Below are 72,089 nucleotides of genomic sequence, written 5' to 3'. Positions count from 1 at the left end.
AAGAGCATTTGGTACATGTGAAGCAAGTTTTTGAGGTCATGAGGGAGCATAGATTGTTTGCAAAGGAGACCAAGTGCACTTTCATGGTGAATGAGGTTGAATACCTTGGACACTTGGTGGGAGAAAATGGCATTAGGGCTGATCCAAAGAAGGTGGCATGTGTCAAAGAATGGCCAACCCCTATTAATGCAACTAAATTGAGAGGATTTTTGGGTCTATCTTCTTTCTATAGAAGATTTATGGAGCACTATGCATCAATTACGGCACCTCATACCGATCTACTTAAGAGGGAATCTTTCTTTTGGGATGCTATTGCCGACAAGAGTTTCAATGAGCTCAAGGCTTTACTTACATCAGCTCCTATTCTTGTTTGTCCGGATTTCTCAAAGACATTCTATGTGAGAGCGGATGCAAGTGGAAGACGTATTGGGGCAGTTTTGTATCAAGAGCATGGTGTCATTGCATTTGAGAGTAGAAAGCTTTCCCAGAAGGAGATGGAATTGCATGTGTATGAATAAGAGATGTTGGCTATACTTCATGCAATCAAGAAATGGCATCACTATCTTTATGGTGCTCATTTCAAGGTGAGAAGTGATCATAGGGTGCTGAAATTTTTCCTCTCTCAACCCAATCTTTCTCCCAAGCAAAAGAGATGGTTGGCTACGCTTCAAGGATATGACTTTGAGATATCCTATACTCCAGGAAAGGACAATGTAGTAGCAGACGCATTGTCTAGAATGTGGGCTTGCACCTTGACATCAATTATGGAAGTGTATAGTGAATGGATAAAAGGGATACAAGAGGAGTATCTTGTCAATGAGAGTGCTGCCCATATTTACAAAAAATTACAGCAAGGAGATGGTGAAGAATTTCCTCATTATAAGCTTCGGGGAATGGTCTACTATGGCACAAGGATAAGGTGTATTTGGTTCCAACCTCATCCTACATTCCCAAGGTGCTTCATGAGATGTATTCTTCACTGCTTTTGGGTCATCTTGGTGTTCTCAAGACATTTGACAAAGTGAGCAAACGTCTATTACAAAGGCATGTGGAGGGATGTCAAGAAGTTTGTTTTGGAATGTGTGTCATGCCAAAGGAATAAGGATAGTCACCAATTGCCAAGTGGTTTACTTCATCCTTTGCCTATTCCGGATGGAAAATGGACTCACATTTCCATGGACTTCATCACGGGCTTGCCAAAGACGAAGCATGGATGGGATCAAGTATTTGTGGTGGTGGATAGACTCACCAAATCAGCTCATTTTATTGCTTCCAAGACTACTTATGGGGGCTCTCACATTGCCAAGCAATTTATGGAGCATGTATTCAAGATACATGGTTTGCCACTCAACATAGTTTGTGATAGAGATACCAAGTTCATGGGCACTTTTTGGAGGACATTGTATGAGAACTTGGGGACTCAAATCACTCCTTCTACAGCCTATCACCCTCAAACGGATGGGCAAACGGAGTGCACAAACAAATGGCTCGAAGTGTACTTGAGGCACTATTGTCATGACATGCAAGCATCATGGGATGAATGGCTTTACCTTGCTGAATTTTGTCATAATTCAAGCAAGCATTTGAGTATTGGGATGTCACCTTTTGAGGCTCTTTATGGTATCAAGTGCATGTGCCATCTATTGCCTTCCATGAGGATAAAATGGTTAATCCTTTAGCCAAGGAAGAGTTGGAAAGGATGAGACAGCTTCTTCAATTATGCAAGGATAATATGAAGAAGGCATAAGAAGTCATGAAGGCAAATGCGGATGAGCATAGATGCAAAATGGAGTTCAAGGAAGGTGATTATGTGTTGCTCAAGCTTCCTAAGAGCTGTCACAATATTCTCAAAGGTTCTTCCAATTCCAAGTTGGCACATAGATACTATGGACCATATTTGGTACTCAAGAAAGTTGGTGATTTGGCTTATAAGCTTGACCTACCTCCTTCTACAAGGATTCATAATGTGTTTCATGTATCCAATCTTAAGAGGTTTGTGGGCTCTCTTCCTCAAGAGATTGAAGAGTTACCACCGATGGATGAAGAAGGAGAGATTATCTATGAGCCGGAGAGGATTGTGGACAAGAGGACAAGGGTTTTGAGGAACCGGAACATTGAATTCCTTGTGAAATGGAAGCGCTTGCCCATAGATGAGGCTACTTGGCAATCAATGGAGTATGTTCAACAACATGGTTTACTTGATGGAAGTATTCCTTGATCAAGTGGCATGATTATTATGTGAAGAATGGGCATATCATGAGGTTTTATATGTGCTGTAATTTCTGGACAGCTTTGGTTGGATCTATTGTTAGGGTTACCAATCTACTCCAACACACTTGGAAGATCATTTGGTTCGATGACAAATATGTGGGACCCTTTTGGGTGTGGCTACGCATCATTTGCAGCTCATTTTTATGGAGGTTTCATGAAGAATTTCAAGGGAAGCTTCATCGATAATATGGCTGCCATAACAGTCCTACATGCTATTTTTGGAGAAGGAGTTTGTCGGCTTCACTACATTTGGTTTCCCTATTCCAAATGTATTCGAGGCCCATTTTTGAAGACCTCTCTACAAATCTTTGGAAAGGGATGGTTTGTCATGAACCATAGAGCCTGATTTCCACATGTACATAGGGGCCCATGGGCAAAAGGAGAAAGTGACCATAAATAGGGCTTGGGGTACATTGGTAGGATCTTTTGACACTTTTACTAATTTTGGTCATCTTGTACCTTTGGGCTCCATCAATGGAGATGGAACCCAAATCTCCATCAATGGAGATTTGGCCTTCCATGGTCAAGTTCATGGCTAACTTGAAAGCCATCCTCTTGGTGAGAGGTTAAACACACTTAGGCTATTTGTGCATCTTCTCTTGCTACATGCACTTATAGATTTTCTCTCTTTTGTATATTCATGTGATGAGCCATTTGATAACTAATCTCATGATTAATGGATACTAGATTCTTGCTTTGATGTGTTTGATTCAATATTTTGCTCTAGATCCATTTCACTCTTTCTGAATCTCATCCTCTCTAGGTTCTACCACATGGCTCCCAGAGGGCATAAATCTCGTTCTTTGTCTGGCGCTCCCTGTCTAAGGACGGTCATCCTCCTGAATCTCAAAATCTAATGTCAAGTCTCATCATACGCATACATATCGATCATTTATTTCAAAACAAAGCAATCACAAGTCATGCTTATCATCTTAGATTGATCTCTAGTCCACAATCTTTCAAGACAAGCATATTCAAATCAATCAAAATCAACCTCAAGTATAGAAACAAGCTTTTAATTCAAACAGTCTTTAACTTTTCTTAGTCTTTTAATTCTTTCAAGTCATATATGAATCTTTATTTTTAACATAATTAATTATCATGTTCTTACTAGTAAGATTATCTCTAGTTGCCATATGTAAGTCGTAACTATGCTTACGTATTAGTCCATCTGGTCTATATAGACAAGGTAGTCAATCTTGATAGCAATTTCTAAGGTAAAGCCAAGCAACTAGTCCCTTTGGGAAAGTAATATCTTCCAATCTATTTGGAATTAGAGAAAAGTCAAAACTACAAGGTTTTAGGACTTCTAACACTCTATAAATCATATCGCAGTGATAGTTCTCTAAAAATGAGTTCTAAGGTCTTTTTGAGAGCATTCAAAATGGCCAAAGTTGTGTTTTCAACATAAAACTATAAAAAACAGCCAAGTGCCCCACTTTGCACTCGAATAACTCAAAAAACAAAAGGGATTTGGCTTTCTAGAGTCTCATACACTCTTGTAGAGTTTCTTGTTCTCTAAAACTTTCATGTTTACCTCAACATTTGATTCTAAATACACGAAAAAATAAACTCTTTGCAAAATAGTCCCTAATGAAGGTTATACCTAGAATCTAGTCATAAACTAGTCAAATATTCTATCCTCTAATTCTTTACCTCCAAAGGTGTTTATTCTATGAGTCGCATAGACCAAGTCGATCATGTGTAGGTAAGAAAGTTAAGAATTACTCATCGTTGTTAAGCGTGTCCTATATCAACTCAGATTCTCTCATATACACACTTAGCGATTTATTTATTTATTTAGTGTCAAAAGAATTTGAAGAAAACTAATAAAAAGAGAGTTTGTGTACTTCCCCGATATATTTGAAGATGTCTTGATTGATTGGGAATCCATGTCTGCTCTCCATAAGTTGTGGAATAGATGTTTGTAGACTTTGCAAGCCTCTCAGATCTACTCTCAGGACTGCAACCTGCAACAAGTATAACTTCACACATAGTTATCAGAAGTTAGTTGTGTGGGTACTTAAAATTACTAGAACATATACGGTTCCCGATATATTTGAAGATGTCTTGATTGATTGGGAATCCATGTCTACTCTCCGTAAGTTGTGGAATAGATGTTTGTAGATTTTGCAAGCCTCTCAGATCTACTCTCAGGGCTGCAACTTACAACAAGTATAACTTCACACACAGTTATCAGAAATTAGTTGTGTGGGTACTTAAAATTACCAGAACATATATGGTCTACAACTTAGTGTGGGTGGAATTACCAAAATCAGTTTTATGTCAAAGTCAACTCCACAAATACATCACGTTTTACTTTTTTTTAATCAAATTTTGATTTGCATGTCCATATACACACTTAAAGGCTTCCATTGAGCATCTTAACTAATTGAAAACTCAATCTTGAATTTTCACTTAATTTTAACACTTGGATTTTTTGCCTGGTCTAAAAGATTGCTAAGAACCTGCTGGAATTTATTATTGAAATCTATAACATTCAAAACTTAAGATTATTTTTAATCATAACTTAGTTAATCTCGGAGTTATGTTACATTCTCTCCCGATTAAAAAATCGTGCTCCTCGACGATAAGAAAATCTTATCCTCAATCATTAGCCCTTGAGAGAGTTTTTTTCTTATTCAATTATTATACTTGATATAGTACTTGAGAAGTCATATACCTTTGACTTTCAAGAAAAGTATATCTTCGTCCTAAGATTTCTTCAAGTAGCCTTGGAATGAACAAGTGCTTGTCTAAGATCTTAACTTGATATAAAAGCTCTTAACTCGATTCTTCATTTCTTACCTACCTCTTGGAATAAAATCAACATACTCGGTATTCACTGCATCTATTAGACTCTCAATACTATAGTATTATTTTCTCTCAGTATTGTACTCTCTTTCATTCATATCTCTGATAGATCTTATCTTGGATAAACGATTTTATATGTTAAGCTAGTCATGTATACGCTAGAGTTTAGTAGGTCTCCTAAACTCGTCTTAATTCCATAAAATTTAATTCCAAATAAGATATTAGATAAATCTTGAGTCATTACATAAAGTACCTTTATCTTATAAATCATTCACTATTCATTTCATAAATAAGCCTTCTTGGAATTACAATTTAATAAACAATAATAAATCTCATGAAAAATATTATCCTCACCTTATTTTAAACTTCAAGATAATCAAACAATTTGCAAGCTCTTATTTTCACTTTGCCTGCAGCTTTAAACTTAGTCAAATTTCTTCCTCAATAGAGCAACCCTCTATTCTTTCTTCAATGAATGAGCTTACAAAGCGAAACACTTTCAAACTTTACGAAAAATATGGTTACACAATCTTTCTATTGATGGACTTACAACCTCCGCAATAGATATAGATTTTTTTAACCTACACTTATTAACTTCATAATGATAACTTGTTATTTAATAAGAAAATAGTATACTACATGAAATCCTTTTCTTGTTACTTCAAAGCAGACATCATTCTACATTCTACATCACACCTTTGACACTGTAACCATAATCACCAATCATGCAAACCCGCTTCTCATGACATAATACCTTGGCCTTTCTTGGCACATTAACCAATCTATCCCTAATATGGCATCATATCTTCCCAAAGGCAACACATGGAAATCAACTTTCGACTTGAGGTCACCTATGATGAAAAGCATATTCTTGACATAATCCTTACATGTCTATTGATTTCTTGAAGTAAGCTCTACCATACGTTTCTTTTTGATAAAATTTGGTTATTCCTAACGGTTTTACCACGTGAGGTGATTGAAAACTATGGGTGCTTCCCGAGTCAATCAACACTTGAAATACACTATTCGTAATTTTGATAGGAATTTTAATAATTAAAGCTAGGTTTTTGGCCTTACTTGCATAAACAACAGCATTGACATGTGCATATTCTTCAATCTCCTTGGCTATAGTTGCAGCAGGTTTTCCTCTTGCTCCACGAGTGTTGTCATTACTTGAAAAATCCATGTACATTCTCTTGCATACTCTGCCTTATTTTCTGATCTCTTGTAGTTAATCTCTCACACGTATCTCACGTGATGTTGGCTTGTTTTTGTACTCAAAAGTATTATGACCCTTTTGTAAACAATAGAAACATAGGCCTTCACGTCGTATCTTTTTTATCATCTATGGAGACAAATATGTGGAAGACTGGTTGCCATTCATACATTCAGATGTATGGGGACCGACCAAGACTGCATCAATTGCAAGTTGTAGGTACTATGTTACATTCAATGATGACCACACTAGGAAAGTGTGGGTTTATTTCATGAAGGAGAAAAGTGAGGTATTTACTCACTTTCAGAGTTTTAAAGCCTTGATCGAGAAGGAAAAGGCATGCAAATAAAATGCCTAAGATCAAATGGTGGGGGAGAATATTTCTCCAATGTGTTCAGTGATTTCTTGAGAAAGCAGAAAATCAAGAGAGGTAATTTATGTGCAGGTACGCTCGGCAACAGAATGGTGTTGTAGAAAGGAAAAACAAGCACATTGCAAAAGTGGCACGTGCTTTGATGGCTAAAAAGAATATGCCACATTACTTTTGGGCAGAAGCAGTAGCAACTGCTAAGTACATTATGAACATGACACCCACTACAGCTGTTCATGGTATGACTTCTGAATAGAAGTTTACAGGCATAAGACCGAATGTGTCTCACTTGAAAGTGTTTGCGTGTATTGCATATGTACATGTTCCTGATGAAGTGAGAACAAAGTTGGATCCAAAGATAGAAAAATGCATCTTCATTGGTTATGCTATGGAGCAAAAAGGTTATAGATGCTACAACCCTACCACTCGTCATGAGATGCGAGTAAGCAGAGATGTTGTCTTCGATGAGATGAGTAGTTGGTATGCACCAGTAGTGAAGGAAACATAAGATGCAAATGTAAGAAGGGCTGATGTTGCACCACATGTAGAGCAGCAATCACAAGTGTTGAGTGGACCTGGGGAGTCCTCGAGCAATGGATCCAATGTTGCACCACATGTAGAGCAGCAATCACAAGTGCTGAGTGGACCTGGGGAGTCCTCGAGCAATGGATCCAATGTTAGCCCATGGTCAGGCAGGTTGAGGAATGATGCATATACACATGTATCATGGAAAGGGAAGGAAAAGGTAGAGCAACCTTTTATGCCTGATCTGTCAGCATGTCACTCATATGTGGATGGTGACTTTAGTGGCTCTGAGTAGAGCCTTGATGAGGAGCTTAGCATTCCGTCTATGGTTACTCCTGATGTAAGGAGAACCAGGGCTGTTTTAAGGACACTTGGCAGTGATCCATGTGTATGCAGGTCTACGAGGGTTAGATACCCTATTGACACGTTGAGATGTGATGGATATATAATCCATCATTATGCTTACATGGTAAAAGCAATACAGGAGGTTGAGCCCACTTACTTTGAGTAGGCAATTGGAAATAAGAAATGGGAAGATGCCATGGATGAGGAGATGGCAGCATTGGATGCAAATGCAACATGGGAGTTAGTGCCTTTGCCTAAGGAAAAGAAGGCAATTGGATGTAAGTGGGTGTATAAAGTCAAGCACAATGCTGATGGTTTAGTGAGCATGTACAAGGCAAGATTGGTTGCGAAGGGCTATGCGCAGAATTATGGCATAGACTATGAGGAGACATTCAGCCCGATTGCAAGAATGGCAACCGTGAGAGCTGTCATTGCTATGGTTGCAGCGAAGGGTTGGTCTTTACATCAATTGGATGTAAAGAATGCTTTCTTGCATGGTGATTTGCAAGAAGAAGTGTACATGATGCAGCCACCACGTTATGAGAGTGATGCACATCGAAATTTTGTGTGCAGGTTATGCAAAGCCTTGTATGGCTTGAATCAGGCACCCAGAGCATGGTCAAACAAGATCGGGGAGTATCTTGTTACCATTGGATTTTAGATATCCAATGAAGATTTTTCACTATATGTGAAAAAGATAGATAGAGGGATTATGCTATTAGTTATCTATGTGGATGACTTGATTATCACTGGTGATAGTGATGCAGACATACATGATGTCAGGATGCTTTTGAAGCAGAAGTTTGAGATGAAGGATTTGGGTGAGTTGCGGTATTTCTTGGGCGGCATAGAGGTGGTGAGATCACTTCATGGAATTTTGCTATTATAGAGGTAGTATGGCTTGGACATGTTGCCCAAGTATGGTATGACATGCTGTAAGCCTATTTCAATGCCATTTAAGTGGAACACAAAGCTTTCCGTAGATACAGGTGAGCTTTTGGAGGACCCCACTATATACAGGTGCATAGTGGGTAGTTTGATCTACATGGCCATTACAAGGCCAAACTTGAGCTATGATGTTGGACTTGTGAGTTAGTTCATGCAGGCCCCTAGGAAGCCACACTTGGATGCGGCTAGATGGATCATCAGGTATATAAAGTCCACAGTTGATTCTGGACTTTTCTATGAGGCTGGTAGTACATAGATACAATTGCATGGGTACACAAATGCTGATTGGGATGGTAGTATTGCAAACAGGAGATCTACCATTGGTTTTATGTTCTCATTTGGGAGTTTTGCTGTGAGTTGGAGCAGTAAGAAGCAGCCAATAGTTGTCTTATCGAGTACAGAGGCAGAGTATAGTTGTCTTATCGAGTATAGAGGCAGCGTATAGGGGTGCTGCTATGGCAGCTTGTGAGGTAGCTTGGTTTTAGAAGCTACTTGGTGACATGGGAGAGCCCGTGGGAAGAGCTCACATGTATTCTATTTGCAAGGGAATGATTGTAAAAAATGACTATTTTTCACATTGCTTACTGTCAAAAATGATTTATATACAAGTGACTAAGCCAACCAAACTTATATATAAGTGACTAGTTTTCACACTAGGCTGACCAAACTTAAACTTGTCCGATCTTTATTACTAGTCTTAAGCAAGTATGTACACGAAGTCCTTTGACCTTGACTATTTCACATGAAAGCACAAGGTAAGACTACTTTATATGTTCCAGCATTGTCTTATAAAAGATAAGTGCTGCCCATTCGAGTGGGTAAGATTATAACAAAGTTATTTTCCACTAGCACATGTACACATTGGGGTTGAGGCACACAGGCTTTCGGCACGGGCTACTCACATGACATACTTTAGGGTAAGTGGCTATGTAAGTAGACAGCTATTGTACCTTTTGATACCCTTTATGACTTTTGACATATTATACACTTGACTTCTTGGAGCTTATGCCCAAGCTTTCATGGCTAATTTATGGACACTTTTCTATGTTTGAGAGCTACTCCCTATGATAGGTGAGACATGTGTGTACTCCATGTTAATGAGTGCAATCCCCTAGGTCCCTTTATTACACTGGTATCAGATCTCTTGGTTTTGATCTTGATGTTTTGATTAAGGAGTGATTACTGCTTAATCTATTTTTAAATTAGTACTTTTATATAATTTTTACTTTTTTTTAATATTTTATTTTGAGTAGATTAATGGTAATTATTTTTAGGTATATGCTAATCAGAGAGTATTTTTGCACAGATTTGAGAGAATCTTGATTTTTGCATTAAGGTTTCTAGCTATTTTTAGAGTAATTTTATTTGAACTTTCTTGCTAAATCTTCTTGATTAGAGTTTCCTTTCATCAAATCTATTCATAAACCTTAGTTTTCTTCTATATATGCCTAGTTTTTGGGGGATCTTAGTAGTTTGGAGGATATTGAAGGTTGTTGTGCAGATGTTAGTGCAGTTTTCATCAAGAAAGTGTGTACAGTGAAGATTTTATGCAAATTTCAATGTAGTTGGCAGCTCAGTTGAGGATTTTATGTGATCTATGTGAAGATTGTAGATCTATTGAGGATTCTATGCATATTACTATGCAGTTAGTAGTTCAGTTTTGCAGATTTAGATAAAGTCTACTATGCAGAGCCAAATTTCAAGAATCTTGGTGTAGAAATTTTGAAGTTTTCAAAGATTATTGTGCAGAATGAAATCTTGGTGATAGTAAGTGATTCTTGATCAACCTTTCATTAATCTTGGTTATTTCTTGCAAGATTATGGTTCCTTTAAGAGAAATTGTTATAAACTTCAAGAGAATAATGGATACTGCTAAAAGTTTATGCAAGAAAGTAAGATTACTGAATGTTGATGACAACAGTGCAAGTTTATACCAATAATTTGTTAATAAAGTGCCATTAAGATAGTTTCTTGATTAAGAACATGACTAATAGCAAAGATTAGTATTAATATTGTGATTAATAAGTAATCTTTATGAAACTTGACAAATCAAAAGTAGTTTGGATAGTTTATTGATCAAGAAAGTGATTTATAATAATATTGCAACAATAGCTTAGGGTTAGATTAAGGGTTGGATACTACTAAGCTTTTGCATCTGACTAGAGAACTTTTGGATCTCTAGCTTAGGCATCATAGAGCTTCGAGCTCTCTGCCTTGCAGAATATCATCGTGCAAAAACTAGTGAATAGTTTACTTAACATAAGCACAAGAAGAACTAGAAGCGTTCTCCTTGTACGAGATAGTGAAAAAACTAGCAAGTGAGCTTAAGAGCTTCGAGTATAGGTGGGGTACCCCTATGGTGATTAGGTTGGACGAGCAATAGAAACACTTGAACCTACCAATTTTCCTGACCACTACCATTGCGTCCTTCCCTTAAACATTGAAGTTGTGTGCTGCAGGCCTTGCTATGAGTAGGAGCACAAGGATGACAATCCAGCTTGCCAAGATACAAATGCCACAAAGGAAGCCCTCGAGTTGTTGGTGATGATAAAGAAGATGACATGGATGATCTTGAAAACCAGTCTAATTGTGTAGAGGGACCGACATGTTGCATGCCATCATCGTCATTGATATCACTATATTACCATCTCAGATCTTGATCTTAGGAGTGTCACTTATGTATTGACTTTACGGTGGCTATACCATTGATATTTTGAGTTGCCATTTTATGTCGTGGTTCACATATCTTTCGTCGATTTCACACATACATTTGGTAATTTGAGGCTTAGACCTCTATATCCTCATTTGCAGACTTCATGCTATGATAAGGTGGCATACTCATGCCACGGTTGGATGTTCGAGCTTGAGGATTTATGAGACATTATTTTATTGAGGAGGATATATGGTCCACATGATTCGCATATGGCGACTTCATGTGGTCCACATGATTCGAATATGGCGACTTCATTTTATTGAGATATGTGGTCCACATGATTCGCATATGGTGACTTCATCAACTCGTTGCTTAGCTACCTTGGCATGATTCGCATGGGATGAGTCTTCTTTTGGTGACTTTGTATGAGTTTCCTTCACTCTTGAGCCACATCAACACGAATCTGGATGATGATAATTTACCTGCTCATACACATAATGATGTATTATCCCATACATAGACATATGATGATATTGATGTATCACACACCCATGCACATGATGATACACACAATGATAGTGATATATGTGCACATAATGATAGGGATACATATGCACATGATGTTGATGTATATGATAGTGTTGTGGGTGAGCTAGATTGTTGAAATATACAAGTGAATAGGGTGTGTGTGGGAACAAGCCCTTGGTTAGAGGCTGTAAAAGAAGATGAGTAAATGTGAAAGAACCTGTGAAAGGGTGAGAAGAATCTACTGGGAGAGAATAAAGGGTAGCATGAGAGAATTTGGGAAGCGTGGAGTTATTCTGGGAGATATTCAGGGAAAAGAGAAGAGGTGGAGAGAATCAGGCAAGAGGTGGAGATATTCTGGAAGTGAATCATGGAGAAATCAATGGGATTTGATGCTTGATGTAAACTCTATAAATTGAGGCATAGTAAAAAAAAGTAGCTTGCATAACCAAGCTACCTCACACGTTGCCACCATAGCTCCTCTGTAATCTTCCTCTGTACTCGACAAGGCAACTATGGGCTACTTCTTGTTGCTGCTCCATGTCACAACAACACTCCCCCAACGAAAACATATAAGTAGCTTGCGTAACCAAGCTACCTCACACGTTGCCGCCATAGCTCCTCTGTACTCGACAAGGCAACTGTGGGCTACTTCTTGCTGCTACATGTCACAACAACACTCCCCAATGAAAACATAAATCCACTAGTAGATCTCCTATCTGAGATGCTACCTACCTAATCTACATCTGTGTACCCATACACATCCAATGGTAAACCTGTTGCATAAAATAATGCATAATCAATAGTGGCCCTCAAATACAGAAGTGTACGTTGCACACTTTCAAGATGTGGTTTGCACGAAAACTGCATAAACTGGCTCTCTAAGCCAATAGTGTAACTTAAATCTGGCCTACTGATCGTGACATAGATCAAACTCCCCCACAATCTTCATGTACATAGTGGGATCCTCCAATACATAACCTGCATCCACACTAAGCTTGCCATTTTGATCTAATGGCACCGAGATTGACTTACAATCAGCCATCCCATACTTGGACAACATGTCTAATACATACTGACTCTGTGAGACAGCTAAATACCCTCAGGTGTGTGAATGACCTCAATTCCCAAAAGTAGTGCGAATCTCCCAAATCCTTCATCTCAAACTTCCTTTTGAGAAGACTTTTCACATGCTCAATCTCATCCAAGTTGTCACCCCCACAACAATAAGATCATCTACATATATGGTGATGCTCACAATACCCTTATCTGTAAGATTCCTCCCTCCAGCTTTTTAGGTGTAAAGGTATAAGAACCTCCCCTTCTGTTCTTGTAATTATTCCCCTCTTTGAAATAGAAGAAAGATCTTGTTTTACCCTGTTTTCGACTAGAGAGAGAAAATATCTAGAGAGAGATAACCCAAAATTGAGATATCTTTGGATATAAAAATCCTCCTAGTGTCTAAAATGGATTCCCCTGAAACAGAAGTTCAAAATGAACTTTCCAATGTGCATTAGGAATTAATTAAAAATGGTATAAGGGACCTTAGCCTAAGGGTCTACATTTTCAAAAAAAATTAGATTATGGTCCAATTAAGGTTCCAATGGACCAATTGGATTAATCCAAGTGTTGAGATGAGATAAATCCAAAAGAAAATACCCAAAAATGAGTAAATGCTCACATAAGATGAAGATTTGATTGAGTACAAGGTTTATTAGTTAAAAGTTATGAGATATTACTAAAAAATGAGATATTTTAAATAATGATGCATTTTTGACACCTTGGTAAGGAAAGGGAGACTCTTGAGGTAGGCGCCTCTTTCACATGTGTAAAAGGGTTTTTAATTCAAAAACATTGTGATATTTTTATCTCTCCTCTCTCCTGGATCAAACCAAATCAAAAAGGGAGCCAAACAGGTCCAAATCTTGTCTAAATTGAGTCAAACTGAACCTAGAAAATTCTAGAATCCAGTTGGACTTGGTTAGTGGACTCCCTTACCTATAAATAGACCCTCAGTCATTTGTAAGTGGATATTGGAGCTATACCATGCCAATATTATATTAAAATAATCATATTTTCTATTATCCTTTAAATTTTCCTCTCTCTTGGCAGCTTGGAGCTCTCTCTCTCTATACAACAACTCTTGACGGTTGCTCTTCTCCTCTTGGTGGACCAATTTATTGGTCGTGGGCTTCACTGCATATAGAGAATCAAGCCAAACTTGGAGGTAAATTTAATTTTTATGATTTTTTTCAATTTTCTCGATAACTTTCTTCTTCTTAACCCCTCTCAAGCTTGAGAAGCTTTCTAAATGATTGTTTTAATTCAAATCAAGCTTTCCCTTAAAGTCTTAATGTTTAATTAAGAGAAAGTTAATCTTTATGTTTATTTGTAATGCTTTCTTTCAGTAAATCTCTCTCTCTAAAAGAATAGCCATCTTTATGGCTAAATCCCTTGAAAAAAGGATGCTTCTCAATGACAGTCTCTTAATTCAAAGCTAAACTCTAGGCTTGATAAGCTAGAGATTAAGAAAATGATAGTTTCATGATTTTGTGCTATTAAAATAATGATAAATTCTTTTAGATTGTTTATGAGTAGTTGAAAACTATTCTAATTCATTCTAAATGAGAAATGGATTATCCTAACAATTTGGGAAAAGAGAAATGTTGAAATTAGCTTAATCTAGTGGGATAATAATAGTTATGTTTATAATTATGGTTAAACTTATGATTTAAATTCATAGTTTGATTTTAAGTATAAAAAAAGAACTACTATCGTATTTTTATTACAAGCTTTTACTCTTTTAGAAAAAATTGAGAATTATCAGTAATAGCAGAGCGAAGCTTTGGTAAAATTTTACGAAAATACTACATATCTTATTTTTATGCATAATGCTAAAAGAGGACTTCCTACCATATTCTAGGATTGGACATCCTATGCAAAAAGAATGATTTTCATCATATTCATGAGAAATATTTTTTTTTGTAATTATGCATAATTAATTGATTATGAGAAAAGAGTAATTTTTGATAAATTTATAATGTAAAAATAGGAATTCCCATGATATTTGAGATCCAGGAAATTTTGGCATAATTCAAATTATGAGTATTTATCAAAAGTGGAATTTTGAGTATTATTATTTTTATTGAAAAATATGGGTGGAATTAATTTTTGTAAATCCCATGAATCTTTTACTCAAAAAGAAGAATATTGAATATATTTTACTTGAGAAATTTGAGAAAGAATATGAAAATATCCATCAAAAAAACTTGGATAATTCTTATTTAGAAAAGAGAATCTGGAATCCCTAGGAACATTGAGGATCCAATGAGTAAATATCCATCGAGAAAACTTGGATAATTCTTATTTAGAAAAGAGAATCTGGAATCCCTAGGAACATCGAGGATCCAATGAGTAAATGGAAGTTTAGAATTAATTCTAATTAATGAAGCTTAAGGAATGAAAATACAATACTTAAAAGCTCTTTTTGAGTTTTTACTATTCAATTCTGATAAGGTTTATTTTTCCTTTTTAAACCTTCAACAACACTCCGATACGTAGATTCAATGGGATTGAGAAAAAGTACCTTTAACTAGGCCAAGCAATTGGCAGAAACTTAGAAAAGTCCTATCAGTATCAAAAGTAGAAAACGGTACTAAAAGTGGATGTGATGTGATCTAAATGGATGAGAATGAGATGTGATGTGATCTAAATGGATGAGAATGAGATGTGATGTGATAGATGTGCATGTGAATGGATGGATGGATGTGGATAGATGTGAATGTGAATGAATGAATGGATGTGAATGAATGTGATGAGCTGTGAATGGATGTGAGGTGATATGGATAGATGTAGACATGATGTAATGTGGATGGAATGAATGTGGGGTGATATGGCTAGATGTAGATGTGATGTAATGTGGATGGAATGAATCTAGTGTGATATGGATAGATGTAGATGTGATGTAATGTGGATGGAATGAATGTGGTGTGATATGGATGTGATGTAATGTGGATGGCATGAATGTGATGTAACGTGGATGGATGTGAACGAGTTGTGATAAGATGAGGATGGATGTGACAAGATGTGAATGAATGTGAGATGTGAATGGGTGTGATGGATGTGAATGGATGTGGTGAGATGTGAATGTGATGTGAATGGATGTGATGTGATGTGGATCTAGTTAGATATGAATGGATGAGATATGATGTGGATAGATGAGATGTGATGTGATGTGGACTTGGGTAGATGTGAATGGATGTGAAGTGATGTAAATAGATGTGAACGTGATGTGATGATATGTGGATGTGATGTGGATCTAAATGAATGTAGATGGATGTGATGTGATATGAATGGATGAGATGTGAAGTGGATCTGTTGTGACGTGATGTGATGAGGGTAGATGTGGATAGATGTGATGAGATGTAATATGATGTGATTGGATAGATGTGATGAGATGTAATATGATGTGATTGGATGAGAATGGATGAAGACGATGGGAATACATATGACTGGATGTGGAATAAGCAATGTGAATTGATGTAGAAGAATGTGGAATAACCAGAAATGATGTGGAACAATGTGGAAAGATGATAGTTCGTTAGAAACTGTATTTATGAAACCTGTTTTTAAATGACTATTTTATGTCAAGAATGCTAGGGAAGCATTTTGACCATCTTGTGAATGAGGTCATGGAGACCTAAGTGATAAAGTTACAATAGCTGACAGAGAGTCAATGGAGGACATCTCGCATAGTAAGGTCGGTCGAGGTCTTGACCAGCCTCGGTTCGATTTAAATGGTGAGCTTCTGGTACAGTGGATGAGGGACCAAGGAAGCGGCCTATGAGTGAAGCACTAGGTGACCTGCGAAAGGAGCTTAGAGGTTGCTGACGATACGGTGCTCGGGCTCTGGGTCGTGAAGATACCCACGCGTGCGTTGGGGAAGAAAAAGGAACAAGGAGTTAGAGTTATTTTCTGAACTCGGGCATGGATCTGGTTGATTGGCCTTGCTGGTCCTCAACGGATGATTCCATGGCTCTTTTATATGGATCTCTTGGTTGATCTTACTGATCTTCAATGGAGAGTCCATCTGGATTTTCTTATGTGATAATATTTCTGGGTACTATGATCTAGGAACTATTGAAAAGGCCCCTCAGTGAACAGGTGGTGGGCGTTCTGGTTGCCAATGATGCCAATGGTACACCGATGAAGGAATGATTGGAAATTAGAATTCAAGCTAGATATTTTGGAGGATTATGATCAGTGATACTATAGTTTCATTAAAATATTGTTTTAAAGAGAGGTGAATCTATGAAATATGCAATTTCATATTGGGTGTGTAAGTGGAAGTTTACTCGAAGCACCGGCTAGGGGGCCTGGGAACTCTTTTCCCTGGTACCCAGGGCAAAACATAACCAAATTCCTAAATGGATCCGATCACTACAGTGGTTGGGCAGTTGGCTAACCCATGGGATTGGATGGGGTTAGGTTGGACTGATGGATCCTTTAAATAGGACTCAATTCTGTTAAGTTATCGATAGTTGAAGTAAATCTCGGATAGCCTTGTTCTATGGAAACAAATCAACGGCTGTGCCTCTTGATGAGAAAAAAAGCGTTGGTCTCTATGATCCAAGTACAAGTCTCTTCCTTGATTTGACCATGTGACTTATGGGTTCGGTTAGATCAATTTGGTTAGTTAAGGCTCTTGACTACATTAGAATAAATTTTCCTGGAGAAATCGCCCGTGCTTTCTGGGCGAGGGAAGTTTTTTCGGGTTCGGTTTTGGAAGAATCGAGGGATTAGTCTCTTGTCTGGATATCCGTGTGGTAGGCGAGGCCCCGAGTGAGAGGCTCTGCCATGTGCAAGAAGTGCTACTTCCACTGCTAGCATCCCCGAATTCGTTGCGCGGAGGGGTCAGGGAGCTTTCAGCTGGTATCAGAGCGAATTGGCTAAAGTGGATCGACCAAGAAGCAAGAAATGTCAAAAATTTATGAAGTACCAGTAAAAGATTATAATTGTGTGATGAAATTCATACAAATTGATATTCATAATAATGAAGATTCACAAATTGAAAATTGGGTCTTCAGATGGAAGTACCGCAATTGTGTGGAATCCTTGACTTGCTTGAGGCCTAGATACGATGGTATCTACCTTATAACTCCAAGGACCGTGACTACCCAATATACCGTGGGTATATTTGTAGCTTTTTACTAACAATATACACGAGTAAATCTAAGACCTTGAAGTTATAAGCAAAAATGCTATCCAGAGGATGAATTCGAATGTTGGTTGATATGATTTTTGAATTTTGGTTGAGAATTGATGAATTGATTTGGATTTTGATTGAAAGATGATGATTTCTGAATTCTGGATGAAAGAAGATAAGTTGAACAAAGCCACAATGAGGATGAATGGGGGGAATCCCAATGATGATGTTAGTAACTAGAATGACGATTATGACTTCAACAGATCACTATGAGATTAGTGGATTGTGCTAACAGATTGTGACTGTTTGACCTTTGACCCAGTGGATCTAATTAAGGAATGACAAATTGAAAACCTGCAAAACTGAAATTCCCGTGAGGAATGTTCAGATGTAATTTCTAGTCTGATGGACCATTATTGTGTTAAGAATATGAATGAATTATTATCTGGTAATGAGTTTTGTATGCTCTTCTTGTAGAAGGGATCTTTATCCCAGGATTCTGTGGGGGGCTGACCAAACTATAAAGAGCCCCCAGAATCAGTTGGATCTAAAGTCGGATTTGAATTATAAATAAAGTGGTCTTTTCACCTGAGCGTCTTAGTTAATTTGGAAAAAAAAAGAGACTTAACAAGAATTTTCGTATTGATAGGATCATGGATTGAGGTCATCGTGGTGGGAATGTTAACCCCCAACTCGATGAGGAAGAGCTCGACTTGGATGTTCATAAAACTCTTCATAGATCGCAACCTGGACCTTTCAAGGGTGAAGGGAAAAACTTGGGTGAGGCTGGGGAGAAGTGGATCAAAGTAATGGAAGAATACTTCGATGTCACCGGGTACAATGAGAAGAGTAAAATGGCTCTTACAAGGCTGAAGATAGTAGAAAGAGCTAGAGTGACATGGAGAAACCATTGCGAGACAAACCGTCTGGATCGGAACACCCAGACATGGAATGATCTCAAGATTTACCTAAGGAAGAGATTCTGTCCTCCCAGATTTTTGGAAACCAAGATGAATGAATTCTTAGAGTTAATCCAAGGGAGCAGAACTATTGAAGTGTATCACCAAGCATTTACTCTCCTCCTCAAGTACTCGCCACCGCTGTATGAAGAACAACTGATGGGGGCCAAGTTTATTCGGGGACGGAACGAACCTTTGAATATCCTAGTGAAGAATGCCAAGCCAGTTTCCATGGTTGAAGCAGCAGTGCGGATGGCGAAGGATTTCGCCAAGGCCTTTGATGTAAAGGTCCCGCTGCCGAAGCCAGCACCATCATCTTTCAAAAGATTTCTAGCTCTGGAAGGTGATTCCAACTTTCCACCCCCTAAGAGACAACAAGGTCAAACTCAGGATATGGGAAGTTCCAGAATGGAAGAAAGGTCCTTTTCCCGGAACGCAATCCCCTAGAATTCAACTTCAGAAGTTCCACCCTTGAACAAAGAAGTGAAATGCTATAACTGTCAAGGAATTGGACATCACAGTATATGGATTGCCCAACTCCTTTTGGATCAAGGTTTTTGGGGTAGGGAAGTCAGGGACCAAGATTCCAGACTCCAGCTCCTTCCTTCCAGAGTAATCAAGTTCCTTTCCATCAAAATCAGGGAAATCCCAGAGGTAGACCCTCTAGCCAACCCTCACTTTCAATCCAAAGTAATGCAAGACCTTTGCCTCAGAATAGGACAAGTTAAAGAGAGATGTTCCCAAATCAGCCATCCACTTCCAAGGTAGTAATGCTGGAATGATTGAAGAGGAAGAAGATGAAAGAGATTATACTCCACCTGCGAGATGAGAACATCTCACGTTTTTTAAGTGAGGTAAGATGTAAGATTCCTCCCTCCAGCTTTTGAGATGTAAAGGTGTAAGAACCTCCCCTTCTCTTCTTGTAATTATTCCCCTCTCTGAAATAGAAGAAAGATCTTGTTTTACCCTGTTTTGGACTAGAGAGAGAAAATATCTAGAGAGAGATAACCCAAAATTGAGATATCTTTGGATATAAAAATCCTCCTAGTGTCTAAAATGGATTCCCCTAAAACAGAAGTTCAAAATGAACTTTCCAATGTGCATTAGGAATTAATTGAAAATGGTATAAGAGACCTTAGCCTAAGGGTCTACATTTTTAGATTTTTTTTTTATAGTCCAATTAAGGTTCCAATGGACCATTTGGATTAATCCAAGTGTTGGGATGAGATAAATCCAAAAGAAAATACCCAAAAATGAGTAAATGCTCACATAAGATGAAGAGTTGACTGAGTACAAGGTTTATTAGTTAAAAATTATGAGATATTACTAAAAAAATGAGATATTTTAAAATAATGATGCATTTTTGATACCTTGGTAAGGAAAGGGGGACTCTTAAGGTAGGCGCCTCTTTCACATGTTGAAAGGGTTTTTAATTCAAAAACATTGTGATATTTTTATCTCTCCTCTCTCCTGGATCAAACCAAATCAAAAAGGGAGCCAAACTGGTCCAAAGCTTGTCCAAATTGAGTCAAACTGAACCTGGAAAATTCTAGAACCCAGTTGGACTTGGTTAGTGGACTCCCTCACCTATAAATAGACCCTCAATCATTTGTAAGTGGGTATTGGAGCTATACCATGCCAGTATTATATTAAAGTAATCATATTTTTTATTATTCTTTAAATTTTTCTCTCTCTTGGGAGCTTGGAGCTCTCTCTCTCTCTCTCTCTACAACAACTCTTGACAGTTGCTCTTCTCCTCTTGGTGGACCAATTGATTGGTCGGGGGCTTCACTGCAATTAGAGAATCAAGCCAAACTTGGAGGTAAAATCAAATTTTGTGATTTTTTTCAAATTTCTCAATAATTTTCTTCTTCGCAACCCCTCTCAAGCTTGAGAAGCTTTCTAAATGATTGTTTTAATTCAAATCAAGCTTTCCCTTAAAGTCTTAATGTTTAATTAAGAGAAAGTTAATCTTTATGCTTATTTGTAATGCTTTCTTTAAGTAAATCTCTCTCTCTAAAAGAATAGCCATCTTTATGGCTAAATCCCTTGAAAAAAGGATGCTTCTTAATGATAGTCTCTTAATTCAAAGCTAAACTCTAGGCTTGATAAGCTAGAGATTAAGAAAATGATATTTTCATGATTTTTTGCTATTAAAATAATGGTAAATTCTTTTAGATTGTTTATGAGTAGTTGAAAACTATTCTAATTCATTCTAAATGAGAAATGGATTATCCTAACAATTTGGGAAAAGAGGAATGTTGAAATTAGCTTAATCTAGTGGGATAACTATGATTTAAATTCATAGTTTGATTTTAAGTATAAGAGGAACTACTATCATATTTTCATTACAAGCTTTTACTCTTTTAGAAAAAATTGAGAATTATCAGTAATAGCAGAAAATACTACATATCTTATTTTTATGCATAATGCTAAAAGAGGTCTTCCTACCATATTCTAGGATTGGACATCCTATGCAAAAAGAACGATTTTTATCATATTCATGAGAAATATTTTTTTTTGTAATTATGCATAATTAATTGATTGAGAAAAGAGTAATTTTTGGTAAATTTACTATGCAAAAATAGGAATTCCCATGATATTTGAGATCCAAGTAATTAAATGGTAAAAGAGAAATTAAATGGTAAAAATAGGAATTCCCATGATATTTGAGATCCAAGTAATTAAATGGTAAAAGAGAAATTTTTGGCATAATTCAAATTATGAGTATTTATCAAAAGTGGAATTTTGAGTATTATTATTTTTATTGGAAAATATGGGTAGAATTGATTTTTGTAAATTCCATGAATCTTTTACTAAAAAAGAAGAATATTGAATATATTTTACTTGAGAAATTTGAGAAAGAATATGAAAATATCCATCGAGAAAACTTAGATAATTATTATTTAGAAAAGAGAATCTGGAATCCTCGGGAGGATCGCGGATCCAATGAGTAAACGGAAGTTTAGAATTAATTCTCATTAATGAAGCTTAAGGAATGAAAATACAATACTTAAATGCTCTTTGTGAGTTTTTACCATTCAATTCTGAGGTTTATTTTTCCTTTTTAAACCTTTAACAACACTCCGATACGTAGATTCAATGGGATCAAGAAAAAGTACATTTAACTAGGCCAAGCAATTGGCAGAAACTTAGAAAAGTCCTATCAGTATATCGAAAGTAGAAAATGGTACTAAATGTGGATGTGATGTGATGTAAATCGATGAGAATGAGATGTGATGTAAATGGATGAGAATGTGATGTGATGTAAATGGATGAGAATGTGGTGTGATGTAAATGGATGAGAATGAGATGTGATGTGATAGATGTGCATGTGAATGAATGGATGGATGTGGATAGATGTGAATGTGAATGAATGAATGGATGTGGATGAATGTGATGAGCTGTGAATGGATGTGGGGTGATATGGATAGATGTAGACGTGATCTAATGTGGATGAAATGAATGTGGGGTGATATGGATAGATGTAGATGTGATGTAATGTGGATGGAATGAATGTGGTGTGATATGGATACATGTAGATGTGATGTAATGTGGATGGAATGAATGTGGTGTGATATGGATAGATGTGGATGGAATGGATGTGATATGGATGGATGTGAACAAGATGTGATAAGATGAGGATGGATGTGACGATATATAAATGAATGTGGGATGTGAATGGGTGTGATGGATGCGAATGGATGTGATGAGATGTGAGTGGATGTGGTGAGATATGAATGTGATGTGAATGGATGTGATGTGATGTGGATCTGGTTAGATATGAATGGATGAGATATGATGTGGATAGATGTGATGTGATGTGATGTGATGTGATGTGGACTTGGGTAGATGTAAATGGATGTGAAGTGATGTAAATAGATGTGATGATATGTGGATGTGATGTGGATCTGAATGAATGTAGATGGATGTGATGTGATATGAATGGATGAGATGTGAAGTGGATATGTTGTGACGTGATGTGATATGAATGGATGAGATATGAAGTGGATATGTTGTGATGTGATGTGATGAGGATAGATGTGATGAGATGTAATATGATGTGATTGGATGAGAATGGATGAAGACGATGGGAATACATATGACTGGATGTTGAATAAGCAATGTGAATTGATGTAGAAGAATGTGGAATAACGAGAAATGATGTGGAACAATGTGGAAAGATGAGAGTTTGTTAGAAACTGTATTTATGAAACCTGTTTTTAAACGACTGTTTCATGTCAAGAATGCTGGGGAAGCATTTTGACCGAGGTCTTGACTAGCCTCGGTTCGATTTAAATGGTGAGCTTCTGGTACGGTGGATGAGGGACCAAGGAAGCGGCCTATGTAAGCAAGCCTATTTCATTCCATGTAAAAAGACACTAACTTCTCAGCAAGCCGCGAACATATTTGTTAAGCAAATTTTTGTTCATCATGGTCTACCCAAAGTGATAGTATCTGATAGAGATTCTAAATTTTGTAGTCACTTTTGGGTTGCTCTTTTCTCAAACTTGGGCACTAAGTTAGATTTTTCCACGGCATTCCATCCGGAATCGAATGGACAAACCGAAGTTACAAATAGCACTATCTTAGATATGCTTAGAGCCTATGTTTCCCAGCAACCTAGTGCATGGGATAAGTACATACACCTACTCCAATTTGCTTATAATAATACTCCTCATACTTCTACTGGTCGAGCACCATTTGAGATTATCTATGGAAGAGCATTGCCTATTTCGGCTACTAGACTCTCTCATAAGATTGAAGCAGCCGACCAATATGTTAGAGACTTTGATCGCATTCTATCTGAAGTGCGTGATTGTATTCAAAGAGCTCAAGAGAAGTATACATCTCAAGCAAATAGGAAGCGCAAAGATTTTTCATTTCAAGAAGGTGATTACGTACTTTTGAGAATTGAAAAGCGTCGATTAAAGAGTGTGGAAAAATTCCCTGCAGTAAAGCTAGCGCCTAGATATTATGGGCCATTTAAAATCCTCAAAAAGATTAATGATGTGGCCTATAGACTAGAGCTTCCATCTAATTGGAATATCCACAATTCTTTTCATATCCATCTCTTGAAACCTTTTCGAGGAACACTTCCTACTCACCCAACATATGAGGAACCACCTCTTATTGAAGGAGAGGAAGAAGTCTTAGTTCCTGATGCAATCATTGACCAAGAGATAACAACAACAAGGACAGGTAATCAATACTTCAAGTATCTTTTGACTTTTAAGAATCATCCACAAGAAGATGCTAAATGGTTGCCTGAGAAATTTTTCCGAGTTTACCCTGAAATTCTTCATTCTTTTCAAACCCAGCAAATCCGCAATTGAGGACAATTGCAAACTCAAGCAAGAGGGATGTCATGAGAATATATTTTAAGTCCTCTAGAAAAATATTATTTATCCCCTCTTGAGTAATTTGGGGACGCCTAGATTACTCTTGCGTCATGCCGGCTAGGTTAATATCGTGGGTGACACCACTATAAATATTAATACGTGCGGTATATGACGTATGTTTGAGGCCACCTATGATTATTTCAGTTAGGTTTGTATGGCAGGGTGATTCCTGGGGTACCTACGCTCGCCTGGTAGTCATGAGTTGGTGATGATTTGTGCCTGTTTAATATTTGTGGGATTAATTTAATAATTAATTGGGCTTATATTTTCAGGTGATGAAGACTATGGGAATTGAAGAGTTTACTTTGGAAGAAATGTCTTGGATCATCACATTTCATTTTTGGCAAGCATAGAAGCTTGTAACCTTATTAAATGATTTTTCCATTTTGAACTTTAGGAAAGATACATTTATTTTTGTGGAATTTATTAAAGCTTATGGCTTTACCCTAGTCCCAATTTGACACTCTATTTTTGTTAAAGAAGAGTGCCGTGCTCTCTAAAAAGCACATCTTGTATTTTGGGGGCTATGGCCTAATTTTGGTGAAAAGGAAAGCTAATAAAGAAATACTCTTGTGTGGGGAGAGGCCACGCACAAGAGGGGGGAAGATTGCACCCAATATGGTCTTTTTGGAGCTAAGTATTTTTGTTTAAGTGTTTAATTTTTCAATTGCTTTGATTCAGTTGAAGCTTACAAGCAATGGTTTTTATGATTGAATTAATTCTCTACTTTTCCACAATCAATTCCTAGAATAAGATTCCGGTTGCAATAGGGAGGAGGCTGCCATCTTGCCTTAATGGGTTTGAACATACAACATGGAGCTCTTTGTGCAAGTATTCAGCTCAATTCACGAGCACACCCTAATGGACTCTAGCAAGGGCGCAGAGGTTATGGTGGTTAAAAAGGTCCACCCAATGCATGGTGAGGAGGAATGAGAGGGCTCTTGCAAGCATTACCAACTCTTGACGGGTGATGTGCCATTCCATGCCATCCTTGGTCATGGGGGCCATGTGATGGTCAGGGTGGCAAGTGGGCAAGAGGCTATGAAAAATTGGACATGTCATGGTGACTGGAAGTAGTAGGGAAGCCAGTAATGAAGTCCATAGACACTTGTTCCCATGGTCTATCAGGAATAGGTAGAGGCATAAGCAATCCTAAAGCTTTGCCTTTGTAGCTTTTGATTGTTTGGCAAATGTTACATTCAGCTACAAACTTAGCTACATCATTCTTCAAATGAGGCCAATAGAATTCTCGAGAAACTACTTGAAGTGTTGCGGAAACTCCTCTATGTCCCACAAATGGTGGTTGGTGCATCTCTTCCAAGACAAGCTGTCTGTAAGGCTGAGTAACACACAATCTTTTCTCAAAGAAAAGATAGCCATCATTATGAGAATAACTTCCTTGAGGTGTCCAATTGTTTTCACGCAATTTGATCCATATTTGAGAAAAATCTGGATCAACTTCGTAAGTTTCTTTCATGAGAACAAATGGTTCACTTTCAATTATAGAAATGTTGTTGATATTTGGTCTTCGACTCAAAGCATCGGCAACAACATTTTCTTTTCCAGGTTGATATTGAATCATAGGTTGGAAACTTTGAATGAAAGCTGCCCATTTGATATGCCTATCTGAAATAAGAGGTTGCGTAAGCAAATGCCTAATGCTTTGTTGGTCTGTCTTGATAAGAAATTCAGAGCCCATTAGGTAATGCTTCCAGATTTTCAAAGCATGCACTACTGCTGCTAATTCCTTGTCATAAGTGCTATAATTTTGCTCTGCAGGCTTAAGCTTTCTACTTTGATATGCAATAGGATGGTTGTTTTGCATAAGAACAGCTCCAAATCCTTTGCCACTAGCATCAGTCACTACTATAAAGAATGGTCTTTGGAAATCAGGTAGTGTTAGAACTGGTGCTTGTGTTAAAGCATTCTTGAGTGTTGCAAAAGATTTATCTTGCTTATCAGTCCAATTGAAATTTGTAGCTTTCTTAAGGAGTTCAGTCAAAGGATTGGCAATACAAGCAAAATTCTTGACGAACTTCCTATAATAACTACATAAGCCAAGAAAAGATCTAAGATCATGTATGTTTCTAGGCGTAGGCCAAGAAGCAATACACTCAATTTTCTTAGGATCTACACGAATTCCTTTGGCCGACACTATATGACCTAAGTATTCAATCTCCTCTTGAAAGAAAGAACTTTTTTCAGGATTGACATACAATTCATTTTCTCTCAAAAGATTGAACACTTGTTCCAAGTGTTGTTCATGCTCTTGTCGATCCTTGCTAAAAACAAGAATGTCATCAAAGAACACTATAACAAAACTTTGAAACTTAAGGAATATACGATTCATCATACGGCTGAAAGTAGCTGGAGCATTGGTCAAACCAAATGGCATAACCAAAAACTCATAATGACCAGTTTGGGTTCTAAAAGCTGTCTTGAAAATGTCAGATTGAGTCATACGAACTTGATGATACCCAGACTTTAGGTCAATCTTGCTAAAGACCTTTGATCCTCTAAGCTTATCAAGAAGATCATCTACCCTAGGAATAGGATATCTGTTCTTGACAGTAATCTTATTCAATGCACGATAGTCTACACACATTCGGTAAGTTCCGTTCTTCTTCTTAACAAGAAGTACTGGAGCTCCAAAAGGTGAACTACTAGGTCGAATAAGGCCTCTCTCTAGCAAGTCTTCTATTTGGCTTTGGATTTCTCTTTGCTCTAAATTGTTGACTCTATAGGGAGCTTTACAAGGCGGGGAATTTCCAGGCAATAAGTCAATACTATGATCCTCTGGCCTAGACTTAGGTAATCCTGGAGGCAGATCTTCCATGAAACAGTCACTAAATTTGGAGATAAAAGAGTCAAACTTTGGTCTTTTGGATGTGTCCAACTTAGCATCAAGCTGGTTAACCCATACCATATAAGTCTTATCTCTTTTTCTTAGAGCTCTCTTTGCTTGAGTGTGACTCAACAAAGGACTCATTTCTCCTTTGACTTGACACTGGAGGATAATATCTTTATTGTCCTTCCTTAGAGAAATGCTATGAGTATCATAGTCAATAATAGGATTGTATTTGTGTCTCCAAGGCATACCCAAAATTATATCTACCCCTTGTAAAGGTGCAACTAAGAAATCCCTCTTTTCTGTTAAAGGTTTGATGCATAAATCCAAATCTTTCACCACTTGCATGCAATTATACTTTGTTCCAGTAAATGCTGCTTTGACTTTATAGTGCGTAGGTGAAGAATGAAGATTTAGTGCTCTAAGTACCTTTTCAGAAATGAAATCATGTGTACTACCATCATCATGCAAAATAAGAACTTCATGTCCATTTATCGTTCCTTTTATTTTAAGCAAAGAATGAACATGAGGTTTACCTTCTTGTTCTGAGTAATCTGGATCGGAATTACCCTCTTGCTCGAATGATTCTTCTTCATTGCCGTCTTCTTCAATCATGTTGACTCGAGCTGCTGCTGTGCTGGGGTTGAATTCTTGGTATGCTCCGGACAATTCGGTGCTATGTGACCTTCTTTGTGGCACTTGAAACATTTGATAGGAGATGTCTTCGGTTTGCCACTATTGACTTTCTTATTGGTACTCATGTTGCCTTTAGCTTCGTCCTTGCCTTTGTCATAACCTGGTTTATACATCTTCTTTGAAGCATAAAAAGATTTAGTAAATGGTTTAGAAGAAGTACCCTCATGTGCTTTAATCTCTTTAGGAAAACCATTTTTACGTTCTGAATTAGTTGCCAAGGATATAGCAGAAGATAGTGAATGAGGTCGAAACATATTCACATCGGCCCTAATGGTAGATCTAAGGCCCGATATGAACTTCCTTTTTTGATCCTTCTCACTAACTCTATCCACAACCTGCACCTGTAATAAAGTATTCCAGAACTTTTCTACATACTGTGACATAGTTTCCTTTTCCAATTGATGCAAAGTGTCCCATTGGTGCCTAACTTTGGACTTGAATTGTGAGGGTAAAAAATGCTTTTTAACCAGCCGTTGATTAACTGCACATTTAATCTTATCTTTCTCTGAAAATTTTTCTCCAGAAAAATAGTCATCTAGTTGACTAAGCCAAGCTAAAATGACCCTAGCATCCTTCTTTCCATCATAATTTTGAAATGTGGACTAATCTTGGATTCTTTTTGTGACCTTTGTGCTTGCAATGTAGCATTTACAGCCCTTTGAATAGTGTCATCTTCGTCATCAAAAGATAGCGAAGAGTCACGCTTGCGTCTACGATTTGAGAGCTGTCTCTCCAATTCAATACGCTTCTCTCTTTCTTCTACAATTTGATGTTGTAAAGAAAGGAGTTGCTCTTGAATTGATGGCGAGATAGGCAAATCTGCCATAGTGCTTGTGCAAATGATGTAGATAAATAAATTTTTACTTTATTTGATGTAAATAAATAAAGCAAAAATGAGTACTTATCTTGTCTTTCTCCCGCGATTCGATCTTGGTTGAAGCTGAACAAGACGTTGTTCAATGGCCGAATTGAATTCTCGTCGCCTCAAACAAATCCCGAATGATTCCGCGTGATTCAAGAGTCTTGGGCTAGTCGAATTGTTGACGAAATAATTTTTCTGCACTTTGAAACCTGCTGAAACAGTCCTGTAAACCTTGCCCAAACTCTGTAATATTTTTTTGAAATTTTCTGAAATTTTCAGAAGTGATTTCGGAATTTTCTAGCCTTTTCTAGGCAATTTCCAAGCTTTTTAAAACCTGTAAATGACTTTTCTGCACCCAGAAATTTTCAGAATTGGAAAAACCTTTGAATTTCTCCTCAAATTTGGAAATTGGGAAAAGTAGAGGTTGAAAAAGGAGTGATGTGACTTGCATAGGGATTGGGAAAAGTACCGTGCTTGATTAGGATTAAGAGAAAATCAAGATTATGGAGTAATTAGCTTTGAGCTAATCTTTTTTTTTTATTTCTCCACTCCACGCTTTTGCGTCGGCAGGCCGCCGCCGTGCGCCTCTTGTTCCAAAAGATTATTGAGAATTATATAATGTCTTTTGCATGGATTTATCTGCTCCATCCATTATAGATTTGCTCAACCTTGAAGCTTTCTGATTTCTGAGAGTTACCCGTGAGGTTTTTGGCTATGAGGATTTCATCCATACGGTCAGATTTTGATTTCACAGAGTATTTGGAAAAACCGCTTTTTGATAGAGAGGGATGGTTTTGCAGGGTGGTGAGTGGGTTTGAGAGTAGATCTAGTTTTGAATCTTTGACCTTTGGGTAAAGACCTGCAAAACACCCTTCTGTCCACTGGATAAATTCCTGCACTTTCTTGATTTTTGAGAAGTTGAAGCCCTTTCCTACCTTCTCCATAAATCTCCTAGCCCAAGCTCTGATACCACTGCAACCAGAATCTTATTCTAGGAATTGATTGTGGAAAGATAGAGAATTAATTCAATCATAAAAACCATTGCTTGTAAGCTTCAACTAAATCAAAGCAATTGAAAAATTAAACACTTAAACAAAAATACTTAGCTCCAAAAAGACCATATTGGGTGCAATCTTTTCCCCTCTTGTGCGTGGCCTCTCCCCACACAAGAGTATTTCTTTATTAGCTTTCCTTTTCACCAAAATTAGGCCATAGCCCCCAAAATACAAGATGTGCTTTTTAGAGAGCACGGCACTCTTCTTTAACAAAAATAGAGTGTCAAATTGGGACTAGGATAAAGCCATAAGCTTTAATAAATTCCACAAAAATAAATGTATCTTTCCTAAAGTTCAAAATGGAAAAATCATTTAATAAGGTTACAAGCTTCTATGCTTGCCAAAAATGAAATGTGATGATCCAAGACATTTCTTTCAAAGTAAACTCTTCAATTCCCATAGTCTTCATCACCTGAAAATATAAGCCCAATTAATTATTAAATTAATCCCACAAATATTAAATAGGCACAAATCATCACCAACTCATGACTACCAGGCGTAGGTACCCCAGGAATCACCCTGCCATACAAACCTAACTGAAATAATCATAGGTGGCCTCAAACATACGTCATATACTGCACGTATTAATATTTATAGTGGTGTCACCCACGATATTAACCTAGCCGGCATGACGCAAGAGTAATCTAGGCGTCCCCAAATTACTCAAGAGGGGATAAATAATATTTTTCTAGAGGACTTAAAATATATTCTCATGACACCTATTCACCAAAGTCTTATACCATGTTGCAGACTGGGAGGAGTTACCCCAGCCCACCATCCGTCTACAGGGAAGCATTACCTCCCTTCATCAATAAGCCCCAACCTTCCCTACCACTCCCCCCTCCAAGTGCCAACATTTTGACATTCAGAAGGAAGAGGCATGCTAGCTACCAAAGAGGAGGAGCTTCACAAGACCTCGCAATTCCTAGAGGAGACCCTACTCCACTCCACACCCAGCATCCCAAGTGCCCAACCCCTCCCCTCACCTCACCAGCTCGCCCCGAAGAAGGCCCATCTTCCTCACCCTATGCCTCTCAGCACCATACCATGGACACCTTCCATTGGAATTCTTCCACTCTCGAACAGCAAGCCTTCTTCGAGGGCATCCGTTCATCCCATAGTGCTCTCCCCGATTTCATGAAGGCTTCTCCAACCTTGCCAGGAATCTCCTCACATCAATGAGATTACATGCAACATCAACACGAGCAAGTCATGGCCATGCTCCTGGCCAAAGCCAATTTGATCCAAAGCCAGCAGGACCTCCAAAATGCTATCCTTGCCAATACCCAACTGCAAGCCTTGCTAGTGGGGACCAGGAGCAAAGCCTCACCAAAGCTCTACGTGCCATTAACCATCTAACAGGCAGAGCTCCACATGAGTAAGAAGACACCACATTGGCCCACAATACCTGGTCCCTTGCCCAATGGGAAGCCCACGACATGTGCCGCATTTCCCAAACCGCCTAGGATAGCCAAAACCAAATCCGCGCATCCTTCGAGGCCTACAAAAACATTACAAAGCAGACACTAAAGCAAAAGGATGCACAGCTGCGGTGGCCAAGGAATGCGCAGCATATAGCTCTAGGGCAAGCACCCATCGCAACAAAAAGCAAGGTTGACACCTTGATGGATGATGCCATCGAGCTGCCTAACCTCTCGTACCCACCCCAACACCCTGGCCAAATCCTTGAACTCAACTTCCGAGCCCTTTAGCTCAACCTTCTCTAGCACAATATCCTCCTTGATGACCCCCTAACCACCTCTACCCTCTTCTACCTCATCACCAAAGCCACCACGTATGATCAGGTGCCATCATTGCCACCATCCGCTTTTTCAACCTCATCATCACCCTCTTGCCATCATTGCCACCATCCGGTTTTTCAACCTCATCATCACCCTCTTGGCATAATTCCCCACTTGGCACCACTATGATGAAGGCTCCCAAGGCCCCACCTTTGACATCAACAAAGGCCCCACACTCAAGCAACTCTTTCGCTACTATGAATGCATACAATGAATGCCCGTATGCCTCCAGACCTATGATGAAGAATGCCTTCTAGAAAAGCTATAAATCTTTCCATCATTCCCTCCAATACCCCAAATTGCGGTACGATTTTGTCCACACCTACTCCCTTTACTACCACCACCACTGAGCTTTCTTGTTGCAGTTCCACAGTTCCAAGGAAGGACCTAAATTAGGGAGAGGTTATGTTAACCACAATGGTTAACATTACTCAAATTGTAGTTACACTTCATGTAATTTATTTTTATGCAAAACCGTGTTAAGCGCTTTATGTAAAAAGATATGGGATGACCAAGCTTACGACATGTGTAACACCGGCCATGAGCAACAAAGCCTAGGTGTACATAGAGCTAGAGAACCAGTTTTGGGCCCCAATGGTTAATGGGCGGCCGGCCATTGTAAAAAGAGAGCTCATGTATATAAGTGACTTAGGAAAAGACAATCCTGTTATCACAATTGAGCCTTCTTCTTCTTCCCTCTTGCTCTTTTGTGACTATGGTGGTAAGCTTGTGTAGTGATGCATGCCTGCTTGCTTGATTGTGAGTGTGTGCTTGTAGGTGATGCTTCCTTCCTTCCCTCTCCTTCTTCTTCTTCTTCTTGGTCTCTCTCTCTCTTGCACACATGAAGGCATTGAGATTGGAGTTGAGCTCTCCATAGCTCCTTCTCTCATTGCGCCCTACCTAGCTCAAGGAAAGCTCCATTTAGGTGGAGTGGTGGTGGAGTGAGCCCCTAACTGCTTCAGATTGAGGAGTTAACCCAACTAGGGTTGGCTAAGTGCACGTTCTCGAACCAACCTTTACCTCTTGTCTCTTCTCTCTTCTTCCTCTCTCATGCAAGGAGAATTCTCACTTAGGTGAACAACATTCCGAGCTAGGAACGTCCATGGCCAAGAAAGTGAGAACGTGCATGGCCAAGAAAGTGAGAACATGCATGGCCAGGGACTTGTGAACATATGCTCCTAAAAGTGAGAACACACGTTCCTACTTAGGCATGTACATATAGAATTCTGACAGGTCTGCCACTTGCAGTGGTGGAAATCAGGGCCACGTGATGCCAGCCCTCAAGCCTCAACCTCACTAACCCTTTATGGAGATCACCACCAAGAAGGAATGGGTATCTAAGTGTACCTTGGCTAACCATGGAAAGTATGATGCCCATGCAAAGACCTAGTAGCTACCCTGGGTGGAGATCTGCCAAACAGGAGCCCCATGCCTCAGAGTTCTATCGAAACCCCGAGCCCCATCGAATTCCCATCAAGCTGCTAGAAGCTCAAGGCCTCTATGAAGGGAACTTGTCAGTTTGGGTCCCAAAATCCTTATTGTTCACACAACCTTGGAAGCCAAAAAGATCCAAGCAACAACCTCAGTACACCTAGCACCACCCCATCAGTCTGCTTCATTGGATCTCGAAAAAATTGCTAGAAGCACAAGGATTCTATGAAGGAAACCCCTATATATGAGTGCCAAAATCAAAGAAAATCGGACCCAAGGTCCTACCTCCTACACCACCCCCAAAGTCTAGGCAAGAATGGAGAGTAGTGGCAACACTCCTGATGTACATGCCAAACCCACCAACGAAGCAAGTGAAAGAACCCTTGGTCATGCTAGACCCGCCAACTCAGTGTTTGAAAGAATCCTTGGTCATGCCACCAAGCCGTGCATAGTGGTTGCATCCTAAATAGTTCCTAATTTTGATGAGCCACCTGGGGTGCCAAGTGTTCCACTCTACCCCACACTTGCATCCCAATCCCAAAGGGATCCCCATGGCCCCACGACACCCCCATCTGCCTCACCATAACATAAACTCACCAAGTGGAACGCCAAGGTTCAAATAAGCACACCAACAAAGCTGACCATGATGGCGTCCACAAGCTTTTATCATGACCAAGCAATTATCTGCCCTCACCTACTGAGCATGCGCTCCATAAGTCTCATACCCTAAGTCCATGTGTACATATGTAATGTCGCCCCGTCCTCCTTAAGTGTACAGTCACAACCTTTATCAAGAATGATAAAAAGCACAAAAAATCTCCCAAAACATATCAAGAATCATTTTTTTAAACTAACATGTGTACGTGCACATGCGTGCACGCATAAACGCACCCCACTCACCCACACCTTCACACTTGCGTGCATAACACCCCCGCCCCCTCTCCAAAAATTCCACAAAATCCCACCCCTTCAATTTTCCCCCTTCTCTTAATTTGCATCCACCTTTTTTGCCCTTTTTTAAAAAAGAAAAAGAAAAAAGAAAACCCCCTTGCCTTTTTTCCCTTTTATTCTTTTGCTTTTTTATTATTGCTTTTTTCATCTTTTTAATCTCTTTTTTGTTTTTATTTTCCTCTTTTTTTTAATTTTAAATTTTTATTCTCTTTTTTTCCCTCTTTATACTCTCCTTTTTTCCTTTTCTTTTTTTTAAATTCATCTTTATTGTTATTCACTCCCAAAAAAGCAAGAAAACCCCCTAATTCTCTTGTTTTCCTTTTATTATTATTTTTGTGAAAATAAACCCCCTCCTCTTTGTTCTTTTTATTTTCCACAAAAAACACCCCCTTTTCTTTTTTATTTTTTTACTCTCTTTTTTATTTTAATTTAAAATCATTAAAATGTGATTATTAATTAATTAATAATTAAAAAACCCTCCCACTCCTCTTTTTTTCACAAATACACATCATTAAAACAAGCTCAAGAAATTGAGAAAAGAAATCCAATAGGCCTGCCATAGTTATTGTGGAGAGAGAGAGCCTAGAGGGCCTAGTGGCATGGGCTTTAGAGAGGGAGAATTTCATGGCAAATAAAAGCTAATGAAAAGAGAATGTTCAACGAACGAGAGGACTAAAGAGAGTTTTTTAAATTTGGCTATTTAGAGGATGTGAGGCCCATAACTCATGAAAGGCAAAGGTGCATTAACTCATAGAAAGCAAAGTTTGATGGGCATCACCTCATACACAATGCTAAAACATTTGCCATAGATTTGCCAAAAAAAAAATAACTCATGAAAGACAAAGGTGCATTAATTCATTGAAAAAAAAGTGCATTAACTCATAGAAAGCAAAGTTTAATGGGCAGCAAGGCAACCACCCCTGGGCCCTCATACACAATGCTAAGGCCTTTGCCATACAAAACCTCCCTCAACATCCGGATTGTCATGAAATTGCACACTCTATTGCCATTAGCAGCATTCCTTTGCTCCACTTTGCTGCCTGCACCATGGGTTGCAACGATCACTGCAAATTGCCTCCTAACCCGCTGGTCGCACCTAAGCATGCGGGAGAGAGCGGAGGTGCCTGTTGATAGGGGAAAGAAGGGATAGGACGCCGGGCTCCTGCAAAGCGAAGGGGAGAGTGGTTGTTGGTCGCCATGCTTCTCGGAGAGAACTCTGGTGCAGAGAACTCTCGACCCAGTACTGTGTTGGCCGCCCCATTTGCTACAGAGAGAGGGAGACCACCTTGCGCGAGAGAGAGAGAAGCCTCGTTTGGTGGCGGCAGAAGTCTGGTCGCCATTGTAGAGAAAGAGCGAGAGATAAGGCTCTGATGACTGTTGCATAGCGTAGCGAGCCAAATGCTCGCTGTGGAGGAGATCAAAGACTGTAAACGCAGATGTGCTATATATATATATAGGGAGAGAGGGAGGGGGGTATTAACGTCGGTATATACCACCAACGGTGGGGCTTGAACTCAAGTGGATCATGACCTTTATAATAAGGGCCCTCTCACTAGTCAATCTGCCCTACTTGTGGCTGGCATAGAGCTAGTGCGAGGGTCCTCTTTTATTACATTGTGGGTTGTAGAGAGCGAGAGAGGGAGAGGAGTCATTGGCATTAGCGAGAGGTAGATCACACGGAGGCCAAAATATATGCATTTATGGCCTCTAGTGAGCATGGCTTCAGGTCATGCACGGGCTCCACTTTCAAGGAAACAACATGCAGTTTGAAATTTTCGGCGGTTTTCATCAAAAGCATTGCAGTTTTGGAAGGCAGGTTTGTAGGTGGGTTTGTAGGTTAACAGTGGTTTTGGAGGGCGGGCTTGCAAGCGTAAGGAATTTTCATAATTTTCAAAGCATTTTGCACACCTTTTCACGATTTAAATTCACGATTCAAATGCAGATTTTTCCTCACACTCGTGGCCATTGATGGCGAGCAAAAATGGCCCATTTCTACTCACCGTTTCTGCGCGTGATTTGCCTCTCGAAGCTCAGGCCACGGAGACCTTTGCCTTCCAAGCCAAGATCAACCAACTTCTCAACCAACCTCACTATCAACACGTTCTATTCTAATAAGGAGATTTTCCTACGAGAGCTCATCTCACCAATGCCTCAGAAGCTTTGGACACAATCCGATTCAAGTGCCTCATATAGCATGTTGGATTCTCAACTGGACCTCTTCATTCACATTGTGCCGGAGACGACGGCCAACAGTGCAACCATCATGATCTCAATAGTGGGATCCGCATGACCAAGGCTGATATGGTTAATGATTACATGCTTGGGGATGAAGGAATTCATGGAAGCCCAACTGATGTGAGCATGATAGGGCAGTTTACAGTAGATTTCTACTCGACTGATCTTGTCACTTTGAAGGTTGTAATCCACAAAGCACAATGATGATGACCAGTACATATGGGAGTCTCAAGAGCAGGTGGCTCCTTCACTTTAACTAGGGATTAGGAGACCTCTTGGTTGGGGAACCCATTCCTTAATCTTGAAGGTGGATTAGTTGGATTATCTTGAAGAAATAACGCTTATCTTCTTTTATTTACGGAAAGGAAGAGTGTGTGTGTGTGTGTGTGTGAATAGAGAGTATCACATTTCGTTAACTCTCACAGATAATGACCGCTCATGCTCACAAGATAACAACTCTTTGCTATAGCATTTTGCAATGAGAGTGCATGGCACATAGAGCTACAAGAAACCAATTCACTTTACAATCCAAGTCTTGGCTTACGCATGTATTCATGGGCTTCTTTATCTATTGTATGGCCTTGGTAGCTGTAGAAACATGTTTGCTTGAAAAAATGACATTCTTAATGGTAAATAAGGTGATTGTAAGGTACAGTTGTGTGTGATGTTTGTCATTAGTATAGGATTGATGTTGATTGTTTATGATGTCTCCGACTCTAAAAAGGGGAGGAGAAGGTGACCAAAGAGGGTGGGCAAGGGTGAGGCATTAGTCCTAATTCAAGATGGTTCAAATGAAGGGACTATAGAGACGAGGTTGACATGATCCAACTAGGATAGCATCCCAATATAGAAATCTTTTAAACAGACGGCCTTAGACAGTCTAGTGACCCAAAGACTGATGGAGAATATCCCAATGCTGAAAAAGAGATTGAAAAACTAGAAATTGCAACAGCCTTACTCAAGGCCCAGGGAAAGTTTGAGCAAAGATTAAAGAGTAGTTAGGCTATGGAAATAGTGTACCCCCCTGAGGAGGTAATCCAAAACAAGAAACTAAATATCCCAGAACCTATTCGAGAACAAGAAGAGGAGAAGGATCTAAGGAAGGGTTGAGAGATGACCTCATGAATATAATGTTTGAAACAGGGGATGATATTTATACTCCTAGATTGGAAAATGGGATTGAACACCTAGTTAGGGAAAGTGAGATAGCATGCAGACCACGAGATGTAGCCAGCATTTTCCTTTCTCTCTCTGTGTCGCTCTTTCTCTATCTTACACATATATTAATGTTAAAAGAAACTATTAATTATTGCTCAAGCTTGATGTCATTCTTATCGCTCATAGGTGAAAATGCCTATTAGGCTTCGTAGAGAAATCCTATCCTATGGATGGATGTGAAAGGATGGGTTTAGGAAACTTTAGAGCCACATGCTAAACCAGGAAATGACCAAGACGTTGATACCTCAACATTTGAGAGAGGATAGTAATGCTCTTGGGTTCATCCAAATTCCAATTAAGCAATTGGGACATTACTATGAGAATGATGACACATATGCTGGCATTTCCAACAAGGAGCATCATGTCTCTTTGTTGTGGTACATTGATAGTCATCGCAACCTTTGACAAATTATGTTGTATCACCAAACAATGTTAGCCACCATAATCTGGGGATGGACACAGAGCGAGTTTCGCTGAGCGGGTTTTGGAGTGGGTTTTTTTTTTCAACCACTCTCTCTCTATACCCATGTCTTCTCTTTCTTATCCCCTCCTCCCTACTCCCAGCCCACCAACCCAGTCCCTTCCCCCCATACTCTCTCTCCCCCTCCATCCCACTGCAACCAACATGCTCTCCCTCTACACACTCTATCTCTCTCCCTGTCCTTCTCTTCCTCCTTCAACATGCACCGTCATGCTCTCTCTCCCCCTCCAGCCCGTTGCAACCAACACACTCTCACTCTACACACTATATCTCTCTCCCTCTCTTTCTCTTCCTCCACACGTACCCTCATGCTCTCTCCACCTCTATCTATCCCCTCTCTCTCTCTCTCTCTCTCATTGCCACCATACGCTCTCTCCCCCTATCTTCCTATCTCCCTCTCTCTCTTTCTCTCTCATCACACTCTATCTCTTTCCCTCTGTTTGTCATCCTCGTTTAACACAAACCCTCATGCTCTCTCCACCTCTATCTATCCCCCTCCCTCTCTCTCTCTTATTGCCACCATATGCTCTCTCCCCCCTATCTAAGCCCTCTCCATGCCCTCCCTCCCTCTCCATGCCCTCCCTCCCTCTCTCCCTCTCTCTCTTTCTCCCTCTACACACTCTATCTCTCTCCCTCTCTTTCTCATCCTCCTTCAACATGCCTACTTGCACCACTACTAAACTAGGTGTCCCATTGGGCAAGATTGTGTTGATAAGAGTGTTGGGACAATCCAACAAGGAGACAATACTTCAACAAGCTTCTGAGTTGAATAAGAAGTGGAAGGAGAAGTACTTCAAGACCCAAAAAAGAGTTGGTCGGCGATCCTAGTATAATTGCCTGCTTGTTGTACTCTCACAAATAGTGTTCAAGGTAAACACAATATAATCGTAAAACTCCACCACCTTTTCAGTAGTTTGATTCATATATAAACTCATGTATGTATATATCATGTTGTGTTCCAGGATGAGTACTTGGCACAGCAACAAGAGAAGTTGAGATATTAAAAGATAATCTCCCTCGAAAGGAATTCGAGGAACGGTTGCATACTACAAGCCTGATCCAAAGCTAAGGAAAACTACCTAGAGATATGCGGTGATCTCGCTAATCCTGAACAAGGAGAAGGGTCCTTATCCAAAGCTGAGGAAAACTACCCAGAGGACAACCCTCAAAAGGAATTCGGGGAACGATTGCATACTACAAGCCTAATCCAAAGCTAAGGAAAACTACCTAGAGATATGCGATGATCTCACTAGTCGTGAACAAGGAGAAGAGTCCTGATGATCCAAAGCTGAGGAAAACTACCTAGAGATATGCGGTGATCGCTAGTCCTGAACAAGGAGAAGAGTTCTTCAGGCATAATGTACTATAAAGCTTTATAGCATTTAGTCCCATGAATAAACATTAAATTATATTTTCTTTCTCTTTTTGTGAAGATTACTATCTCAAGTGAACTGGGAGGAGAAGCTTGCTTGCTTGAACGAGGAGAGGTTGTAAAGCTTAGCTTCTTCGACCTTGCCACCTTTCGAGAAGAAAATGTGTTAGGCGCTATGATTTCAGGAGACGCACACAAGCTTACGTCTTTCAGAGTACCTAAGTGCAAGTTATTGTTATTGAATGTGACATCAATATGAATAATTTGTAATTGTTATTGAATCGCATTTAATACATGATAGCTAGAACAATGCAATTCTATGACTGGCTACAAAGGGAGGTGATGTGGCATCAAATAGTAGAGTATGGATGTCTATTGGTCAGACATATAAAAGACACGTACAGAGTAGTCATGCTAACCACCTTTGCTATGGAGACCTTTGAGTTGAAATGCCAACACAAAAAGAATTTGTTTGGGTAGTGCGCAGTGAAGGTTAGACCAAACTAAAGCGTTGACTCTCATCCGAATGTCAAGCTTACACAATGACAAGATATGTTTATAGGTGCAATGCCCACTACCTTAACTTAGGTAGCATTAAATTGATTACATTATGGTCTGATGAAGAATGTTTTTAAGAAGCTTGATAAGAACAACTTCCATGCTTGGAGGTTCAGGTTGATGAATTTCCTGATGGGAAAGGGTTATTGGGACTATATAGAAGGTGAGCATGAAGAGGCATCGGAGATACCGGAGATCAATCCGACTGCTATAGATGTGAAAGAGTTCAAGGATTAGAACAAGGAGCCGAAAAAGTTATGTATTGGCTCTCTATCAGTATACAGGACACCATGATTGGGCACATATACTGGATGCCAAGTCCCCTAAGGAGGCGTGGGACACCTTGGTAAAACTCTATGAAACGAATACCAAGGCGCGAAAGATACAGTTGAAGAATGAACTTCATATTGTGGAGAAAAAGTGTATGTATGTGAATGTCTATGCATTGAAGATCAAGGGTATTGTGGAATCCCTTGCAGGCAGGGGGAGTCAAAGAGGTCATGAAAATTGGCAAAGGTAGTATAATGATACATGTGGATGCTTTTATTGTGGTAAGCCTGGACATGTGCAGGCAGATTGTTATAAGAAGCAAGCTGACATGCAAAATGGAAAATTGTAGCAAAACAACTATGCATCCTCGAGCAGAAACAATGAGGATAATGAAAGGTTGTTTGATATCCAGCATGTCGTTAATGCCATGTCTGAAAATGTTGAAGCAGCACATAAAGATGATGTATGGTACTACGTTGGTTCAGGTGCTTTGAACCACATGACAAGTCATGGGGAGTGGTTCAAGGAGATGAAAAACCTTGAAAGACCACGTTTTGTGGAAACAGGGAATGACACTGCTCATCCAATTGCCCGTGCCATTGTCTATGCAGGATGGCAAAGTGAAGTACCTTGCAGATGTACTTCATGTTCCAAATATAACAAAGAATCTGGTTTCAGTTGGCCAGATGATTGAGCAGGGTTTGCAGGTTCGGTTTAACCCTGATGGTTGTTATGTTGAAGACTTTAAAGCCAAGTGCAAGTTGGTTGCAAAAGGCAACAGAGTGGGCAGAATGTTTACATTGAATGTAAACATGCCTGAAGTGAGTGCTGCGATGTTTGCAAATGGTTCAGGAATTGACACAGACATTTGGCATAAAAGAATTGGACATGATGGTTGTTATGTTGAAGACTTTAAAGACAAATGCAAGTTGGTTGCAAAAGACAACAGAGTGGGCAGAATGTTTACATTGAATGTAAACATGCCTGAAGTGAGTGCTGCGATGTTTGCAAATGGTTCAGGAATTGTTGCAAACACAGACATTTGGCATAGAAGAATTGGACATGTGAATGTGCAGAGAATGAAGTCTATGCAGACTAAAGGAATTGTGATAGGGCTGCCAAAGTTTAAAGTTGAAGGTATGCAGAAAATATGTGAAGCATGCCAATTTGGAAAGCAAACAAAGCATGTATTTCCACATAACAGAAATGTGAGCAGAAATGCACTAGATGTTGTGCATTCAGATGTATGGGGTCCTACGAAGACCATGTCTATGGGAGGTTGCAGGTATTATTATATGTGACATTTATTGATGACCACAGAAGAAAAGTGTGGATATACTTCATGAAGGAGAAGGGTGAGGTGTTCACTCATTTTCAGAATTTCAGAGTTATGGTTGAAAAGCAAACAGGGAAATATGTAAAGTGCCTAAGATCAGATGGAGGGGGAAAGTGCTTCTCGAATGAGTTCTCTGAATTTTTGAAGAAGAATGGTATTCGAAGACAGTTTACATGCAGATACACTCCGTAACAAAATGGAGTTGCTGAGCGAAAAAACAAGCACATTGCTGAGATTACGCAAGCATTAATGGGAGAGAAGAATATACCGCATAGCTATTGGACTGAGGTTGTTTCTACAGCAGTTTACATCATGAACAGGACTCCAACTGCAGCCATACATGATGTAACTCCAGAGGAGAGGTTTACTGGCAGAAAACCTGATTTATCTTATCTGAAAGTTTTTGGATGCAATGCATATGTGCATGTGCCAGATGAGCTGAGAACTAAGTTGGATCCAAAAAGCTGAAAAATGTGAGTTTATTGGGTATTCCCTTGAGCAAAAGGGATACAGGTGTTATAACCCTGCTACACGTGAGTTGAGGGTAAGCAAGGATGTTGTTTTTGATTATATGAGCAACTAGTATGCTATTGAAAAAGAAGTTGTTTGGGACTGATGTGAGTGGAAATGTGGTTGCATAGAATGCAAGTCAGCAATCACAGTCTTGAGTGGACTAGGAGAGTCCTCATCTAGTGGTTCAGTTGATAGACCATGGAGTGGCAGGCTGCATCATAATACCAGTCCTGCAAATGTGATTAGTACATCACATAAAGGCAAAGAGAAAGTGGTTGAGCCCCTTAGTATGCCTGACATTTCTGCAGGGCATTCTCATGTTGATGGAGAGTCTAGTGGCTCAGAGATGAGCCTTGATGAGGATCTTGGGATACCAGCTATGAGAACACCTAGTGTAAAGAAGGCTATGGAAGCCATGAATGCAAAGCTGCAAAGATCTGGGAGAGTGAAGAATCCTATGCAGAGGTTTACCTATGACGGTTATGTGGCACATCACTATGCATACATGCCAAAAGTTGTACAGGTTGTAGAGCCCACATGCATTGATGAGACTGTTGGAAATGTGTGTTGGGAGAAAGCTATGGATGAGGAGATGGATGCACTATATGGAAATGAGACTTGGGATTTAGTGTAATTACCTGAAGGCAAGAAAGTGCAAGTGGGTGTACAAAGTAAAACATAACAGTGATGGAAGCATAAGCAGGTAGGCTAGATTTATAGCCAAAGGATATGCGCAGACATACAGATGGATGTAAAGAATGCATTCTTGCATGGGGATTTACAGGAAGAGGTGTATATATTGCAGCCACCTTGTTATGAGGATTTGAGTCACCCCGAGCATGTTTGCAGGTTGAAGAAAGCCTTGTATAGCTTAAAACAAGCACCAAGAGCATGGTCTGACAAGATTTTTGAATATCTTGTCACTATTAGCTTTCATGTAGCCAATGCAGATTTCTCGCTGTATGTGAGACACAGTGATAGAGGGCTTGTGCTTGTTGTCATCTATGTAGATGACCTGATCAATACGGGGGACCATGATGCAAAGATCTTTGATGTAAAGATCTTGCTTAGACAGAAGTTTGAGATGAAGGATCTGGGGAGCTCAGATATTTCTTAGGCATTGAGGTGATTAGGTCACCACATGGTATTGGATTACTGCAGAGACAGTATGGCTTGGACATGTTGTCCAAGTATGGTATGACAGGCTGTAAGCCTATCTCAGTGCCATTGGATCAGAATGGCAAGCTGAGTGCAGATTCAGGAGAGATTTTGGAGGATCCTACTATGTATAGGCACATAGTAGGAAGCTTGATCTACATGACGAGATCACCAGACCAGATTTGAGCTATGTTGTTGGGTTGGTGAGTCAATTTATGCAGGTTCTTGGGAATCCACATTTGGATGCATTGAGATGCATACTGAGGTATGTGAGGTCTACTTTGCATTGTGGACTATTTTATGAAACAGGGACAGAGATATGTGTACATGGGTACACAAATGCTGATTGGGCTGGTAGTATCTCAGATAGAAGATCTACTAGTGGCTTCATGTTTTCTTTGGGGAGTGCTACTGTGACTTAGAGTAGCAAGAAGCAGCCTACGATTGCTCTATCCAGTACTATAGAGGCCGAGTACAGAGGTGCTGCGGTGGACATTGATGACCCGCCTGGGGGATAGGCCCCACACTTACACCACTGGCATGGTTGGTGAGATCATGGGTGATATGCGGCCAGTGGGATGACAAGCTGTGTGACAGCCATTCTAGAGACTCGCATAGTTATAGCGCCAGCTCATTTAGTTGGGTTCACACTATAGAGAACCCTAGTATGTATTTGGTTGAGTACCTTTTCATATTGTGTACTCTTATCTTTGTATATGGTGTGTTGAGTGTTGTGTGAAGAAGAAGAAGAAGATTTTTAGCTTCTCACCTTGTGTGTTCTCTTTTAGGGTTTTGTGAGTGTGTGTTTGCAAGAGCTCAAGCTCTCTTCCCCCCTGCATCTTTTCAAGTAAGACCATTCCACCAATTTTAAAGGAACGGTGTGACACTGAGCATGTGAGCACCATGTACTCACAAGCACAAAGGCGAGATGTGTGGTCGTCTATAATATATAGAAGTTTTCCACTCTTCCTTTACTTTCGTAAAAGATCACTCTCCGAAAGAGGAGGAGAAGTAATACGCTCATGCATTGAGGACAAGAAGGATGAAACATGTAAAAAATTTAATGTAGTCTTCTTATAGCAGTGTTCTTCATACACAAGGCTTGTCAACCACTAATACAACATGACATTGATGTTTAGGGAGTAAGTCTTTGAAGCAAGAAGGGAAAGGATAAGGAAATACATGTTCAAGATGAAGAGGAGGAAGAGGAAGAATCAAGCAGTGTGAAAGTGATAAAGACAAAGAGGAGGATCTTGAGAGTGACTCCAATGAAGACAAAGAATAGGATGAGGATGATGATGGTGATGGTGAGGAGGGCAAAGATAGTGGGAATGAGGATGACTTGTATACCTCACTGCAGTCTCCAACAACAACTAAGGTACCTACACAAGTAGGTTAAGAAATTGTTTTATGAATTTTGCTATACAATACTCCATCACTAACATATGGATTATTTGTGAACAGAGAAGCAAGAAGGAAGGAATGAAAAGTTTAACTTCAATTAACGTCTTTGTTTAGATACTTAGCCAACCAAGTGTGGAAGGGTGCTAATTCTTTATTGTGTAGGCAGTTTCGTAAACAAACCATGGCATACAGGTGGTGGAGAAAATACTCATCAAAGATTTAAGTCATTGCTTCAAACGTTGTGGGTGTCATGCTATTATAGTGAGGCTGCCCCCATAGGTGGATCTATTTTTGGTTAAGTTAAAATGAAGTCCCAACATGGAATGACATAGCACGTGAGCCTTGATGTCCAGCACTTCTAAGTTAGCATTCCCTCTCCCTCATCATTTCTTTAGGTCTTTTTTATGCATTTCTTATTGCCATGTTTGCGATGTAGATTGGGACGAGCAACATATCTTTGACCTAGCTAGTATGGTTCTTAATGATAATGGCACCTTATTTGTCACATTGGAACAATGACAAACATATCTTTGACCTAGCTAGTATTGTTCTTGATGATAATGGCACCTTGTTTATCATTAGAACAATGGCACAAGTTGCAAATCTAGTGGCAAAGCACAAGTACATGGCTACATAATGGTCAGTCTCTTGAATGTTTGATACAGGATTGAAGGAGTGTAAGTGTATGGAACTTTGTGAGCTTAACTCTTGTAAATTTTTGATGTGCTTTGAGCATGTGCATTTCATTGATTTCCTATTTATTGAGACATGTGACCTACTTTAAAGGTCTATACTCTCATTTGTGCGACCTTCACAACTGTAGTGGCAAGTATTCATCCTCCACCACTCATGATTAATTTTATTGTCAATAATAGTGTAAGAGATGGACGCCCTTGGTGAGGTATGAATTAGCATGTTATACATATTTTATGTTTGGAATTGAAGGATCTTGCCGTAATTTAGCTATTGGAATTGATTGCTTGCAGGAGGCTATCAGCGTGGAAGAGAGTTACGGGAACTCATCCTCGTAAAGTCATGCTAAAAAGTGGAAAATGTATTTGTTGAACTATATTTAGGAGCAGGAGATTTTTCTCTAGTGGCCCGTTATGAGGGAAGACGTGTTGTATGTGTGGAGGCTCATGAGGCAATTAAAAATGTTGTTCTATATACATTGGCTTCTTAAATATCACAGCAAATTAATTTGTATATCATGTGTTTCTTTTGATCTCATGTATTTGAAAAATATAAGGTAGATGACATGTTCCATAGCATTTAGACATATTTATTACTGTTTGAAAAAATAGAGATGACGCGAGAGAGAGAGAGAGAGAGAGAGAGAGAGAGAGAGAGAGAGAGAGAGAGAGAGAGAGAGAGAGAGAGAGAGAGAGAGAGAGTGAGAAGGGGGGAATAGATTTGAAGGGACATCGAGAGGGAGGGCATGAAGAGAGAGAGAGAGAGAGAGAGAGAGAGACAACAAAGGGAGAGCGTATGGTGGCAATGAGGCAGAGAGAGAGAGAAGGATAGACAAATGTGGAGAGAGCATGCATGAGAGTGCGTATACAAGGAGAGAGAGAGAGAGAGAGAGAGAGAGAGAGAGAGAGAGAGAGAGAGAGAGAGAGAGAGAGAGAGAGTATGTGTAGAGGGAGAGGGAGAGGGAGATAGAGTGTGTGTAAAGAGAGAGGGATAGGGAAAATAAAAACATGAGAGTAGGTGAGAGACATTATAAAGGAGAAGAGAAATGAGAGTAGCACGACAAAGAAATGAGCATAAGACACATGGAGAGAGGTGGAGAAATAGAGAGGGAGAAGGATAGACAGAGGTGGAGAGAGCATGCATGAGGGTGTGAATTGAAAGAGGTAGAGAGAGAGAGCGTGTGTGTAGAGGGAGGGAGAGAGAGAGAGAAAGAGAGAGAGAGAGTAGAGGGAGAGGGACAGAGAGTGTAGAGAAAGAGAGAGTGTTGAGGTGTTAATCCCATTTTGGATTAACAAATATGCTCCTCCATCTGAGGACATTAATAAGTGTCATGCAAAGGCACTATAAAAGTTGTACATTATAAGATATTGGCCACCCAAGGCCTTAGTTAGTAAGTTTTGGGCGCCCAAGTGTGAATAAGAGTATAAGGTATTTTCTCATAATAGAAGGGGACAATCCCCCTTTGTGCTATGAGAGCTCTTGCCTTGTCTTGTGTGTGTGTGTGTGTGTGAGAGAGAGAGAGAGAGAGAGAGAGAGAGAGAGAGAGAGAGAGAGAGAGTGTACTCTAGTGCATGTTCCTTCTCTATGCATGTATGTGTAGAGGAGTGAGAGAGAGAGAGTGAGAGTGTACTCTAGTGCATGTTCCTTCTCTATGCATGTATGTGTAGAGGAGTGAGAGAGAGATTGCCTTGTGTTGTGGTGCAAGCGACTCTACGGTGACAGCGTGAGGAGGAGCTTCGAGGATTGGAGCTTTTGGAAGTGAGCTTGGGGACCTCAAGGGACGTGAGCTCGAAGCATTAGTAAGTACCCAACAATGGTTGTTGTCTATTGCTTCTTCCAATGGTGAATATTTAGAGTTCTCTCTTGGGAGGTGCGGTAGCCATTAATGTGCCGCTGCCAAGGAACACCATTGTTTCTTTCATCCTCTTTGAGCTTCAGCTCCAACTATACAAGATTCATGATTGCCTTTGCATTCAAAATGTTGTATTGTGATGAGAATGAATGGATAAGGTTTGATTGGAAGTGAAGAGTTGTTAGAAATTGTTTGTTTTTGGTGTGTGGGTGAGTACTTAGGTTATCCTAGAGGAACGTTGCATCGTTTTTTCTTTTAATTTTGATGTTTGTAAAAACTTGCTACCATGAACGAGCAGGTGTGATACTCTGTTTTTTATTTTTTTATCTTTTTTCACAAAAATTACAAAAATAAGGAGCCAATGGCATTACATTCCTTACCCCTAGCACAACCATTCTGGAACATTTGGATAGGTAAATTACACCCAAACTTCATTCTGTCGATGCGGGGGCCAAAAACGTGAAAGTGCAAGAAATGGTTCACGCCATAGTTCACGACGTGAATCATTTCCTGCTACTTCACGGCATGAACTGCCTTTCACAATCAACGCCACAATTTTCGGGATTACCTTGCTAAAAATAGGGTACCTTATCCTAACACCTTGACACAATGGATCCTAAGGAATCTTATTCCATGAATTAGCAAAAAAGTACTTCACGACGTAAAACCTCCACTATTTCATGGCGTTACCCATTTCATACTTCACATGAAACATTCCCTGTTTCACGGCGTGAATCCTTGCTTACTACTTCACGACATGAACTGTTTTCTGTGATTTCACAATGTGAACTGTCAGTGTGATGAATCTAGTTCACAAACCAAGGAATGTTAGGTCAAAGTTAGGAAAGTGCCTGTATTGCACAAATTGAGACCAACCAACTCAGATCAAGGTAACGTGGACCTGAAATTCAAAGTGACTATTAAACACGTGAAATTGCATAAAATTGTTCTCATGACGTGAACCATTTACGATTTCATGGCATGAACCATTCCCTCCTATCTCACGACATGAACTGTAGTCTGCAATTTTACGACCTAAAATTTAAGATTGACAGAACCCTATAATAATCTAAATTGGGGTAGTGATTTAGCCTATCAAATCACATTCTCGTGCACTTGAGGTCTAGTAAACTCATTGGAGATGACCTTACTCCCAACGATAGTGCATCCAACCACCCAGGATCTTCCTATCAAAAGAGTGTTGGTTCAGGCCACTCGGTGAGCACTCAATTGAGTGTTTCGACTTAGAAAGTTCTAAACACCATTGATACAAGTAGTGAAGAGTCCATGGAATAAGGGATACAATTCTTTGGGTTTGGAGAGGAAGAAATATCATCTTTCCCTACAAGATCCAGTGGTATCTTTGATATAGTTAGGGGATTTTTTGCTCTCCAAACCAGCACAAAAGACAAAGCACAATCTCTGGTTACAGGCTCATCAACTAGTGCCGCTAGACAAGGTCTAAGACCATAAGTACCAACCCAGCCTTCGAGTACCAAGCAGTACCAACCCAGCCTTCAAGTACCAAGCAGTCTAACACTGCGAGGATCAGTAGTGGAACCCCCAAGGTTAGGAGAGACTTGGAAAGTGCAACGAGGACTTGTCAATTTTTCTCAACAACATCAGAAGAAATAGAATTAGACTTGAAGAGGGCTAAAGCAGAGCAACAACTAGGATTATTGACCTTAAGGAAACAAGAGCTCAATACTCTAAGAACAAGGGATGAACAGAAGGAAATGGAGAATGTAAATCCATTTCAATCACAAAACACCATTGATGGTATGGAATCAAGTATGACTGAAGGGGCAACCCTAAATTTAGAACCCATCAATGAAGATCCAAGGGAAGAGAAAGGCATTAATATGCACAATGAAGGAGACAATTCACCTAGGGAAACTACTAAAGGTGAGGATCGCCTTTATACAAAGGAAGACATGAGTAAATGATCAATGACCCTGCGTTCTTGAGGCATTCGTACAAGACATGGAGCTCTTAATTCAACAAAGGCGGGTGGGCAGAGGCTGCTAATAATGAGCCAAGCCATAATGAGTTGGCCGGACCTACCCATAGACCCGAATTGCCTAGAAGAGCCTATGCAGGAAGAGGATGAGATCTAGGTAGGGGGGAGTAGCTCCTCAAAAACCAATGGTGGATGCAAATGCAGATCTTAACATGGTCACAAGGGCAGATTTGCTCAATATGGCTTCGGAAATGGGCCGAGGAATGGTTCGGGAACTAGGAAGCACTACTCTAGAATCCAGCCCATCCCAAATGAAGCCACATATCATTTCCAAGCTTATATGAAAGTTTTCAAGGGATGGGGACCTGATCCAACATATTGAGATCTTTGAGTCAACATGCAAAACGTATGGGCCAATGAGTCATGTGACCATGATCCATGCCTTCTTACTAACCCTAGAAGGAAAGGCTCATCAATGGTATCGAACCTTGAAGCCAGAAGATAAAATCAACTTCACTCGGCTCAAGAATGTGTTCATACCAAGCTTTGCTTGAAGTGGTGACAGATGGAGTCCTATGGCTCACCTTCACAATATTAAGTAGAAAGGATGATCAGTTATTGCCTTGCTTCCGCCCCACAAAGGGGTCCAAGATCATAAAATGCATGATTATCTAGTATTAGCTCGGCCGACTACCTTAGATGCATAAGTTGGCAATAGAATATGAAGACAACATGCTTGAATTGCCACAACCTGAAGACACCAAGGCAACTTCAGTAGCAACAACATCGCGAGTCTCAAGTCACCAGGACACAAGAACCCGGAGTAAGCAAGTTGGAAACACGACTATGGACGAGCGCTATACTGGACAAATTAAGAGTCAAGGATGGAAGAGAAGCATCAGGGCATGGACATGCTCATCTCTACCCTCGGAAGGATCTAGTATGGTTCTCCCTTTGTAGAATGAATCACACCACTACCAAATTCCCTCAATTAAGAGTAAGGCCACTACTCTATTGTGCTCATTGTATGAAATTAGGAAACCATGACACTTCTATGTGTAGGTATGCAAGTTGCCGGCAACCAAAGTGCCATTAGCCTTACCAGCACCACCCGTGCAAACTGCTGCAGCTACAAGGTAGCCAAAACCCATCCTACTTACCAAGAGGGATGTTACGGATACAGGACACATCGCCCCTACCGCCACAACCACCATAGACCAAAATTAACCAAGTATTGATTGAGGAGCCATTGGATGAGGGTGAGATTGTGCAAGAGGTAGAAATCAATAATGATTATTATGAGGAAGCCATAGAGATTGCGCCAGAGTTTTATGTCTTACAAAATAACATGCTAGTGCCAGTGCTCCAAACCACGGTGCAAATGGAAAGGTAAAGATGTGAACTCAGGTATGAGAAAACAAGGCCACTACAATGTTTTAGTTGCGGTGGACCTCATCGAAATAGCAAATTGTCCTAACAAGAATGTGGTTCATGCGCATCAAACTCAGCCAACGGCAGCACCGCCTAATGACATGCGCATCAAACTCAGCCAACGGTAGCACCGCCTAATGACATGCCAACAATTACTTGTGTTAAGTGTGGGGTTGATCATTTGATCAAAGACTGTCCATATCGCTAGTAGTTCTGTTTCCACTTTTAACCAGGCCACTATTAGGACCATAAGTGTGCAACTTGGGAAAATCACGCCATTGAATGTCCTAACACGAGCTCAAGCCAGACAAGAGGACAAAGGGAAGAACCTAGCAGGTGCTACAACCTCTAGAAACTGGTAGAAGGAAGAGAGTGAAAAAAGTAGGCAACGGCGACGACACCATGGTCACAATCCAGGATGAATTCGAAGAAGATACTATTGACACCGGATCCACCCAATCAAAGGAAGGAAGCAAACAAGTGCCAAAATCAGATGAGCATACCCAAGAGGCACAAAGAGAGAGACCAGCAACCCCTAAGGGGACTGGCGAATACCCAAATGCTAAGGAAGAGATAAGAAATCTTGAAGAAGCTAAGGCCCTAGTGGAGGAGTACCAATGAATTCATGAAGCCAAATTAAGGGCTAACAAGGCAAGGGATACAATGTATGCAAGAAACGAGCCGATAAGGGAAAGGAAATTGGATGTGTCTACTCCAATTCCAGAAGAGTCTGAGGGAGGGACACAGTGTGATCTCATGGCAAGAATGTTTAAGGAGGTAGAGCAAGAGATGGCCATTCATTCATTCCCTAGGGGTGAATATAAGGAAGAAGCCCTCATTTTCCAGGGAGCCAAGAGACATAGGCAGTCTCTCAGGCCGTACTGTCTACTCAAATGCCCTTAGGACCATTGTTACACAATTTACCAGCATTGTGGGAAGATATAAAAGATTGGGTAAAAGGAAGGTTAAACCCAATGTCCACTGCCGAGGAGACCTGGTCACCTTTGGCAAAAAATGACCTTAAGCATGCAGAGCTGAGAACCCCTAGATTCGTCAAAATATTGGTCAATCAACTAGGCCAATATTATGAGAGTGATGACACAAATGCTACAATCCCAATTCATCATAACAGGTACCAAGAATTGGCTATCCTGGAAGGAGGAGCGGGAGTAAGCATCATGTTGGGAGAATTGGGGAAAACCAATATCTGGAAAGAGCATATCTAATGTCAAAATGGCAGATGGAACATCGTCAAGACCCATGGGGCTGTTGAAGAATGTACGACTTAAACTCTTTTTGTTCCGCTACCATCATGTAATGGACTTTTTACACCAATCAAACTCATACGACATCATCTTGGGTAGACCTTTCATGAGGGAATCCGAATTGGTGCATGATTGGGCATTAGATCACGTGTATGTTCAAAGCGACTCGCAAATCCTAAAGATAGATCTATGAATGTGGAAAGCACATCCAATGGAAGGGCAATTGTTTGGCAACGATTCGGTCACTGTTGGAGCGAACCGCGTCCTTATAAGTCTTCCAACCAATGGTATATTTTTAAAAAGAGGATGAAGAAGCTGCAATGTATGCGTCACTCCCCCCTCCAGACTTCAATGAAAACTGGATGCATGTGCTAGCCACTATAGATGTTTTGCAACCCAGAGGAGCCCAATATATTGAATCAGGAAATGTCCCGACCACTTCAGTGTGTATGGTAAATGTACAACCAAGAGAAGAGGATACGGAGGATTAGAATGGACAAGGCCACACCAGTGCCCAACGCCTTGGAAGATGGCTAAAACAAAAGAGGTATATCGCTCGACGAAATGCCCTATTTACGAAGTAAACCCACGGACGCCCAATTGCTGAGATATCTTGAAGCTACTAAGGTGCATGAGGAGTTCTCTAAGAATTGGGATGAGGAGTTGAGTACGATATCCTTGGAAGGAAAACATAAGGAGGAGATCATCCCTCAAGAGCCAAAAATGCCTAAGCTCATAAAAGTAGGACGCCGAAAACAAAACAAGGCTCTGGCTAAAGCTGAGTGCAAGGCTAAGAAGGTGATGGCGCAAACAAAAAGAAAGGATGAAGATAAACCAGACCTACTCTCAGTGTCGGACCATTTCAAAACAGACACCATTGAGACGAGCGAAAAGTGGTCCAATTGACGGCTGAAAGAATAAAGGAAGATGGTCTATCCACATCATACAATGGTCCAGCTGAGGTTAAGGAAATCAATATTGCAGATCTAGGGGAGGAAAACAATCTATATCACTAAGGATTTGACTCCAGCGCTGAGGAAAAGGAGCTCATCGCTTCCTCAAAGAATTCAAAGATTGCTTTGCCTACAAATACACAAAGATGAAGGGTGTACCACCTGAAGTGGTACAACACACGATCCCATCATGGAAGGATCAAGACCTACTAGGTAGAAACCTTACCAGATGAATCCAATATATGCAGCAATTGTAAAGGAGAAAATTGACAAACTCATTGTGTGGATTTCATCTACAAGATCAAGCACACCGATTGGCTCTCACCAATCGTGATAGTGCCAATGAAGAATGTAAATTTGAGGGTCTACGTTGATCTCAAAAAGGTCAATGCCGCCACTAGGAAGGACCATTATCCACCACTTCCATATACCAAACATGTATTGGAACGGGTGGCTGGTGAAGAGGCGTACAGCTTCTTATTGGATTTTCAAGCTATAATCAGGTGTCCATAGCACCAGAAGACTAGCACAAAACAACCTTCAATACAATGTGGGGAATATATTCTTATAAGGTTATGCCTTTTGGTCTCACCAATGCCCTAGCAACTTTAGAATGATTGATGTGCACAGCCTTCAAAGACTACTTGCAAAAGTGGTTGGAGGTATTCATTGATGGTCTGCGTGCACACTCATGATGGTTGGACCATCTGGCTTGTTTGAGGAAGGTGTTTGAACGATGTCGATTGTATCGTATATCCTTAAACCCTTTGAAATGCCAATTCTGGGTCAAACATGGTGTGATCTTAGGACACATCATCTCTAATAAGAATGATATTTCCACGGATAAAAGTAAGGTAAAACTAATCTTGGAATTACCCCCACCCACCACTTGTAAAGGTGTACAGAGGCTTATGGGCCATGTTGGGTATATTGTCCCTTCATAATATTCTATGGTGAAATTGCCATACCATTATATAGACTACTCATTGTCTTTGAATGGACTAAGGAATGCCAAGAAGCATACGATAAGTTGAAGAAAGCACTAGCCAGTGCACTAATTTTGAGACAACCTATTCCATATGCACATCGATTCATCAAACTTTGCAATAGGATGCGTATTGGCACAGCCTGGTGAGTTCAAATTAGGTTACCCAATCTACTTTGCTAGTCATCAGTTAAATGATGCAGAGATAAATTACACCACCACGGAATGGGAAGGGTTGGCCATGGTTTATGCTATCAAGAAATATCGACATTACCTATTGGCCAATAAATTTATTTTCTTTATGGTCCATCAGCCTCTAAACGAGCTGATGCATAAACCACGGTTAGGTTCTTATATGAACAAATCATTCCTAGATTCAGCTACCCACTGGATTTAGTTAGTGAGATCGGGGATCACATTTCATTATTAATGAGGTGATTGAGCACTTGTCAGATTCGTTGTAGTCCACCAAAAGTCATCACCTTACTATCCACGAGCAAATGGTCAAGTGAAAAGTACAAACAAGATTTTTTGTACTATCTTGACGAAAACATTAAAATCTAGCCACATGGATTAGGAACACAAGCTAATTGCAGCTTTATGGGCATATTGAACATTGTATAAGGTAGCGATGAGATATACTCCCTTCTGTCTAGCTTATGGCGTTGAGGCAGTGATGCCTATGGAGTACTTAGTTCCAAGCCCGCGAATTGTGGTGCAAAAGAGGTTAACCAAAAATGTATTAGCCAAAAGATTGGTGGATTTAGAGAAACTTGATGAAATCCAGCTAATTGTATCACATGGGCTTATGGTTGAGAAATTGCGAAGAAAGTGTTGGTTTGACCAAAACAAAAGGAACTGAAAAATAGGGGACCCTGTCCTCATGTATGGTGTCGGAAGTACCAAGAAAAGAACAGGTGCAGCAGCTCGCTCTCTGCATTAATACAACAAATGACCCAAGAATGGAGAATAGGCTAAAGCCATTGATGCACGTTTTTAGGATACCAAGGTGTGGTTGATGTAGTATGAAACCAATGCAATTAATCGAGATAAGTGGGTAATTAATATGTAAAGGCCATACATCGGCTAAAAAAGGTAAGTTGCTAATCGTCGTGATGATGCAGAGAGATTCATAATAAGAATAAAGGAGAGGAAAAAAGAAAGAGAATGGGAGTTCGAGGGTATCGGGCAACAGATTCCTTTTTGCAAGAAAGGAAGGTAGAATAGTCTTCTTTTTAGATATATGTAAATATAGGTTTTGGGCTTAGGGACAAAAGGGGGAGACGAGATGAAGAGAGAGAGTGGGGGTTCTTGTTTTTATTATTATAAAAAATATATATGATATATGCCTTATGGAGTTGATGTGTTTTTGGGGGGTATGATTGTTGAAGGGAGGATTGAAGAAGATGCAACATCTATGGCAGATATTGAGAACATTGTGTTATCTCTGAGTCTCTTCTCTGTGTGAGTATGTGTATGAGACATAGGGCTAGTGCAAACGTTTCAGTAAGAAAAAAAACTTTAAGGACTCTGATTTGCCACTTTGTTTATTTTCTTGAATCTTGTATCGTGTTTATCTTGCTTACTAGTTGATGAGTACTAAGCACCTTCATGTGATTACCTAGCTTCTCTGAGAATCTTCCTAGTTTTATGTTGAATATTGCCTTTGAGTTGTTAGAAGGTTGTTTTTTGGGTGAGTTGCTTGTTGGTTGTGTTGAATTTCTATGGGATTTGCCTTCTCACTGGGTCTTACAGGCATCTTGGTAGTATCCCAGCTAAGCATCTCGTCTGGCCCTCTTATGCCTCATTATTTCAATATTAATATCGCTGTAGACCTTACTGGGCTTCCTCCATACCTTATGCCTTCTCACCGGGTCTTACAGGCATCTCGGTAGTAAGCGTCTCCTCTGGCCCTCTCATGCTTCATTTCTTTTAATATTAATATCATTTTTCCACTGAAACCATTTTTCAAGATAATACTTCAAGAATTGATGTATTTGAATTGGCCAATTACTTACCATTCAAGTTCATTAGGTTTTCCCGATGATGGAGCCAGATTTGGACGTCTTGACCCTCCGTTCAGATTCTTGTCAATTTTGATGATGGAGCTGGATCTGGATGTCTTGACCCTCTATTCAGATTCTGGTTAGTTTTGATGATGGAGCCAAATTTGGACGTCTTGACCCTTTGTCCCGATTCCTATCAGTTATGTTACACCGTAGACTCGCTTCGGATCCTTTTCCACTTCTCCATGCACTGTCCATTATACTACTAAGGCACCCTCATGAATTGAAGATCCATGAGATTCCATACATCAAGGTAAAGATGGTGAACAACAATAAGGCTAAGTGTCTAAGTGTGATCAGACAAGTAGAAGTGGATGTGTGTGGAATCAAAAGAAAAATGAATTTTCGTGTTATGACCATCAAGGCAAATGACTATACACTCATTTTAGGTAGACCTTGGCTGTTTGGAGTGGGAGCTATACAAGATTGGTTAAAAGGTCATCTTATCTTGAAAAAGGATGAGCATAGGGTTGTGTATGACTTGAAGGATCAAGTGGAGTATAGTGACTTGGATGAAGATGAGAGAGAAGAAAAGTATGATTATGAGTCACGGTCATCAAGGGAGGCATGTTGAAAGTGAAGAGGAAACATATTTGGAGGTCATGGGAGTAAGTTTGTTTTTAGCAAATAGGCTGCCTTGAATTTTTAGTAGGTGGACAAAAATGAGGAGTATGAAGCTTTGTTGGACAAAATGATTGCTAAGGATTTGAACTAGCGTATCAATATATGGAAATGTTGTCCCAATTTCCATTACTGAATATACTCAGATTAGGGGAGTAGAAATTATCGAAAATCACATAGAATTGAAGCCCAATGTGAAGCCGGTATAACACAGAAACTTAGGAGACTTGGCGTGATTTAACAAGATGCCTTATGGAAGAAGGTGACCAGACTATTGGAAGTAGGTTTCATATACCAATTAGAAGAGAGTGAGTGAGTATCTCCAGTGGTGATAGTTCCAAAAAAGAATGACAAGTGGAGAATTTGTGTAGACTATAAGCCTTTGAATGCAGCTACCGAAAGGGATCACTATCCTTTGCCATTCTAGGATGAGATTCTGAATGAGGTTGCAGGTTATAAAAGATATACTATATGTGATGGTTACTGAGGTTATTTCCAAATTAGCATAGCTCCAAAGGACCAGTTGGAGACTACAATCATCACTCCATGGTGTTTTGCATACAGAGTAATGCCTTTTGGGCTCACCAATGCTATTCCAACCTTTCAAAAATATGCTAACATGGTGTTTCAACCTTTCTTTGGTAAGAGTAAGCCCAAGCACATGTACTGATACTATTGGAGAAGCCCTATTGCTGCAAAAGGACAAAACTTCATGTATGCCTCAGCCTATTTACTTTGCTTCTAGAGTCATGACAAAAGGTGAAAAGCACTATACTGAGGTTGAACAAATATACTTGGCTCTGATTTTTTCCATTAGAAAATTCAGGTCTGATTTGCTTTTAAAGCCCTTTGTTATCATCACTATGGGATCAATATTCACTTTAACCCATCAACATATGCAATTAAGTGAAAAATTTAGAATTATAATTATAGAGCTATGAGTATACCTTTTAGGTGGAAGATAGTACTAGGGCATCCCTTCTTGTTGATTTGTTGACCTATAGACCATTAAAAAGAAAAGACTTATCAATTTTTGAAAAAAATCTCAACAGATTTCATCTTGGAAACCCCTTGAGCCTTTGGAAAATGCATATACTTTGTTCTTTGATGGAGCCTATAGGAGAGGGACACAAATGGCAGGTGGAGGTTATCTTTTGTTTGATCTAGAGGGTGTATTAGTATGCAAGAAACAAGTAGTGCGGAAGGATGTTAGTAGCAACAATAGTGCTGAGTATACAATTCTAGTTTTAGCCCTAGAGAAATGCAAAAACAAGGAATTTAGAGGCTAATTGTCAAAGGAGATGCTTTATTATTGGTGAAGCAAGTATTGGATATTTGATCATATAAGTCTGACCATTTGAAACATCTTGTTAGAAGAGTTAAAACCTTGTTTAACTCATTTGAAGAAGTTCAATTGGTGCATATTCCAAGAGTTAAAAATCAAGAGGCTAGCCAAGCAATAATAAATGGAACAGGGTACTAGAGATATATGTGTTCTATCCAAAATCTCTCTTCAAGAGCCTAAGTATGAAGGTATGAAAAAACTTTAGGAAACTGTTATGTATTTATAATCTGGTGAGTATCCAGTTGGTTGCTAAAAAATGGAAAGATACAGGTTGGCCAAAAAAGCCATGTCTTATGTTTGGTTGGGAGACATGTTGTATCAAAAGAGTTCAGATCTGATTCCGAGAAGGGTTCCCAACAATGCTAAAATTTTAAAAATTCTCAAGGATATACATGATGATGTATGTGGTGGTAATTTTGCTCATGATCTCATAGTGAAGAAAATTCTATAAATTGGATATATTTGGCCTATTCTGCATGTCGATGTGTAGCATTGGTGTAGTTCTTGTCATGCTTGCCAAGTTGCAAGAAATAGAAGACTTATTTTATGGACCAAGACAATCTATTACAGCTATGGGACCTTTTGAGAAATGGGGCATAGGTGCTATAGGGCCATTACCTAGGTCTCATAATGGAAAAGTATATTTTTTGCCTGAAGTGGATTACATGACTAGATGGGTTGAAGCTATGTCTACTACCGGAATCACATGTAAGGTTGTCCACATGTTTATCTACACTCATATCTGCTGTGCAGATTCGGTGCCCCTTTAGAAATTATATTTGAAAATAGCCCTAGATTTGTTGAGGAAGCGTTGGATGAAGCATTGAAGACTCTTGATATCAGGCATAAACATGTGACTCCTTAATATCCTCAAAGCAATGGACTAGTAGAGAAAGTTAATGGTATTGTATGAAAACTTATCACTAAACTTGTTGAGGGTAATCCAAAGCATTGAGATAAGGCATTAGATGGTGCACTTTAGGCTTACAAATGCACCTACACACAGATTCTAAGATTTACTCCATTCCAACTATATATGGACATGAGGCCTTGCATCTTATTGAGCTTGATGTGTCTAGTATGTGGTATTTAGAAAAGGTATATGCTGTACTAGGAGAGGAGATGTCAGATAGGATGCTAAACCTAGTTGATTTGCAGCTCAAAAAACAAGATGCCATGAGACAGACAAAGGATTTATAGCTTCAAAGAAAAATGAAATTTGATGAGCAGTAACTAGCAAAGAGGGGATGGGTGCCTATGATGCAGGTTTTTAGGATACCAAGATGTGGTCAATGCAGTATGAAACCAATGCAATCAACTGAGATAAGTGGGTATGTAAAGGCCATACACTTGCTAAAAAAGGTAAGTTGATCGTGATGATGCAAAGAGATCCATACAAATAAAGGAAGCAAAAAAGGAAATAATGAATGCAACTTTGAGGGTATTGGAAGAGAAGACATGCAACAAGAAATATCCCCATAATCATGTGTATGGAATGTGTTTATGTGTATGTAGTTTTATGGACTACTATATACATTTTATAAACACAAATGTGTCCAATCTACCCTCTAATTTTCCTTTTAGACTATCATAGGTTTTGAATAGTTCTCAAGTAGGTATTGGCATGGCATTAAGGCCATTTATGAACTTAAGCCTTATTTTCATCTATACACTTGAGATAACTAAGCTAGTGCAAGGAGGTGGTTTAAATGATGTTTTTATTAGTAAAATTATTTAAGTGTACTAGTTTGACTAAATATCCCATATACTTAAAGATTTACATCTATTATTTAGTTTAAGAAAATATATATGTTAAATGCAACTAGGTATACACAAGTGCAATAATTGGGTGAGAAGAGATGGATGTGTAGAGAGGAGCAATAGACAATTATAGAAAAGAAAAGGGAGAAATAGAGTTGTATAGAGGAACAAAGTTATGTAAAGTAATGTGCTGCGAATATGTGTAGAGAGGTACAAAGAGTGTGTAAAGTTTTAAAGAAGATCTGTAAAGGGCTATAAAGGGTGTGAAGAATAGAGAGCCCCATATGTGTGTGTGTGTGTGTGTGTGTGTGTGTGTGTGTGAGAGAGAGAGAGAGAGAGAGAGAGAGAGAGAGAGAGATGTGAAAGATCTTGGAAGTTAGGGTGGGAGAAGGGGATACTTGGAAAGTTGGACAATGATGGAGATAGACCAGCCCAAAAAATTAAGAAATCTAGGCTAAAATAAAACAATGAGTTAACAAAAGTGCGTGATAGTTGAAAGCAAAGATTTTAATACCAAATCTTTGACCACGCCTTGTATTATGGCATGGGAGACACGAAATCCAATGTTTTCAATTCAAATAATCCTTCACTTTAAATGGCCCCTAAAATATATCAATCACCCCCTAAAGAATGAACACATTTATCCAATCATAAAGTGGTTGTAGTTTCACTACCTTAAAATCCTCAATTAGCTATATCTTGAATTTTCAACACGTCAATATACTTGAGATGTGACAAAGCTTAGAGGACTTTGACATGTCACACTGTGTAAAGCACATAAAATAGTCAAGGCTAATAGTGATTCTAGCTTTAACACTAAGGTGCTCCTTTGAATCAAAGGTTATGGCAAATCAATAAGGATACTCACTCTCATTTAGAGGCATTTAGAGGCATTTAGATAATAGACTTGATGATGTCCCAAACAAATGCAAGGAATTACTTTGGATAGGCCAAGAAAGACCTTGATAATGTCCCAAACAAATGCAAGAAAATTCTTTGATAATAAATCTACCATAAAATCTGACCTATGCTAGGCCCAAACTATTTGAATTCACTACACTCATGCAATGTGAAAGGTACTTATCGTACTACAACCTTCTAATGCACTATTCTATGGTAGGTATAGGTGGGGAACTTGTAGCTAGTGACAAAAGTGATGGATGGGGAAATGTGTGAAAAAATAGACATGATTGGAAAAGAGCTTTCATGACCTACCTTTGGTAGCATGTTTCCACATTACCTTGGAATACAAAATTAATTGCAACTTGGGAGAGAAAAAAAATTAGAACAAGATACAAATGCCCACATTTCTTGTGATTGAGAGCTTAACACCTTGGATTTTAAATTGCGATGTAGCAACTAGTTACCAACCATGCCCAAGATTGCATTGCATGGAAATTGACCCTTTGTACGAACTCTCTTTTTTCTTTTGGCTTTAAGAACTCAACCAATGCTAAAAAAAATTGGCCTTAAGTCTATTTTCACACGCTAAAATTTCAAAAAAATCGACCGAACTTTGAACTTTTCTTCAAGGAAATTGACTAAAAATTATCATTTTCTTGCCAATAAGAATTATTTTTGTGAGCATTGCTCCAAGATCCACGAGCACATGCCCTTTTTCTAAAGAAAAGACTTTTGTCTTAAAAAGTGTGAGACCCACCAACACTTTTTTCGCTAACACTTGGTCAATGATTCAAACTAGCATTTTTTTGAACAACTAAGATAAAGAGAATCATCTACATTTGTCTTTACTATTGAATTGAAAAGCTCCTACATGCTGCTATTATAACCAAATTATACAAAACATTGTCATTGTGGTAGATTTCAATAGAGATTTCTCAATCTCAAGTGAAAAAATATTGCAAATGCTTGATTTTTTAGCACTTTGTTTTCTCCATCTCTCGAACCCATGGTGGAGCTTCTCGTCTTGAAAGAAATATTTATCGACTACTCTCACAGTTATACCCTATATATTATTGAGATTTAAATGATTTTAAAAATAAGACCCATGAGTAAACAAAACTAAATTAAAATGAAGTACCTAGGAGTGAGAGCCATGGGAAGCTGCTTCTAAGAGCATTTGACATGCTCTAAAATGATGTAAAAGTGTTGATCATTACAATCTCAAAAAAAAAAAAGAAGTTTTGAAAACCCTTCACTTGGTAGGTGACATGTTCAAAGCGATGCAAAAAGGAGAGGTGAACCGTGGTGACTCTAGTGGTCTGCCAGCAGCTGCTTCACCCCACGACACTCGTGACTTCGTTTCCCTAGGCTGACTCTGTTTTTTCTCGAGGTCTTGAATTCCCCCCCCATACATATATCCTAGCACGAGGGTCGAATTCCCCCCATACAAGACGGTTGACTCGGCGCCCCGTGTCTACGGACTGCGTCGGCTACCCTGCTAGGCTGCTGATTAATACTATAACACCTCTCGCTTTACTCACACCCCCTCGCAGAGTACTTCCTTAATTTCCCAGCCTTCTCCCCTAATTCCTTGGTGGTTGGACCTTTCATACAGCAATCATGTGTGGCGAAAATGCAAGGGGCAGCTGCGCCGAGCCCTGTAGCTGCCTGTCAAGCACGATTGCTTTAGAGGAGGAAGTGGGCGAGCCCCCATTCGAGCTTTTTGTTTGTCAAATATGCCTGTAAGTCATGCCGCGTCTTTCTTTCCAGTTTCATTGCGCCGTGCGTGTGTGTGGGTCACTAATTGCGATCTCACTTTTCTGCAGAGACATAGTCTACAAGCCTATCGTCCAAGGTGAGGCCGACACGTTGTTTCAGTGTATTAGCTACTTTTACAAGTATATATATTGATTGTGCAAGCAAATTGAAGCAATGGCGTTTTAATTCTGGCTAATAATTGATCAATCTCGCAAAATTATATTTAATTCATGACTCTCATGGCTTCTGCACGCAGCTTGCGGCCACGTCTTCTGCTTCTGGTGCGTGAGGCGTTCCATGAACCAAAGCAAGCCGTCTCAGTGTCCGGTTTGTCGGCGGCCTTACATTCACTTCCCCCGAGTGTGCCAGCTGCTCCACTTCTTCCTTACTAAGGCATGGCCAGAGGATTACAAACGCAAGGCAAACGAGATACAAGGTAGGATTCGTGCCCAAGGGTACCACTAACTTGGTTGGAGTAGATATATTTGAGATTTCAATGTTCCAGTAGTTCGAGAAATTAAAATTGTGCAAACTCAAATTCGAAACTCGAGCCCTGTACTGTTGAAATAGAAAATTAATTACTGTATAAATGTATTTCTACGTCCAATCTTCACCAAAGTTGACAGTAAATGTCCCTATACATAAGATGGATCTGCAGAATTCTTAAATTCGATCCTTCTTTTTTTCTCCCCCCTTCTTAATCCGTGTACTATGTATGGAGAGCGAGAGTAGTTTTGGGATATATTTTAAATGTTTCTATGTACACGGGCGGATTTTATGGTTTCTCATGGGGTTGGGATTTTGCAGCGCTGGAGGAGTCCACGAAGATCTTCTCCCCCCGAATTCTTCCGCCCAGTACACCGGCAAAGCTCTCCATGAGCCCCGCCTGTCATAATCGACATCTGAGTACGGGAACCTCGAGTATAATCCCGAATCATTGTCACATTTTTCCTGAGATGGAAACGAGAACAGAAAAGTTTTTGCCCACGATGAACAGGACGGAGCAAGCAGAAGCACAAATGATCAACTTCGAACACCATTCAGAGCAATGCTCAACTGAGCCGAAGGAACAGGAGATCGCCCCAGTAATTACAGCTAGCGATGATTCAAATGAGATTACGACAGAAGATCTTTCTTGCATCTGTTGTAGAAAACTCTTGTACAGGCCGGTGGTTCTTAACTGCGGAGACGGTAAAGGCGCGAGCTGGCAAATTAAGTGCAACCTTGGTATAATATTTGGTACAACATTTAACTGCACCTCATTCATGTATGTATGTACGCAGTGTTGTGCGAGTCGTGCTGCGATCAGGGCGACGAGACGAGGTCGGCCCTGCAAGTCGAGGACCCTGCTTGCCCCTCCTGCCGAGCCGTACACCCAAGCGGCCAACTTGGGGTTTGTCTCGCGCTCCACCACCACTTGGCGTGCATCTTCCCATCGCTCTACTCTCAAAGAAAACAGGAAGTTGAGGCGCAGTCCAAACGGCGGGCGCACGCGACGTCTCCGCCATTTATACCTGCTGCAGGTGCCCTCCCCTCCCCAAAATAGAACAAAAAACATCGTCTCAGCAGGAGGATACATACACGATACAGCTTAAAATGCGTGTCGATCTCTTTTTCACAGTGGATCGGGCCGAAACTGACTTAGAACGTGGCTTCGTGCACATCGGAGCTGGCTGCGATGGTTGCGGGGTGAGAACTTTAGAAGGAATAATCAGAACCTTTCTTTTTCTAGAAAATGGTGAAAAAATCAATATTGCGCTGACCTCTATGTTTCGCCAGATGTTCCCAATTGTCGGCCAGCGCTACCATTGCAGGGACTGTGGGGAGCAAGTGCGTTACGATCTGTGCGGGAGCTGCTACACTAGTAATAACAGCACCGCAGCTCGTAATTATCACAGTCCTGTTGTTGGGCGCTTCAACCAAGAGCACTCTCCCAAGCATCGCATGGAGGAGATGGTGTCCGAGCGCAGGGCTCCAGCCACTTTCAATGCAGTAGTGCAGTACCTTAATGTGGCTCCCCTGAACCTCAACCTCGAGAACGGCGTCATTTCTCGCCGCCGTCAGCAACACATCCTCGATGATTTCGATGATTATATCGATACCTTGGTATGAGCCCTCGAATTATTTGAAGGGTGAGCGTTGCAAAACATAAATATGTATATCTATAAATTCGGATCGATGGCCTTCTATTACGGCTTGGAGGGCTTTGAAGGCTTCAAATGTAAAGGTTGAGCCCTTGGTGAAGAGGTACTTCTATTTTCTTTTTCAACATTCTGCTCTTTTTTAAGGGCATTTTATTTTGAACCTCCTAATTGAAATGATGAAATTATACCTCAACCTTCAAATTTTAAGGTGGTCCCTTTTTTAAGGGAAATTTATTTTAACTCTTGTCTAATTGAATTGATACCACAACCTTGAAATTCCAAGGTTGTGCCTTTTTTAAGGCCAATTTATTTTAACCCTTCTCTAGTTGAAATGATACCACAACATTCAAATTCTAGGGTGGCTCCCAATAGTCCATCCCTACCCACCTTACCTTACCTTACCTTCCTTACCTTTTAAACATTGCCTCTATGTTGTTTGGTTGGATAAAACATCTCTTTAAGGCACCATTTGATATTAGAGAGAGGGTTGCCAACAAATCTCCTAGTGATCTTAGCCCATTGATGTACTCCAACCCTTTTAGTCCTCTTGGAAGAACTAAGAGTGAGACATCTTCTGTTGAAAGATTTAATTGGCAGGTTGAATCAGCCTCCTGGAAAGATACTCAGAAACTAGTCCTTGATGAAGGAGGCACAGTGAGGAGGTAGAGATGGTCCCAGAAACTACCCTTGCATGAATAATTAGGGGGATGCACTTGGAATGTGATAGGTATTGAAGACAGGAAGAAAAATGCAACCTTTTGGGGACTAGTAAAGAACATAATTTGTTTGGGTTGAAGGGGGCCAAGAGGGATAGTTTCAAAGACTGGGTAGTGCTATATGGGGGGGGGTTGGATGTGGATATAGTGGGGTGATGTCCAGTATAAAGAAATCCTTGAAACCTTGTGTAGTTGCCAACCACCCTAATGGTAGGGCCATGGTTGTGGAGATCCAATTTGGGGGAGAGAGAATTTGGGTCGTGAATATCTATGGAACTCATAATTATAAAGAGAGGGGGGAGTCTGTGAGATTGGCTATTTTCCCTGAACATTCGTGGACCTTGCACTCTAATGGGTGATTTTAACATGATGGAAAAACTCTCTAATAGGAGTGGAGGAAGTACTATTTTGATGGGCTAGGGAAAAAAAAAGTGGGAGGAAATGAGAGACAAAATGGGCCTTGTAGATGGGTGGAGCCTGGGGGAATGGGGAGTCGACCATGGACACACCTACTTTAGCCTACAATACTTTGGCTCCTCTCTTCCAGAATAGATAGGGTCCTTTTGAGTCAACAAGCAACTTGGGTGCCTCACACTTTGAAGCTGGAAATTGATAATTCCTCTGGCCTTTTTGATCACATGCCTTTGAAGTGGGAATGACATGTGAAGGATTGGGAGGAGGAGAAGTTGAACCATTTTCCCACTAGGAAATTGAGGGTTAACAATTCCCTTTCAAAGATGAGCTTTTCATCATGTATACTGAAGAGGCCATTGCAAGACTAAGAAGTAGAGGCAACAATGAAGGAGCCTGGAGATCCTTTGCCAAGGACATGTAGGGTATCATTAGAAGGGTGGGGAAACTGAGAGCCTCTGAGAGGAAGCAAAAAAGGAAACAGTGGAGTGAGCGACTGGAAGTTCTTCAAAAGAAAAGACAAATGGGCAAGCTTAGTGAGGATGAGATTAACCTATATACTAAATGCCAATTAAGTTTAAAAGAGGAAGATGACAAACTTGCCAATTTTAGCCTTGGGACCCTCTCAGAAGGAGAACTTTCACCTCTAGGAAGAAGCCTAAAATATACTTAAGTTAACTGAAGAAAAAGGTAGCAGGAAGCTGGCAGGGCACATTAAGGATGAGAATGCGTAGGAGCTGGGGGAGATTGACTAAGTGGCAAGGAAATGGGTTGAGTTTTTGGGGTCTACATTAAGCTTGAAAGAGGATGGGTCAAGAAAAATGTTCATAGCTGAAAACCTCTTAAACCTAGTAAATAAAAGATGCAGATAAGGCTAGGTGGATGGACAGAGAAGTGGAACTTGATGAATGTTGGGTAGCCCTCCTCAAACTGGGTAAAGAAAAGTCTCCAGGATGGGATGGGCTCTCATTAGAATATTTTATCTCATAGTTTGGAACATTTACAGAGAGGTTAGATTTCGGGACAGAGACCTTAAAGAAGGAGTGGTGAAGCTCATCCCTTAACAAGCTGCCTGTAGTAGATTCAACCACCATTGGAGACCCATTACTCTGCTGACTCTCATATACAAAATCTTTGCCAAAGTTATTGCACTAAGGATCTCTCCTGTCCTTTAGGATGTTGTGTCCAAAAAACAATATGGGTTTATAAAGGGAAGATCCATCTATGATAATATCCTTGCTGCAACGATAGGGAGAGATGTAGCCCAAAGAACAGACCATAAATGTATTATACTCCAGTTGGGCCTAGAAAAGGCTTATGATAGGATTCATTGGTCCTTTGTGGCAAGGGTAATGGAAAAATTGGGGTTTGGCTCTTCAAGATAGCCCAACATCTTCACCTTCTCTCTTGGGGGCTTCTCCAGGCTTCTGCTAAATGGCAGGTTGGTAGGGGGATTTGAAATTAGAAGGTTAGTAAGATAGGGTTGTCCTCATGCCCCCTTTCTTTTTGTCATTGCCTCACACCCCCTTATTGTGGCACTTGAAGATGCTCATGAAAAAGGAAGAGTTGTTGGACTAAAGCTGAGTCTTGAGTGGGAGCAACTAGTAATACAATGCTTTTCTCTAATGATTCTTTGCTATTCCTTAAGAAATACAATGATAATGTGAGACATGCCTTGTCCATAATTCAAGAGTTTGTTAATTCTTCTAGCTCCAAAAGCAATATTCAAAAATCCAAAAGAATTAGCCTAAGTGAAGACAATGACTTTGATCTGGAAAGATAGGACTGTGAGGTGAATAGGAGAGGCCAAATTATTAGGCACTTGGGAGTCCCTTTTGGAGTGTCCACCTCTTCAAGTCCCAACTTTCCACCTATATACATTTCCACCTCTTCCTCCAAGTCCCAACATTAGAATTGAGGCCAATGGTGGTGAAGGTGTGGGTAGGTAAACAAGTGTTGGAGAAGATGCCTCCCAAAGGGTATACCTTTGAAGTAATGATGATAACACGTCTGCAGAGCTGGGATACCATGTATCTTGGAGCCAGTCTTCCTTTGTTTGAGAAGATGAGAGATGGGAATTTTTATGTAAGCTACTTAATTGCGATGTAAAGGATCTAGAATAGGCTTTGGTCTTGGGAATCTATGAACTTTTTGTAAAGGAGTTTCTGTGATAATATTATATATATATATTTCCCAAAAAAGGCACCATTTTATATTGGCCAATATTAAATAGAAAGGATATGGGTGAATGCATGCAAATAGAAAGGGTCATCATTTCATTGACTTTTCAAGCATTAATCATTACATGCTAAAATGAAACCTTAGAAAAACACTCTTATTCTTGAAAAACTCACATAATATATTTAATAGAAATGCAAAACAACATTTTGGTGCCCTATTGTGTCAATATTTTAAATGGCCTTGGTTGCAACTTGCATCGTTGTTGTAAAGGTATGTGTAAGACCAAATGCAATTTTGTAGTCTCAATCATTGTGGAGCTTGCCTTGGCATTCTCATATATTGTTTTCTAATCAAAGAGATGAGCTTGCATAACTTGCCATTGAAGACTTTGTTTTTTAAATTTTTGTAAAGGCAAATTTTGAGGTAGCCACCCCTCTAGCAAGACATTAAAATGAAAATATGTATTAAAATGTGTTTGATGCCTCTGTCATATAGACACTATCGAGAAACATTTATAAGAGGGAAAACACACACAAATCAAAGAATCAAGTATGATTTACAAATAAATTTATACATCTTACTTACCTTGAGTAAAGAGGATATTTTTTCAACAATGTCAAATATCTTAGCTTGTAATAAGTGTACTTTTCAACATGTTATTGCAATATAGCATAAAGGCTAAATATATCATTATTGCAACAACAAAAAATGCATTGAAAGAAACCCACTGCATTGCATATGCCAAGACGTTTTGGCACCAATACTCCATAAGCTTATGGCTTTTGTGAAATTAAAAGCTTGCAAAGTTATCCTTCAAATAATGATGTCCAAGCTCTTTGTTTCCATCTTGTTTCTTAGTTTGTTCATGGCCATATTCTATATTAAACTCTTGTTGTCCTCAAAATTTGGCCAGTGCAAGCTTGCGGACTTCAATTGGGAATATGTGATAGAGCATGTGAGTTCAATGGAATGGGCATTCATCTTCTTGGACTTATGACATAATAATTTATATACTCAAGGGGTTTTTAAATTAAGAAAGAAAAATATTCCATAATTTTGGCTACGTTGATAATTAAAAATACATGAGAAGTGTAAAAAAGGGGTTTTAAAAATACCTTTAAAATACATGAGGAGTGTACTTAAAATGAAAAAAGGGGTTTAATTTTTTTTAAAATACACGAGGAGTGTACTTAAAATGAAAAAAGGGGGTTTTAAAAATACCTTTTGAATGCACATGAATTTTCATGCATTGAATTTCTTAAGGATTTAGGAAATCCATTTTCATTATGGCCTTGCATGTTTAATTGTGGACCTATGCTCCATTCTTACAAAGCTAGGTATAATAGTCACTTCACAAATTTATTTTGAAGAGACAAACTAGCAAGATGCTCCAACAAATCTACCAAGGTCCAAGATAATACAATGTAAATAAACTTGAAGTTTGCCACTATTTTGTGGACATGAGTGGAATCTTTCATTTCCCTCATACAAACAAACAAGAAGTGGTTCCCACATTTTATAAACCTTCACAAGCTCATATCTACTTAATCATCTCACCTTATGAGCCTTTTTTCATTTTTAAGTTTGATAAATCTTGATCCCCTTCTAAAATCATCAACCTTGAGATGATCCTCTAAAGGATTTCTTGAATATGTTGCTAATCTCATTTACAAGGATATCTATGTGTTTGGCATTTACATTATTTTTAAATGCATTCGACAGATATAAATTTGTGCCATTGGCTACCCAATGCATGGATGTTAGAAAAAGGATAAGAGATACCAAGATATTCTATTAATAAACCATTATTAAAGCCCCATATGAGCCAAAGCTTGTAATTTTCCTTTGTTGAAGATCATAGTAGTTCACATGCAACATTACCAATGTTGCTTCCAATCCATTTGCATTCTAACATGGTTCTCTATGAATTCGGTAATAACACGAACTATTTGGATTCTTTGAAAGATTTTTTAAAAATACATATCCTTTTCCACTATGATAAAGCCATTATGCATGTTTAAGGTAATTTAACAAATGACATATTTTTTTTTATCATTTTAAGCACTCAGAAACATAAAAAAAATAGATCCCTTAAAATTTTGAGATATTATAAACATTATATTTATGAAAATGTGGGACTTGAGAAATTCACATTTCATGTCAGAGGCATGTTGGCACTAATATCAATATGATTTGCATAATTACTTATACAAATATTTCATAGCTATAATGGTAGATTATACTTCTATGTTAATATTGGGCTTTATATCTCATAGAGAGAAAAGGGTTATATGGAACTACCCATCGACTATTCACCCTATGAACCTTTACTTGTATGAAACTACCATCGTCTTGCCGCATGTGAGTTGGATACCCATTGTCATATCAATGATAGTGGTGCGAGAAAACTTTCAAGGATAACAATGTTTGCAACTCCCATTAACCATGTAATGAGAGCACATATTTAGTTCCCCACATGGTCCATAGACATTACAATGACTGATTATGTTGTGCAACTCAAGAAACATCACCTTATCTCATGAAGTTCAACACACACCAACTTATCATAGTGAGCAATCTTAGTCAGTTTACATCAATAATATATTGGCATGTGGCAAGCCTCTTTTTCTATTTTCCAATATCAATAATATATTGGCATGTGGCAAGCCTCTTTTTTGAAATTCAATAACAGAAACAAATCCCACTGTCGTTCTAAATAATACTTTTTTCACCAACAAGTGCATCATACAGTTATGTTTCTCATAGAAGCCAAGCCAGGATAGCCGACCCAGTAGTAAAGCATTTTTTATTTCATCCCACTTAGGATTGCAAGTAAAGGTAATAAAGAGGTTAGGTTTACCCATCTCCCCGACAATTGCCATTGAATCCTGATATAATTGATGCATATATCGAGGCCCCCTTAAGACTGCAAGTAAAGGTAATAAAGAGGTCAGGTTTACCCATCTTCCTGACAATTGCCATTGAATCCTGATATAAATGATGCATATATCGAGGCCCCCTCCCAATATATGTAGATGGTAGAACTATCCTACGTCCAGTAATGCCACCAGAGACTCTATTGAGCCCATCACTTATATTAACCATATCCGCAAGCCCTTGGTATACTTCCGTGTAATGCTTTCTAATTGTCGCATCCATACTAGTCTTGATTCTTCCATGTTGTTATATGCATCAACAATGTACTGCTGCAAAAGTTGACCCACTACGTAGAAGGCACACACTTGTATCTTCCCTTATTTGTAATTTATATGCATAATATTACCGTTGACAGTCTTTGTCTCCTCACTTGAACCTTGTCTATTTCTATCATGGAGAGGAATTCCAACTTGCTGACCATCCTCTCCTCTAGGGAGGAAACAGAAGAATGTATAATAGAGACATATATGAACGATACAAGTTAGATATTCTTTTTATAGTGCTTGTGCAAGACATTATTTGAATATCTCTATGACCTACATGAGAATCGTCCCCTTGACCCAACATGACAGCAGCTACCTCACTACCCATAGGAACCAAGTATTGCCTTGAAGTTGATCGAGCTTCAGTGATGATGACCATTCTCAAATCTACATTTGAGAACTAGACTGTAACATTTCTCTCAGTGTATACATGCATACGGACTGTGTTCATACATCATTGTTTGTAACCTTTCAAGAACATTGTGATTTAAAGAAGACATCCCCCGAAGTCTATTCTCTAGTTCATGCTTCATATTATACACATATAATTGGGCAAATTGAGGAGTCGTATCTCGTGTTCCATCAAGTATTACATACCCAACACACACCCCCTAGTAAACTTATTATCCAAATGAGAACCCAGTGAAACGAATGCTACAGAATTGTTATAATAGCATATATTCTTCTTGTATTCCTTACTTGTATTATCATCACCAAGTTACAAATCAACCAATGTAGGAGGAGGATTTTCCAAAGGCAGTAAAGAAATGTTCCCACTTGCACAACAGTGTTTACCCATAAATTATCGAAGCTTTCTTGATGCCTCACATTTCCAACTAGTGCAGCATAAAAATGGCACTTATAAGCAAGGGCTCCTAAATGAGTGAAGAATACAATCTCCAAAACATAACACGATAGTTGCTTGGGTACTTACATTGTGAGAGGAAATGAAAACACATGCCTTATAGAATGACATTCGGATTTAATACCTTTCACATCACCGACAGCATAGAAAATAGGTTAAAAAATATCTATATGGCTAATCTCATTGAGAGAGAGAGAGAGAGAGAGAGAGAGAGAGAGAGAGAACATATGTTTGAGTGTGTTTCATAATCTATCTCACTCTCTCTTTAAGATGTGTGTGTGTGTCTTAGCCAGCCTTGCATAGCACTATAATAAACTCTACTTATGTGCACACACTAAAGTATTAAACACACAAAAATCATTACTACATTCACATATACCATACCAATTATCAATTATAAGACATTCAATGAGAGAGAAAGAGAGGTAGAAATTATTTTTATGTGCGTTATATTCTGTGTTTGTCTCTCTCTCTCTCTCTCTCTCTCTCTCTGAGCCAACCAAATACATTGCCATAAATAACTCTCTTTATCTAGGCACACACAAAATACCATACG

At 39.4% G+C, this 72,089-nt stretch overlaps 1 protein-coding gene and 1 pseudogene across 3 annotated transcripts; both read left to right on the top strand.

Moving 5' to 3' along the window:
* The first annotated feature begins 35,846 nt into the window (after window positions 1-35,846).
* Window positions 35,847-39,443, top strand: LOC147607727 (heat shock protein 81-1-like; annotated as a pseudogene).
* A 22,167-nt stretch (window positions 39,444-61,610) lies between these two features.
* Window positions 61,611-64,365, top strand: LOC147607726 (E3 ubiquitin-protein ligase PRT1-like). Of its 3 annotated transcripts, XM_086790645.1 has the most exons (7): window positions 61,614-62,000; window positions 62,085-62,113; window positions 62,273-62,452; window positions 62,824-63,207; window positions 63,300-63,539; window positions 63,638-63,705; window positions 63,796-64,365. In XM_086790645.1, the coding sequence occupies exons 1-7, from the start codon at window positions 61,879-61,881 to the stop codon at window positions 64,126-64,128; spliced, it is 1,356 nt and encodes a 451-aa protein (XP_086646771.1). In that variant the 5' UTR covers window positions 61,614-61,878; the 3' UTR covers window positions 64,129-64,365. The 3 variants fall into 3 exon arrangements, with proteins under 3 accessions (XP_086646770.1, XP_086646772.1, XP_086646771.1); XM_086790644.1 differs by having other exon boundaries at window positions 61,611-62,000; window positions 63,638-64,365; XM_086790646.1 differs by lacking the exon at window positions 62,085-62,113 and having other exon boundaries at window positions 61,611-62,000; window positions 63,638-64,365.
* Window positions 64,366-72,089: the final 7,724 nt, after the last annotated feature.

This window comes from Cibotium barometz, chromosome 55 (assembly GCF_041138505.1).
Source record: "Cibotium barometz isolate CiBa-2024 chromosome 55, ASM4113850v1, whole genome shotgun sequence".
NCBI lineage: Eukaryota > Viridiplantae > Streptophyta > Polypodiopsida > Cyatheales > Cibotiaceae > Cibotium > Cibotium barometz.
The sequence above is the reverse complement of the archived record's forward strand: the minus strand, read 5'-3'. Positions and strand labels throughout refer to the sequence as shown.

Bases quoted from the DNA above. Each gene is read 5' to 3' on its own strand.
- LOC147607726 (XM_086790644.1), top strand. From the start codon at position 61,879: ATGTGTGGCGAAAATGCAAGGGGCAGCTGCGCCGAGCCCTGTAGCTGC. The intron at 62,114-62,272 runs GTGAGGCCGACA...TTCTGCACGCAG, and splicing joins CTACAAGCCTATCGTCCAAG to CTTGCGGCCACGTCTTCTGC. The intron at 63,208-63,299 runs GTAAAGGCGCGA...GTATGTACGCAG, and splicing joins GGTTCTTAACTGCGGAGACG to TGTTGTGCGAGTCGTGCTGC.